Source organism: Trematomus bernacchii, unplaced genomic scaffold, assembly GCF_902827165.1.
Source record: "Trematomus bernacchii unplaced genomic scaffold, fTreBer1.1, whole genome shotgun sequence".
NCBI lineage: Eukaryota > Metazoa > Chordata > Actinopteri > Perciformes > Nototheniidae > Trematomus > Trematomus bernacchii.
The window spans coordinates 4,148,113-4,220,201 of NW_022987803.1; the positions used below are offsets into that span (position 1 = coordinate 4,148,113).

Genomic DNA, 72,089 nt, shown 5'->3' on the forward strand with positions numbered 1-72,089 from the left:
GGAATACATAAGCACACACTGCTTTCCAGTTTTTTTAAATAATATTTTTACTACTACTACTACTACTTTTTTTTACTTCACCAAATTGGACCATTTTGTGTGGGACCATGACATAACATCCACATAAATCAATTTAAATCACAGGTTCTCATTTAAAGGTCCCATGTCATGGCCATTTCTACTGATCATAATTCCATTGTTGAGGTCTACTAGAATAGATTTACATTGTTCAATGTTCCAAAATCACATTGGTTTCTCATACAGCATCTCTGTATAGTAGCCTATGTGTATTCACTCCTGTCCTACACGCCTTGTTGGAGCTCCTGACCCCCCTCCCTATGAGCCCACTCTGTTCAGATGAGTCCATCACCGTTACAGCGGAACATCAGTGTTTATGTATTACAATGGCGTTTGTTAGCAACCAGAAAATGACACCAGTAATGACAAACAGATGAGAATGCTGCGTGGGGTCTGGGTGCCGTGTTGGCCGGACGTTGCGGGGCTCGCTGCTCTGCCCTTTGAGGCTCGAGGAGCGGGCAGTGTGAGCTGGTTTACTGGTGTCGTTTCCTGGTTGCTGCGTGGGGTCTGCGAGACAGCGAGACACCGCGGAATTCAGCCTGAGTTGTGCGGAGATCCCCCGATCCGCGGCGATCCGCGGAGCCGCGGCTGAGAAAAGATAAGGCTGAGTGAGTGTGTGTGTGTGAGGAGCTCCGCGGATTGGTCCAACGTCACTATGACCGTTACGTCACTATACTCAGGAAGACAAAAATGGAAAAAGAAAAATCTCCAACGAGGCATTCTGGGGCAGCATAGACACGTCTTTTCTGTGTAAAGCTGGCTACACACCAACCTGATTTTGGGAGTCAGAAGCCGTCAGAGGCAGTCGGGCATTCGCGGCGCCCTACTCAGGTTGGTGTGTCCCGCACCGTCGTCTCTTTACGGCACCTTTTCACACCTCCCGCGGCCTCCCGCGGCTGATTCAACATGTTGAATCGGCCGCGGGAGGTCAGAGAAAGTCGGCCCAAGCAATCACTCTGATTGGCTGTTCACACTACCGCTGCCTGCTGGTAAGGACAGTTATTGCCACTCGTCGACTGAAGTATTTGCGGTGTGTTCGTAGGCGGGCGGCGCAGCGGGCGGCGTAGCGGGCGGCGTAGCCGACGCAGGCGACGTAGCTGACGTAAAAGTTGGGACGCCTTCGGTACGCGTTCTTTGGTCTCAGGTGGGTGTGTAGCGGCCTTTACGGCCCTTCCACACAGCAGCGTTAAAAAAATCTTCTAACGCTTCTGCCCATTCACTTTGAATGGGGTGACGTCACTTTGCCTCACTTTTCGCCGAACTGCATTGTGGGAAGCAGAGCGGAGATTTTCAGGATTTTCAGGATTCAAAAGTTGAGCAATGTTCAACTTTTGAAGCTGAGGTGGAAGCGTCAGCCAATCAAATCCCGTTTATGCAAATCTGACAGTTCAAGCGCTAGCCAATCAAATCGCGTGTATGCTGGGAGAGACATACCGCAGGTCATTTCCTCATATTCCAAAAAATGGAGGAGAAATTAGCGGTAGGGAATCACCCGGTGCTTTATGACCAGACCCTATTTACCTACCGGGATATAAACCAGAGGAGCCAGGCATGGAGGGAGGTGGCAGAGACAGTGGTAGGTTTTCGCCTGTTTGGGGAGTTTATATCCAGTTTACTTCGGGCTTTTTTGCTTTGTATGTCGGGGGCGGGATATTCATGTGATTGGTTGTTGGTCGCGTTGCTCGCAAAAAATCCCCAAGCTTCAGATACGCCCACCTCCAAGATTTTTTTAACGCTGCTGTGTGGACGCTCCGTTAGAGTTTTACTCGCTACAGGGTGTACTTTGAGGGTTTGTGACTTTGCAGACCGTTTACATGCATAAAAAGCTACATAACACACAAGGGGACGGGTAATAACCGGAAGAGCATGACATGGGACCTTTAATAAAATAAGAAGAAAGCCAAGGGTGGTGCATACTTTTGCAAGGCAATGTATTTAAATTGGAGCAGCACCCTCCAGTGGTTGGAATAGCCTACTACAACCACCCAACTGACACATTATAGATTTTTACTTTCTTAAATATACCGTTACAACTAGGATACCACACACGTACACAAAGAACATAATATATGAACAAGCATACAATCTTAGCTTACTTATAGGTTAAATGTGTTTATGTAACCTGACATATAATAGACCCAGGCATGATGAAGACACACGCACACACGCACACGCACACACACACACACACACACACACACACACACACACACACACACCCACACACACACACACACACACACACACACACACACACACACACACACACACACACACACACACACACACACACACACACACACACACACACACACACACACACACACACACACACACACACACACAATACGAGCTGACGGTCACCAAAGTTACACTCGTCAGTCCAGAGGCCTGTACTACGAAGCCGGATTTTCGCTTAGCCGGCTGACTTCAGGGAAAACTCGGGCTTTCCGGTCCTACGACGCTGGTTCTCTTTTTAGCGGGCTAGATCTCCATGGTAACTTAGCGGCTACCCTCCTCGGGAGGAGGTTAGGTTGCAGGCTAAGAGATCAACTCAGTGAAAGCACCGCCTGCTGACCAATCAGAGCTCCGTGTGCGGAGTTTAAAGCTATCAAGTCATATTACAGGATAGAGGAAATACAGAAAAACTGCCGTTGCAGGAAAGACGGCCGGCAAAAATCACCGACTGTGTGAACGTGAAAATGAATAGAATATCCCCTCCCATCTTCAGAGCAATCTGACTATTATAACATTAGCGTTAAGAAAGCTTACTTAAATATCTGCCATAACATAAGTAACCGGATCAGAGTAACATTAAGTACAGTCTGCGGCACTGTGAGTGCAGACGTCGATGTGTCCCATTATCATTCATATCATATCACATCATAATGTATCATAATATTTCCTTATCTGAGTCAGCTTCTTGAGCCGTATCTGGCCGTGCAACACTCACAGTGTCACATACTGTATGCAGAAGTATTATTTTAAGCAACACATTAAGTTGACGAAACACTCGAGTCAAATGTAATTAAAGTCAGATACACTCGTGTCTTAACGGGGCAGTGATATCATAAACCTGTTAATGTACGCATTCAAACGCTTTTTCTTTTACCAGCTGTATTCACCTTGCAGGTGCAGCTATGTGGCTTTTATCCTGGATAAAGTGTTTAAGTCATGGATGTTTAAAGTTTAACTTCTTCATATTTGACTAATATTAAAGTTCACTTTTCATTCAGGAAGTATGACGCTGCGCTGTCAGTACGCTTGTCCATGTTTGTGATTGGTCGAATGCTCCAAATACCACCCCTTTCATATGAACACGCACCTAACTAGATAGGACACGGCTGGCTTAAGCGATCCACTTGATAACCAGCGTCGTAGGACCGCTTAGCGAGAGCGCGTATGTTTTGGATTGGGCCAACCGGCTAACTCAAACATATCCAGGTTAGGAAAATCCGGCTTCGTAGTACAGGCCTCAGGTGAGAGAAACAGCAAACAAAACACAGTGTCTGTGTGTGTGTTTGTGTCCAATTTAAAACTACCAAGTGTTCTGTTCTTGACCTGATGTTCTTTACATCTCGTTTTTGTATAAAGGAAATAGATTTCTAACTGCCTGAGAGTAAAAAGAAAGCATACACTCATCCTCACTGTACAGACGTTTTGCAGCTTGTTTTGATCCTTTCTGCAGAAAGGGCTTGCTCACTAAAAAACACAAAGACAAATATATTATCTTTTGATCATCTTTATTTACAGAGAACTCCACAACAATGGTCAACTTTGAAGCACTGTCCTTGGGATCATCAGGAACCCCTCATGTCCTTTGATACAACGACAGACATCATTCCCTTTGTTTAGACTTGTTGAATGAGTATTTGGTCAATAACTAATAAAGACAACATTACTCTCGCATATGAATCAGTATAAGCAGGTGAGACAGTGCGCATTCTGTATAGATGTATTAGATGGAACTAAATATTGGATGGGTTAATGGAGTGTTCTCCTCCCCCACTCTGGAGCCTGAACGAGACATTATTTGCATTAGACAGCACCATGGTGATGCTGTCAATCTGTGTACACACACACTTCATGTTCAACAGGTGATCTGCTGGAGGCTGCCGCTCACATGACTGCTTGGATCGCTGTTGGGTTTGGATAACACACACACACACACACACACACACACACACACACACACACACACACACACACACACACACACACACACACACACACACACACACACACACACACACACACACACACACACACACACACACACACACACACACACACACACACACACACACACACACACACACACACACACACACACACACACACTACAATCTGCTCTGTCAAAGAGAGTGAAATAACCCGGCTTGAGGAGTAACGGATAACATGTAATGGGATTACGTATTCAGGATGCAAAAAAAAAGGTAACAAGGTTGGAAGCAACTAAATTTGAGTAAGGAAATATAAATTCACGTTTTCTCCTTCCAATCTCAAACCTTTGTGTTCCCTTACACTACAGTAACATGAAAAGATCAGATTTCTGGTACATTTTTCAAAATGGGGATTACCAGCAGGATTATAATGTTATAATGCGTTTTATAATAAAGAATGATAGATTATAGGTAGACGTACTATCTGAATTTTATTTTACCCTTTCATTTAGGCACCTTTCATTTTATTTTAATTTTTGTAAATGCAATGTGTTAAACTGAAGCAGCATTTGTAAACTATATTATTCTTTAGGCTTAGCCTATCATTTATTAGGATACATATTTTATTCTAAGGTCACATTGTTCTGTTGTTTTACATAATATACTAAAGTAAAAAACATCTTAGTGATATTTATTTTCTATTGTTTTTATTTGCATTGTAATTGATATTGAGGACATCCAAAAGTAAAAGTAATCAGAACACATTACTTTTATATTCAGATTACGTTACTGAGTAATTATTTCTCTTTTGCTGCTAACTAGTAATTGTAACAGAATAGGTTTATAAAAGAACCCTCCCAACCCTGGAAACAGATATAATGGTACAGTTTGGCCTTAAAGGAGAACAGATATGGTGAGCTGCATCGTTTATTATTGTTGACAGATTTAAATAGAGATAAAATTGAGCTATATTTAGTTTTACATTAATCACACAAACCTCCCTTTAAACTATAACTCGTTGTCATTTCAATTCAACACTTCACTTTGGTTAAGGGGCATTTTACCAATTTTAAACCAATTGAATTCAAACAGAGTAGAGATAAGAGTGTGAAAACATTTAGATGTCTTCTGCGGTTTACGTCAAGTGTTAGAGAATATTTATGATCACAATTCTATTTATGATCACAATTCTATTTTGAGCGCTTACCAGGCAGGAAGGATCTAATCAAAGTTGCACTATGGGAAATGCAGGATCCAGTGTTGTGAGTTTCAGCCATACTGAGGACATGATGCATAGTTTTGGATATCTTGAATTGTTCTGACCAGACAAACAAAAACTGAAATGACTTGTATAAAAAACCTATGTTCTTAAATGTGTCCCCTTGTTCAATTATGTTGAGTATATTTTTGCAATGGTCATACTGTTTAAATTACAATGGTAATACTGTTTATTAGGGTCTGAGACCTAGGTCGGCGAAGACCCTATTGAAATCGGTCGCGCAGCGACCGATAACCTTTGACCCCCGCAACACATGTGAAAACTCACCAAATTGTGCACGCGCGTCAGAAGTGGTGCAACTTGCGATATGTAATTGGTTCCGGAACTTTGCGTAAAAAATTGCGTAGGCCACGCCCACTTCCGTTTTTAACGTAAACTCCCCCCACTTTAACTTTCACGTAAACGAACGAATCTCGCTACACATATCTAGGGTGCGGAGACGAACAAAAAAGCCTCTTGGAGGGGTAAAAAATAACGTACAGGAAGTCGGCCATTTTGAATTTGGCGTCGAAAAAACGCAATTTATCGCGTTTCTCGTCCTCCGCGCAAAATCTATCTTCTCCCAGGGACTTTATCCGTACGACTCGAAATTCGTCGGGTAGCATCTCCAGACATGGGCAATTCAAAGTTATCACAGAAGTTTTTTTCTTTCGCACGGTGCAGCCGTGATTTGGCGCCAAAGTTCGCGTTCGCTCGATGCTAGGCGATCCCTCGCCATGGAACACGATGATGTCATAACACCAACTGACATACTCAGAACGCCACCAAACTTCACATGATGGTTAACACTGCGGCCTTGAACAGCTCTACGTCAAATTTGATGTTACTTAATATGGCGTTACCATGGCAACGCATCCCTCGCCATAAAACACGGTGTCGCTGTAACTCCAATGGACACGGTCCCATCGTCCCCCAATCTTCACTTTTATATCACCGGTCCATGCCTCAACAGCTCTAAGTTTCCATGGCAACGCATCCCTCGCCAAAAAACACAATGTTGTCTTAAATCAATGGAAAAGGTTCCAAACGGCACCACACTTCAGATGATGGCTAATGGTCCGGCCCTCAACAGCTCTACGCCAATTATGGGATGTCATCATATGCCGTTGCCATGGCGACAGATCCCTCGCCATGAAACACGGTGTTGTCTTAACTCAATGGAAAATGGTCCAAACTGCACCAGACATCAGATGACAGTTAATGGTCCGGCCCTCAACACCTCAATATGACAATATTGAGTTTTCCTCAAAAGCTGTTGCCGTGGCAACGCATCTCTTGCCGTTAAGCACCATATTGCTTTAACTCCCGTGTAAATAGTTAAAAAGTGTTCAAATTTCACATGTGTGCTAACCGTCAAGCCCTCGAGACATATATGTCAGTTTTGAGATTTCGTCAAATGTCGTTGCTATGGTAACAAAATGGTCGCCGTGAAACACGGTTTTCTCATAACTCCAGTTAACATGCTCCAAACGGCCCAAAACTTCACAGGTTTGATAACGATGCAGCCCTCAACACATCTAGGCGTATTATGGGGTGTCATCAAATTCCGTTGCCATGGCGACAGATCACTCGCCATCAAACACAATGTTTATGATACTGCTGTAACTCCTAAATACATTGTCCGATCGGCCTGAAACTTCCCACGTTTGCCAACGGCCGAGTCCTCGAGACATCTGCCTGACGTCGACGTGCGGACAACAGCCTGCGGAGCGTCGAAGACCCGCTCAACGCTGCTTGCAGCTTTAATTACCATTATATTTAAAAAATATTATTTGATGGATTTATTAAATAAATTATATTTTTTCAAATTAAATTATTGTATATTTATTTCTAATATACTATTTAAAGAATTAAAAAAATTGTTTTTCTATTTTTTTTATTTATATATTTTTAATTATCTTTAAAGATGGAGGTGGACAATGTTCAATAAGAAAACTAGAAAAAAGTATGAAAAATAGTTCTGTTTTAGGTGGCAAGTGTGTTATTACAGCAGAATGTCAACAGAGACAAACCGGACAGATGTGATTGGCTGCTGCTTCGCCAGAATGAGCAGACAGCAAATCACAAAAATACGCTTCCTCAGTTCCTTGACTCAAAAGGAAAATAAAACAGTACCATATATTGTGCTTGTATTAATTCATGGGATTAAAAAAAGTTGAATATTGAACAATACACTGACTTTGTTAAAGATATTTAAACAGATAATGGTGCAGGACATCAGTGCTTCACAGACTGCTGTTAGAACTCACCTACAAAGGCCTGCGTGAGTCCTGATTAGTTTCAATCCAAATTATAAGAGTTGGACAAATTCTGAAGAGATCTGCTGAAAAAAGCACATTTATCTCTGTATACAAAATAAAATGACAGTATATCACTCCCAAACTGTTAACAGGCAGTGTGATCATTAAAGATCTGTTAGCATTTCTTAGCACTAGCTTAATAATCCAGCCAATTAATAAACCTCTCACAAGAAGGTGCAAATATTTCATTGTTCTTTTATTGTTCCAGTTTGTTATGTGTGCACTTTCTGAATTGTGTTACATTTTTGATCATACTTTTCAAATGCTATACTTTTGTTTTTGAACATGTGCAATATTAAATAATTAATATATACTCCTTTATCTTAATATGCTCTTTTCTTTTTTTCCAAGTGAATTCACAAATCAATAGCTTCTCTGCTTCAAGACTACGGGGAAAAGCCTGACACGACACCAAGATGACCGTTAAGGCACCACATTAACAAGTTCTACATGGCATTTCTTAGTTTAAAAAGGATAATTCCACATTTTGGGAAACACATGATTCTTTAGAGTAGATCGATTAAAAAAAAAAAACAAGAAAACTATTTTAGATTTTTTAGTGTAGTATTTTAGACAATGTTGATACATGGAATTTCAACGTAGGGAGGCGTGTCGTTTTGTTCACAATCCCTTTGCCAAGCTAAGCAAAACAAATATCCAAACGACTTCTAACACAAATAACTTTAAAAATACTGATGAGTATCTAAAACATTTTTTGTAGAGATACCATATAACCATTTGTTATTTATTATCCAAAATGAATCCCTAAAGCTGCAGTGTATCAAACAAAATGGCAAATGATTAAAAAACAAACAAATCAAACTGGTTGTATAAAACTGTTCATTTAATAACAAGACTGCTGGTGGCAGTGGGTGATCTCAGACTATATAACCAACGCACAATCAACATCTCCAAATCACAAACTACACAACAATACAATCCAGTCCAGAGTCTGTTTTTCTGAAGTCCCACAGGGATCAATAAGACAGCAAAAAGTCGATCTCATTTGAATTTCAGGTAACTTTTTCACATACTAGTCCATAAATAAAAACATGCTATATACTTTTCCATTAAAAAAAAAAAAAGAGACATTTTACAGATAATACATTATCATTAAAAAACAACTTATTTTTATTGGATTTGTAAAAAAGATCTAGTATGTCGGGCAGCAGATTTGACTCATTCTAGTCCTGAGATTCTGCTTTACAAAACCCACAACAAAACAAGTAAGCTATTTTTTCACAATACCACTGTGGGCCGCATGTCCTGCAGCTGTTTCAACATAAGGTCAGAGACCCCTAAAAAGGCCCCATCTAGTACTATTTTGACCTTACTAAGTGATTTCAAAAACTGCCGATTTCTAAACCTGACAGAGGTGCTGGAGGTATTTCTGCATGTCTCTGAACTTTTTTTGGACTGTTCCAGGAATTTTAGGAAAGACATTTCAAAGCCCATCGGTTTGAAAGAGGCCAGCGGAGCGTTCTCGTCCTGCATTACTGCGGGGCAAGAGGAGTCTGATTCATCGTCCCTGCTGTAAAGTACCTCCGTCTTGGTTGTGCGGGGAATTTTCTTGCGTTTCACTGCTTTGCCTTCTAGTTTACGCGGGCGACCTCGTTTGCGTTTGAGCATCACAGAGCCATCAGAACTTTCCTCAGTTGATAATTTGGTGTTGAACAATGTAACAGGGGAGTCTGCAATGGTCCTTTTGCGTAGGACAGGCTTTGAACTTCCATATTCCCCTCCGCCCAGGCCGGTGTCTGAGGTCCCCTCTATGTCCGACAGGTCAGAGGTGTTGTCTGATTTGGAATCATCACTCCTGATCGAGTGGCACTTCTGCCTGGGAAACTTTTTGCAGAATATGAAGTGACTCCTTTGCTGTTCCAGATACTTTTCTGACAGTCCGTGTCCCATGTAATGTTTTAATATGCTACGTTCTGATCTCGTGACTGAATCACAACCTTTAATCATACAGGGGTATTGTAGGGGAAATCTATTAGTGCACATTGAAGATGCTTCCACTTTAGATTTCAAGGAGGGGTTTCCATATTTAGTCCAGTGATTTCTTTTGGCCTTGTCCCGCTTTGTCTCACTTCCCCTCTGGAGGATCTTTTTATTGCTCTCAATGTTTTCCTTCCCATTACTGGTCTTGGTCATTTCGTAATGCAGTCTTGGAGTCTTAGAGTTCTGTTTCATCTGGTCTTCTTTTATCTGTTGATCCTTGAGTTGATCCAGGTACAGGTCATTATGCTTTTTCATGACATGTCTGAGCAGGTTTGACTTTGTGGCATATGAACGGTCACAGCCTTCAACTTCACATTTGAAAGAGGCATTAAGATCAGGTTTGGCCAACTTCATATCTTTATGCTGTTCTTTGACGTGTCCGATATACTTCCAGAAAGCAGTGAATGTTGCTGTGCATTCTTGGTGGCTACAAGTAAACTTGCCGAGCTTGATGCTTGACAAGATATTGCCAACCTTGTCGAGACTGAACTCATGCAGCTGAAGATAATGCTGCAAAAGGTGGGGAACTTCTTGGAAAACTCTGGAGCAGTCTTTAACTTGACATCTGAATTCAGAAATGTGTGGGATCTCGGCCTCTGGCTGCTCCTGCTCCTCCTCCTCCTCCTCCTCCTCCTCCTCCTCCTTCTCATCATCAAAATCCATGAAATCCTCCAGTTGGTCACTCTGGTCCTGCTCTTTATTCACCTCCAATAATGACAAAGCAGACTGGTGAACAGCCCTGTAGTGGAGGATCAGATTGTGCTGGATGGTGAAGGCTGCCACACAACCTTGATGAACGCAGCAATATGGTCTGTACGGACTCATGGCATCAGCGGATTTGGGCTTTTTCTTTTTTGTCTTCTTGGTTCTGTATATAGTTGTCTTGACTGTTGGCGGCCTGTTGACTGCAGATAGTTTGTCGACAGATGGAGGCCCATTAGCTTGTGGCGTGGCAGATAAAGCCTGAGTGAGAAGAGTTGATACTTTGGGCAAACGGGCTTTACCTTGTTGACCACGTGAGCGTTGAGTGGGCATCTTGGGCAAGTTTCTTTGCGGATCATTTGACAACTGTGGTGCTGCCATCCCTGCTGGTACTGACTGAAATGCTGACGTAGATGTATGAGCCTGCGCTGGTACTGACTGAAATGCTGACGTAGATGTATGAGCCTGCGCTGGTACCGACTGAAATGCTGACGTAGATGTATGAGCCTGCGCTGGTACCGACTGAAATGCTGACGTAGATGTATGAGCCTGCGCTGGTACTGACTGAAATGCTGACGTAGATGTATGAGCCTGCTCTGGTACTGACTGAAATGCTGACGTAGATGTATGAGCCTGCGCTGGTAGAGTCGTTGCTTGATTGTGCATGGGAGCAGTTAGCAAGGGTTGAATGACTGTGGACCGGTTGTCATCTGCAAATGTAAGATTAGTTACGTTAATGTTAGTTAGTGATACAAATGCCTTTAATGGGGTATTGAGTTTCACAGAATCTTTAAGTGAATAGAGCGGTGGTTTTTTCTTCCTTGATGAATGAGTAGGCATTGTGGTTGGAGTTGCTGGATGAGTAGGCATTGTGGTTTGAGCTGCTGGAGAAACACGTTGCTGAACAGTGGCCTCTCTGCGCAACATATCTAGATCTGTGATTTCTTTAAGAGATAATTTGTGAACCGATTGGTAGTGAGCACGGAGGTTTGAGTTACGAGTAAATCTCTTAGGACAAGTATGGCACTGGAAAGGAGCATATTGGCCATACCTTTTTTTAACCACATTCACCATATCCATTGTGTAGTTGTGACATTTGGAGAGGTGTCTCCAAAGAGCATCACCTGACATTGAGCCAAATGAGCATGTCTCATCCTCACAAGCAAAAGGCTTGACAAAGACCGTTGGGGATCCTGTGTTGACTGTACTATTGCTATATTGTTTCATTTGGGCCAACACCTGATTAGATCTTTCTCTGACCAAGTCGAGCTTTTCTAATGCACCCTGAATTTCTGTCATCTGCTGGTACTGGCTAGCAGATAACGGTGTTGGGTCAAGATCTGCATAAGTTGCAAGGACGCTTGTGGGGTTCAGTACCTCCTGCAGCTGTGTGGAGGACTCTCTGAAACCAGTAAAGCTCTGCGTGTTCAGTAGTTGTTTGATTTCATCAGCGGTTCCTGGGATGATTGTACAGTTCTCTAGCATGATCTCTCCTAGACTAGCTTGGTCACTCTTTGCATCGCAAAACATTTGACCAAGTCCATAATTATCAGAAGGATTGCACATTGGGACAAAAGTCATGGGACTCTTTGAGTTGGCATTCGTGTCAGTGTTGCTTGAATGGCCTAAGGTGTTTCTACGTTGAAAGTCACCAGCTAAAATCTGCTCCCGCAGTCTCTTTTTAATATATTGATCAGTTGTCTTCCTTTGCGTCCCAGCCTGCTTGCTGCTTGTGGATGGACTGAGCTGACTATCAGGTAACAACGTTTTCATCGGCGAGTTAAAATCTGGTGTCTGAACGGTTATGTCAGCATTTTCTGTGAGAATTTGAGAGAAAAGTTGGTCGGGGAATTCACTTCCAGCAAATGCATCAGCACTTGGCTGAGGATAATGGGCTGTATTAAACAAGTTGTCCTCTTGCTTCAGCGCAACATTTTCTGTGTGCTGTATGACTGAGCTCCCTGGCAAGCGCTCACCAGCTGAAAAGGACACACAAGAGTTTTGAAACAATGACTGGGAAGCAGGTGTGTTCACAAAAAGATCCGTCATATTGGGTTCAGTCTTGATCTGCTTAAGAATGTCATCATTTGACGCACCATTCTTAGATTCTGTCAATTTACTTTTTGAATATTTACGGGCGGGGTAGACTTTTGCAGCTGTTGAAACATGTGCTGCTGACAGAGCATGCTTCTCCTGATAAACAGCAGCAGGACTGGAAGATGACTGTGGCTGAGCAGCCCTAATCGCTTGCTCTGAATTGAGAAAGTCAAGAAATGATGATGGCAGGTCTGTGTTCAGTTCTGATTCGTCATATGGTTTGCAGATTGTACGCTTGGACAAATGGCCTCCGAGAGATTTTGGACTATTGAATTCTCTAAAACACCTGCAACAAACAAATTTTCCATCTCTGATAATAGCTGGCCATTTGGTCCTGCTGCTTCTTTTGGGTCTCTTTTGATTTGCAGGATTGTTTTCAGAGATGACGGTAGCTTGAGGTTGGTTGTTACTGTGGTTTTGGCTTGCATTGTCTAAAGAGGAAAATTGAGACTGCAGATGGTTTTGCATTGATTTAGTTTGTTCTGGTGCCCTGGAACCGGAGATGCTTTGCATTTGTGAAGCATGTGGCAAAATAAGGTCTTCCGCTTGTTCAGAGAAATGTTTCGCATTTTCCATTAGTTGTGACTGCATTGACTGCGCTGGTCTGTTTATGGTGGAGCCAGTTATAGAGCAGGATGGGAGATTACGTGGCAGAGCAGCACTGGTAGAATTGACTTGTGAGATCACATGTTTGTTAGATGGATAGACTTGGGAGGGGCCACAGTTTTGAATTTGTTTAGTTCCAGGGACTAAGTTCCAATTTTGATTAACTGGAACCTGGGACTGTGCAGTTATTGGATTTGTATCACTTCTTAGCTGAGAGACAACAATAGGATTTAAAACGTTTTCCATCAAGAGTGAAGCATTCTGATATTGGGCAGTTGAGGGATGGGAGTGTAAAGTAGTGCAGTTTAAGCGTGCACCCATATTAATATAAGGAGGTGATCGGATAACGTTCTGCCTGTGAACCCCACCATCTGGTACTCCGTCGCCCTGCTGGTTCTGAACTGGCACAAATGAACTGAGATGTCCAACAGATGATTTGCTCGGTGCCGCAGCATAAGTTGTCTTGATTTTAGTTCGATTTTTTTTCCAATTCTCATAGAACTCCGAGTGAACCGCTTTCATGTGCTTGGCAACACTTTTGGGGGAGCTGTAGTTCCTTGTACATGTTTCAAATGCACAGTGAAAGCGCTCTCTCTGTCCTGGAGGGGGCCCTGTGCTAGTTGAGGAAGTCACAGAGTTCTCCGATCTGTTCCCATGTAGTGGCTGAGGGGCTAGTGTTGGAGGAAGTGGTTGTGACATTGCTGGCTGTATGGATTTTTTGGCCAGCCCTAACAGGTTGCTACTACACATTGTCTCTTGCTGCACCTGCAGTGTTAAGTTGCCGCCAGTTTTGAAGGCTGTTAGACCAGTATTTACAGCACTGTGAAACACATGGGGCTGTAGCTGGGCTTGCAAGATTACATTAGCTTTAAATGGAGGTACCGGCTGATTTTGTTGGGGCGGTCGCATACTATCAAAAGAATGGCCACTTGAACCATGGCTATGTCCATTAGGATCAGACAATTGGGAATTCAAAGGCTGAATCACAGAATTATTCATACTCTGTGTGTAACTGGTGGTTGAAACTGGCACATTTTGGGGCTCTTGTTTTACAGTGTTTAGTCCTAAGGTTTGCGCAGGAACTTCGGAAGATTTCATCAAACTCTCAATTGCAACTGGCAGCCTTTCATTATTTGAATCAACCGTGCTCTCCGAGTTACCGTTTTCTTGGGAATTCTCTTGTTTAATGGGAGTGCTGTTGGAAAGCATTTGCTCAATGAGCGAAGGGCCTCGCTGCGTATTCAGTGAGATGTGATCAGGAGACGTACTTTCCTCTTTGTGAGGGGCATGGGCCCCGTGGTGCAAATCCAGCTGTTGTTGGGAATGGAATACCTTTCCACAGTCTGCAAATTTACACGTGAACATTTTATAATGCTGTGCCTCGTGGTCATAGAGTTTGAAGGCCTCATTGAAAATCTTTCCACACTCTGGAAACATGCATCGCGCCTTAAAAACAGAATGTGTTTTCCTGTGTACAAAGAGTTCAGTGTTGGACAGAAAACTTGCCCTGCAGTTCAACTGAATACAGATGTAAGGCTTCACACCACAGTGGACTTGTAAATGGTCATTAAGATGGGTGACATTAACAAAGTGGCGGCGGCAGTACTGGCAAACAACCTTTTTGCTCTGCATTTCGAGGAAAATCATAGCTTCCTCATTGTCCCCATGACCTCTAACATGTGCAATGAGGTTTTTGAAAAATTTGAAGCTCCGTTTACATTTTCCAACAGGGCACACATTTTCATCACCCTCTATGGAAGGCCTAGACACTCTGACATTAGCATTCAACCTCAAATGTTTCCCCGAGGAGTCACCATTTTTACGAGGTTTGTATTCTGACTTGGCCTGTAATGCTGCAATAACAGGGGCAGCTGTTTTAGGATCAGACAGTTGCTTGGTTGTTTTCATGGCCGTCAGCCTTTCCTTGCTTGACTGTTTGACATGGGATGTTACGTGGGGAAGCAATGTGTCTTTTGAGGTAAAGGTTTGAGCACATATTGGGCAGCTGTATACTCCACCGCTAAGATGAGTTTGTGCATGGCGTACGATCCTGTGGCCGAGAAACTCTTTGTCACACAGCACACAGTACTGCATATACGCCTGCCAGTTTCTGAACCTGGCAGAGATTAACCCTTTTTCTCTCAGTTTCTTCATCTCTTTGTTTTTTAGTTTTTTGTCTTTTACATCTTTCAGTTCATAGGTGCCACTGCCTAAGTGGTCCGGGATATTCGTAAACCCCTCACTGAAATCGTCCTCTTCTTCGGGGTCCTCGGGTTCATTTAGCAGGTCTATGGATGAAACAATTGAAGCTTCTTCACCCATGAGTGCTAGACAATGGCGCTTAAGTGTTTTCCAGTCCCAGAACTCCGGGTCGAAAGGCCACTGGGTTTTGAAAACTAGCAGGAGCTCGCAGCGTAGAGAGTTGGGAACAGGCCTTTTCTCTTCATCTACCTTTTGATCTGGTTCATTGTAAAGAGTCTCCACGGCGTAGTATGAATCCACTGTTGGCTCCAGGAGGAACTCCGTCAGCTGGCAGGCTCGCTTCACTTCCAGGTCAGTGGGAAGCAAGCAGGAAATAGTTTTACACACAGTGGCCTTGGTGTTCCCATCATCAGATTCCATTCGCAGAGCCCTTATACACATCTCGATGCACACTGGAAGTCCAACGCTGTCAATCTACGAAAAAAGAGGAAGAATAGTCATTTCATGCTGCCAAACATGTGGAGCACTATTAATTAAGACTATTAATAAAAGATAAAAACACTTTAAACTAAATCATTCAGTGTTGAGCTGTATGGCAAAGTTACCAACTTTTGTTTGCTAGTTCATTTCTACATTCATAATAAAATGAATATTCTGAATCAGAGTAAATATACATTTTTGATACAGTGTTCATAGCAAATCCACACATTTGACCTTTGAGTACATGTAAGGAGTACTCAATGCAGAATATTGTAAGAATGGCCCACTGTGGACCTGAAAGGTAGCTTTTACAGCTTTCTCCTCGAGGCAGGGGCAGTGTCTGTAGTCTGCGCTATCCAACCCTCATCCATAGGCTCATTATCAAATACCTGTATCAAAAACTAAATCAACTTTGTATTTTCCGTCTTTTTGTTGTAGTAGTGCCTAGGCCTGATGTAAGCAAACATGGCTGCATGTCAAAACGCAGGATGATAACCACATCATTCTGGAAAGGTTTCAAACTTAAGGATTATACAAATGGGACGGTGAAATAGTTCATTATCATGACTTTCTATTTGTGCGGTTGGAATTTATTTACCACGAAACTGGGTCTTCTTATGAATTCATGTTATTCACATGATTAAAAGTTGAACCTTGTTGCAAATGCTAAAATAACCACCCTCAAACACACATGCAGTGAGAATTTGATTCTAAAAATATTGCTTTAAATGTAAAAAATGCACAAGATAGAATCAATGTATTGGAAAGTTGTGTGGGGGACAACAATAAAACATGATTGTTGAGTGTAACATGTCATTAAGGGTGGCCACACTTTGATAATACCAAAACAGCAGATTGATTACTGACCTCTGATTGTATGACCTTGATAAGGAACAGGATATGGAAAACATTTTTGGAAAGCAAGGACATCTGGCGACATCGGTCGAGGAAGGCCTGCTCCGACGGCTCCAATCTCTTCAACAGCTTGCTCCAAAACAGAGTGAGCTCCCTGGTTTGAAGTAAGGGGATTCATTGCAAATTCAAAATGAATGATTATGACGACATTTCTTAACTATACAAACCACAATGACCCAAACAGGTTCATAAACCAAGGACACGCAGTGTGGATTAACAACATACTGATTATTCAGACATGTTCTGCATGTAACTCCAACACAACTTTATGTTTCTTCACACTGAAATATTTCAGACAAACACTGTCAACATTGTATTACTAAGATATATATATACATATATAAATACAATTAATTAAAAAAGTGCATACTAGTTAGTGAGATAAAAAACAGCCTTGTTAGACTGCAGATTGAAAAGGTCTAGCATGCGTCTCCTTACCAAGCACAGTCTGTGTCTCCTTGGAGAAGCTGGCGGGTCAGGAAGGCCGAGCACAGGCTGAGAGCCGCCCTCTCGTCTCCATCGGACTCCAGGTTGCAGATCATCTCTAATGCATCTCGGCAATCCTCCTTTGATAGCTGCACAGATAAACACAATGTATACAGTAAGAAGGGTTCACTGAAGAACAATGTGCATTATGTCGACTTAAGGAAACACCCGCAAGCTTCAGCATCAGATATATTTAAAACCAATAGTCATCAAAAATGCCTCCAATGTGGACAGCTTAGCAAATACTTCAAAATCAGAAAAAATATACATTCAATAGCATTGCATACTACCCCTCCATCCCACCATTATAGAAAGTTAAATAATGATATATATATAATTATTTTAAAAGTAGCAGTCTATTAAATCATTTTTAAATTAGAGGTAGCTTGTAGCGTTTAAATGACATTCCCAGAACAAATGACTATATCTTCACTTCTAAAAGGGTTAAATTAATAATCTTTGTTCTCAAAGCAATGATAAACCTGTGAGTTGGATGTAGACAAGTCAGAATCAATATAGATGTTTTTTTATTTTAAAGTAAATTCAGATTGAACATAGTAAAAAAATGTAAATGATAGTTTCCGTCCAAAAATAAACCATTACTTATAGTGAAAACCACCTTTGAATGATGGGATAGTAGACTAAAAGCTTTAGGAATCCAAACTATAACATATAATAAGTACCCTGTATCAAGATTGATGCAAAACAAGTGACATTTGACCTTTTTAGAGAGATTTAGAAAAAAACAAAAACCTCTTGGGTCATTTGGGTGGATTTGCCATATCTCTGGAACCCATTGGTCGATTTTGATGATTGACACCTCTTTTGAACTGTTGGAGCCAATAGAATCGAGAGAGAAGTTCCTAAATCCATCTAAACATTACCCATTGGTGAATGAGAGTGATGCGCAGCCAGCATGCCCAAAACCGGAAGATCTGATACACTCTATATGAAAACTCAGTTTATTGTCATAAATGTTATGATGGATTATCAGTAATCAAGTGACAGAGACTTTGGATTAACCTTCAGCAGCGTTTATATGCGTTTTAATGCCCTTGAACACAACTTTTGATCAGAAAACAGCAAAGGTAAGACGTATTTGCCGTTTTGGCACCGTAAAGTGAAATGTGTGTTGTCTTTCCTGGCTTCGCTGCTTTCTTTTGGTCGTACAGTGATGATACTTATACCAATGGAATCTGTGGAGTCTCAGCTTTCATATGATATCTAGTTTGTGCAGATTGCATGAAGTATAAAAGATCGCTACCGTGAGTTCTGTGCTAAGTGTGTTAGCATTTTTTTGCTTAGAGCTAATTCAGAGGCTTGGTATTACCCTTGTGTTTCGTTTAGCTAAAAATTGTTAATATTGTCTGATAGCTGAGTTTCTTCCCGTTAAGTGGGTATGACACATTAATAGGTTGTTAAATGTTAAGAAGCCCTGAGACACAGTTTCGTGAATATTGTTGTGTTGTGCTTAACAGGTTAAACTTCATTTCAGCTGCCCTCACCTCTTCCATCAGCTTCTCCTGTTCTGAGGTAGCACAGAGGCAGACGAGGTGCATCTGCTTGAAAGTTCCCCTCCCTTGGAAGGCTAGACACTCGGAGCAGGCCTGTGCCAGCAGGGCACCCTTCTCCAGCTCAGCATCCTTAATCAGCTGCTTCACCCTCATCTCCAACAGCACCGGCCCCTCCTGCACCAAGAACTCCTCAACTGAAAAACAATAGGAAAACGTATAAGTGATCTGTTTATTAAGATTTTATAAGTTGTGTTTTCAGAGTACCCTGCCAGAAAAGCTGTCTGTCCCAGGTAAACTCAGAGGAGCGGCATGTGGCGTGAGAATAGCTCGATTGATCGGTTTTGTGGAGTTGAAGCATTTATTCACAGACAAATACAGTGTAAACACTACACCCCTGCTGACTTCTTACTCATTTTGCACACTTGTTATGAGACGTACAATACCCAAATCATCCAGTTTCACGTGTAGACAACTTTGCCCTTCACATCATATTTATCCTCCAAGAATGTTGTGAGACTAAGGTGGGTGCCGGTCAAAATGTCCAGTAATAATTAGGGATGCTCCGATCGATTGGCCGCCGGTCATTATCGGCCCATATTCACTCTTAATAGTTTGATCGGTGCTCTCTATAAAGGCCGATCAGGAGAGCTGGATCTGGTCGATATGGACATAAACGCGAGTGAAGTATAACCGGACGCGAGAGAGAGATCAGAGATCAGCTTCTGAGTCTGACGGAGACACGCAGCTCTGATCACCTGAAGCCCCGCCCACTGAGAAACTGATGGGCTGTCAGGAGAGAGGGAGGGAGAGAGGAAAAGAGAGGATCCGTTTCTCCCGTGTTATTATTCAAATTAATGTAAACTTTTGAATAATGTACTTCATCTACTACAAGTAGTTTGTTTGAATGTAATAATTATGTTGTTTGTGGAATCATTTATTGAAAAATTAATCTGAATTTTTCGAAGCAATATAAAAATTACTCCCATTAACTGAGTTTTAAACATCAGCATATCCGGTCATAGTAATTACCTGCTAACGGAAACTCTGCTACACAATTCTTATTATTATTATTATTATTGAAACATGACCGGTAAGTTTCAAATTTGTCCGGTAAAATAAATTCTGTCCGGACATTTGACCGGCGAGAAAAAATCCTAGCGGAAACCCTGCTATGAACGCCTTTTTACTTAAAGTGGACCTATCATGCTATATTTGAATAATATAGTATAGGACCATACCTATATAAGGCATATTTATACTTTTTTTTTTTCAAAATACCAAACAGATCATGCATTTTAGCCATGCCTCATTTCGCTCAATTTGACATTTTTTTGCAAGGGTTGATTCTGTGAGCAACAGCACCATCTAGAGGCCTGGTATATGTACTACAGCGTCTCCAGCGCTTTCGAACGGCAATGGCCGTGGCTGTCTCCTCCTGATTGGTGGAGTTGGCCCAATAGCCGTAGCGCCACCGTCCTGACGTCAGGTTATCAAATATATATCAAATATGTAACTGAATATAAACTATTTATATATGAAAGGAAAAGTAAAAAAGTAAATGTTCCCCGTACATCTCCCAACTCCTCATCACTGCGTGAATTATTTTGTCATGTTGCTTTGGATATCTCTGTGTGTGTGTGTGTTACACACTCTGGTGCTCATGTTTGTGGACATTTCCAACAACTGCCAAGTAGTTTGTTTTATTAACTCCAAAAATCTAAATGTATTCATATGAGTAATGTAATACTCCACAAGGATTTATTTTACAATTATTCCCTTCATTTTTTGTTCTATTTACGTGATCCAATAACGGCCATGACCTGTGTATGGTGTCTGAAAAGCAGAACAATTACTGACCTTGTTCAGTCTGGAGGATTTCTTTGGACAGAAGGCCTTGCAGGGTCCAGTTGGTCCAAACTCCGTCATACTGGCCCAGAGCAGAGAGCAGGGGCAGCTGGGGGAGTCCATTCTCCTGCAGCTTACTGGAAGCAAACTGCACACAACAGGAACACTCCATGACTTCCAGACACAATGCAGAAGGTGAGTGAGTGTCTGAAGTTCAAGTCTACATAGTCATGGTTTTGGTAGAGTTGGAATTGCAATTAAAAAGCAAGTTTATGGAAATCTAATTAGGTCAACTAAAGGCTGTGAACCCAGAATATGATGGAGTGAATAAAGTTTGAAGTCCTATTTCCTTACTTAAATCTAAATACCCTTTAACAGTGTTTAATGCAGTTTGTGGACATTTTAAAAGCTGAGGGGTAGACAGTGTTATTTTCATGGAAAAATCCAAATGAGAATACTCTGCTTTACCTGTACAGAAGACTTGTATTCTTTCCATAAGACATCAGGAACATCTGTCTTCAGTGAGAGCAAAAGCTCTAATAGACTCCTGAAGGACACATGAGCAATCAACATAGACATGACATCGATTTTTAACCATGGGCAACTTAACTTTGACAGAATTAACTAAGAAAGCTCAAATGTAGCTTATGAAACAGGGTTGCATCCAGCATATTGATGATTGACTTTACGTTAAACCATACATCTATCTGCAGTTAATTACATCTTTATGGGGTACTTACAGTGAGAGCTTCTCAACCACAAGAGGAACATTTCCACACTCCAATGAGAGGTAAGGAGAAGCTTGTGCGTAACTGTGCAGAGCGACTATGTACACTTCCACCAAGGCCAAAGGCTCCTCCTGTATCCTCCAGCGGCCTGCACACTCCAGCAGCGTCTACAGAGAGGGAACAGTCCGTCACTTACTAAATAACACTTTAACAGATCCTGTTTGCACTGAAAACGTTTACCATCCGTTTCAATCTTGAAACAGATGGATTAAAAAGGCCCGGGACCTCCACTGACACCGACTTGTATCCACCCCAGAAAAACATTATGCATTACATTAATGCACATCATGTGAACAGTATCTTGTTCTTTTTAAAATTATAAATCCTGAACATGTAGCACATTTCTTCCCCACACTACCTCTTTTAAATCAGCACAGCGCTCCACTTTAAATACAGTATCTGTCATGTTTTATTATTGTTTACGGTACTCACAGTTTCTCACGTAATAATATTTTGTGTAAATATTGTCTTTATTTTCAATTTGTTACAATAGTCTTTAAATAGTCGTTATGATAGCATTATATTTTTTGCTAAGTATTCTTCCTTCTGTTTCTTTTTAAAGCACCACTTATACCAGAGCAAATTCCTTGTATGTGTAAACCTGGTCATAAAACCCATTCTGAAGTTTTATAGAAAATATTTATTTCCAATTGAAACTTTTTCCCCATCAGGAGTCAACACAAAACTATGCACTTTGTAACAAAAAGAAAACACAATTTGTTTTAAATAAAGGGACATCTTTTTATAGAATTATTGTATCCATCATTACAATCCCTGAAGTGTGAGCCTCACGAGCCGACACCGGGTTCAACTTTGACCTCCCATCTTTACTGCTGACTTGTTTAAACACGTCCCATTGTCTGACCACATCGATAACTACAATGACCAAAGTTGTGTTCTGTCCAAAGGTGTACGATAAAGGTTACCGATAAGTAGGGTTGCACTATTATGGGCAATATGATTGTCTGAACATTTCAGTCAATATTAAGATTATTCATTGATTTTAAAAAAGGAGAACACTAGTTTCTCTACAGCGATATTCTATATTCCTGCCAATAGGCGCAGTACTTTTCCCACTTTAATTCCGATATAGTTCCGAAATGTTGCGTTCACACCAAGGTTTTGTGAAGCCACCATTTTATTATCCTCGCATTAGCATTAGCCCAGCGCACAAACGCAGAGAGACTAACTTATGGCAACACAAAATAAAACATGGGAGCGGTGGAGATGAGGAGGTGTCGGGGTTCTGGCGATTTACTCGGAAGGCTTCAGTAGAAGCTGCTGGGAGTCCCAGCAGCTTCTAATGAAGCCAGTCCCCAACTCCGGGGACTTCCGGCCGGGGACTTCGGGTGGCAGTATACGCCGTGAAGTTGTTTGTGGCCTGCCAGTAAACCCAAAGCAGAAGAAGAAGAAGTGACGTCAGCGGCTTCATTTGCCTAATCCTCCCCCAGGGAACTTATTCCGGTGTGAACGCGATCTGAGAACTGTTCATGAGAACTAAAGAGTTCTCATGAACTAAGTTCTGATGAACCTTTGTGGGAAAAGTACTGCGGTATGAAAGCGCCTAATGTACAAATGAGAGATGCATGATATTAGAAAGAAAACTGGCATCGACGTGAAAAATGCATTCTAGGTTCTGTAGGCTACATTTTAAAGGTTTAGGAGCACAAATCAAAAGGCCAAATAACTGTGTGCTTTGGTAAACTATTTATTTATTTACAAACATTGGTTGTTTAGATATCGCTGGTGATGAGACGCAAAGATGAATCTACCGCCTGCTCTCCAAGTCCTTTTCTATATACAAGTCATCTACCCTGGACAGCAGTCGCAACAATGACGGCTCAAAGGTTAGTTTAGGAAGAGCTTCATTTGATAGGCAGTGTAGTTTTCTTTCGAGCAGACACACATATTTAAAGCTAACATTGCAGGCAATCATTAATTCTATTGTAGGAAGCCTAATTCACAATTAATATTCAATTTATTCTGTAACATGTTTATGTTTCTAAATAATGGAGTAGTTAGATATGCATTTCTGAATGACTTAGTCATAAGAAAATAAAGAATCAGCGTTACTAAATACTCCTGCTTATTACCATCTTGGAAATAATACAAATTCATGCTGACCTTGGTCAGAAAAGCTAATGCAGTCAGACTGAGTATCTGCAGGGGAGAGCTGTCTGGAGGGAAGGGAAACGGCTCCGTTTACAGAGAAGGCTCCCGGCTTCAGATGTCTTAACTTCAGCCTACACACTTGGGATTTTCCACCCACAGAATCTACTTCTGGGCTTTACACTACACTGTGAATAACTCCTAAACATACAGACAAACTCATTCCAATTACACAGCAAAGAAAAGTATCATTAATAACTTTTCCTTTTTAAGTATTATTCATCAAATGTTGTTGTGCAATTAAATGTATTATTTATTCTCAAATGTACAAAAGAAAATGTTTTAGATACAACAAACAATATGTGATTATGTCAAAGCTAAAATCTAAACAGAACTTAACATGTCCTTCTCTGCAAGTTTTGGAATTTATTTAGAGATTCTGTTTTCAAACCCCGCTCCTGTCTATGTCAGTGTCACTCCCTATGACCCTGAATGCTGCTTCAGATACTTCTGGCCTATATCACTGAGGATACTGGGACTTTTCTGTCAGGGCCCCTAAACTGTGGAACTTGCATGACAATTCCAGGCAAACTCAGCATCCTCTTCTAAATCTCTTCCCTCGTATCAGGTCCGCGTGCATATTTTTAGACGAATTAAACGGCATAAGTCTGTACATAATAGCCGTATCCAGCTTGTGTTGCACGTTTACTTATTGGCGTTATATGTTAGACTCTCCAGAAAAACGCGGGCTAAAATCCTTGATTATGCCGGCTAAAATCCTTGATTATGCAATTAAACATGCGGGGTTTTTATGTGATTTTATGCGGTGAAGTTGCGAAATATGCGGGAGGTGGAAAAAAGGTGATTCTTCTCCCACACCCTGTTACTAGGCTACTACTGAATGAAAGTGAGCCCTTTTAAAGAGTTCCTATGATAAACAAGCATACTAGAAGCAAGCTACATCACAAAGACACACACACACACACACACACACACACACACACACACACAACACACACACAACACACAACACACCACACACACACACACACACACACACACACACACACACACACACACACACACCACAACACACACACACACACACCACACAACACACCACACACACACACAACACACACACAACACACACACACACACACACACACACACACACACACACACACACACACACACACACACACACACACACACACACACACACACACACACACACACACACACACAATTCTGTTTATTTACTCGTTCGTTATCTGACCAGCTTCAATCTTGTAGGCTACAAACCTCGTTTCTTGTAGCCCTCGAAAGGGTTTTGGAGGTTGATGCCACGGTGAACGCGAGTTGTTTGGCTTTCTTGTCCGCAGCAGCAGAAAGCATTTTCGAATGTTTGAATGAATCAAAGTGGGTCGTCACCGTCGATTTTCTCTTATGCTCCAACACACAGTTGCACGGGGTGCAGAATAGTTTCCCCCCACTTTCGTGCAAGACATCGGCGTACTGCTTTGCCCGGTCTTTAGCAGAAATGTTCGTAGGCAAATGAGATGGATTCGATTTGTTCATCTTGGTCAGAGCCGTATAATAGTATATAATAATAATAATAGTATAATAGTATATAATAATCTATATGGCGCTGATCTTGTTGTTTTCTCTCTCGTGTGAGTTCCACACATTCACTCTACGGTGTTGTTTACCTGCGCGAGCTGATGACATCACTACTTCACGTTAACTTTTTTTCCCCTCAATTTTGTGTGGAAAAATGCGGGGATTATGCGACCTTTTAATAAATATGCGCCCTTTTAAAAATCTGCGCCATTTTGCTGATTATGCGGTAAATTATGCGATCGCATAATCGCGTTTTTCTGGAGGGTCTAATATGTTCAAGCGTTTTAAGGGCTCTAAAAGACTGGAACATATTTACCACATACATTGCATCATAGCACTTTACTGGTGGAGCTTGTCGTAGTCCTGGGTATGGTTGATAGAAAACATCTCCTGATTAAAAGGCATGTTATTGTGAAGTAACCCCCCTTGTTAAGAAGAAATGAACTCTGGACCACTGATGGAGGAGGTGTGACTCCAATGCTCTGGGATGTTCGTCTATTCTTTCGCTGTGCTTACTCATTCATCAGTCTGTCTTTGGGTAAATGTTTCTCAAGTAAACGTTCTAGAACTGGCCGGAGATCAGACAACTGCCCCTACTCCGAAAATTAGCTAAATTATTTCATGCACTTAAAGGTGGGGTATGTAATTGATTTCAGAAACACTTTTTGTTATATTCCATGGAATGCTCTTAACATCCCGATAGCAATGAATATATTAAATGCTTTGACAATAAATACATAAAAAAATGTAATCTGTGGAAGCCAGGGATGTTAAGATTTGCATCGGTGCACCGGCATAAACGTTCAAGATGCGAGTGCACCGGTTGAAAGAGTGCACATCTACAGTTTGGGTTGAACTCGCGATGCATCGATTGTAGCGCCTTTGCATCGGTAAAAAAACGATTCATTCATATAATATCCTCTCATCCTGTCAGCACTCAGCAGAGACGATCTTTGATCTTTGCTTCGCACTACGGAGGCCGAGAGTCTCAGTTATCAACACACATGGAAGTCGAGGAGAAAGAGAAACACAGCGCACCGAAAAATACCTACAAATCAAATGTTTGGCAACACTTCGGATTTTTCAAGAAAGACGGACAACTTGAAAAATCGCTCGCAAATTGTAAACGATGCCGTGCCGCTTTAAAGTACACAAGTAGTACGAGGAACTTAGCGACGCACATAAAGAGGCGACATGGGGTCTGCGGCTGAAAAGAAAAACCTGAAAGTTAGACATATGAGTTAAATCACTCAGTGAGGTGTTCTGTCAGAGAGAGTGGTGTTTAGTTTACAACAGCCTGTGACTGCCAATAATAGTTTAAATGTCTTCCTTACAATTGTAAGCAGTTATGAAATACCTGTTTGTGAAAGGTTATTTTCTTTATTGTTCCTATAGAAACCACTGCTTTCTGCTCACTGGTGAGTTAGCCTATGAATGAGTGTTAAGCACATCAGGCTGGCAGTTGTATGGGCATTGCACTATGGTAGTTATTTGCACATTGTTAATCATGGGCAATGCATCCTTACATTGTTTAACTGTGAGGTGTTATACAATTGTACTGTACTCTGGAGAGTGTTTTAAGGTAAAAAAAGGTAAAAAAGAAACAGCATGATGGGATGCGCAGTACTAGTAGAGAGAACCAAATATGTAAAGCACTTTTTTGTTAATTTATGATTTGCTGCATATAAGGAATAAAACAAAAATCCTCTGTCGTACCATATTGAAGTAGGGCTGCTCAATTATGGCAAAAATCATAATCTCGATTATTTGGGTCAATAATTGATATCACGATTATTAAAAACGATTATCCATTTACTTTGAAAACATTCATTTATTGAAAAATGTGAACAGTATGTTTTTAACAGTTGATTACCATGAACTTTAAGTATAATTCAACTGAAAAACCAAAAAAAAAAAAATTGAAAATTGAAAAAATAATCGTCTTCTTTCGATTATGTTGTTTTCATAATCGTTGCAAGCCAAAATCGTAATTGCATTAATTAATTAAAATACAATTAATTGAGCAGCCCTATATTGAAGTATCATTATTTTGCATCGTGTTGAATCGCATCGTATCGCATAATGTTGAATCAAATCATATCGAACTGTATCGCAACAGGGGTGAATCGTATCGTATGGTGTTTCAAATGTATCGTTAATGCATCGTATCATTGGCAACGTATCGAGATGAGCATCGCATCGGCCTCAGTGATGGAGATGCACATCCCTAGTGGAAGCCGTAGCGCTGTAAAATGCACGACCAATCATCTGAGCCGGCCCGGCTAAAATAACTGGATGGCCTATCTATCTCGTGCCCTCATTGGTCATGTGCGCATTCGTGTGTATTGGAGGATGGGCTCTGTAAGGAAATGGTATTTTCAAATTCTAGCGCACTCAAGCTGGTTTCTCCAAAATGACATACCCCACCTTTAATTATAAAAGTAATAACTATCTGGGGCCTCATTTATAAAGGGATATACGCTCAAAAAAATGGCGTAGGCCAGTTTCTACGCAATGTTTGCGATTTATAAAATACTAACTTGACAAGAAAATGTGCGGTCCTCCACGCAAACTCTAACCCATGCATACGCACTAAGCACAACAACGGGAGAGACGAGAAACTGCGACACCGTTGGCAGAAGGAAGAATGGAGAGAAATATGTGGAAATAATACCATAAATAAAATGTTACCTCATTTATCATATATGAAGAATTCATTTTCAAACATTGATTAAAGCCAATCTTTAAATGATTAAACAAACGCCTGTTTGAGACTCCTCAGTGCACACAAAAACATAACTTGGAGAAATAAATAAATACGGATATGTTATTTAAAACCACCTCGAATATGTTGTGTTAATGTTATGAAATGTTTTCTCATAAATGATGCGGTAAGCAGGAGGACAGAATTAGGTCTAAACTGACGCCGTTTTGCATTTCTATAGGTTGTATATACGAGCATGGTTTTATATAGGCTACTATCACGTTTAATCGTGTTTTATGCCGTTTGCCAAGACTTGATAAGTCGCTCGTAAAACACAGGAGGTATGGAAACTATATGTGGTAAATTGTACAGCTAATATAACATAACACATTAGTTGTATTTCCTTTAACTGGTGGATTATGGATATATAGTTGCTGATCGAAAGCTGGAACACAAACCACCAAATACAAAAAAATAATTCAGATCCAGTCGTCATGACTCCACTCTGGAGGTATTCATTACATTACATGTTACTTGTTAGACGCTTTTATCCAAAGCGACTTGCATACTCAATACTGTGGGCAATCCCCACAGGAGCAATTTGGGGTGAAGTGTCTCGGGGACACAACGACATGCTGACTGCAGTGGGGTTTGAACCTGTGACCCCCAGATCCGAACACCTACGGACAACCCACTACGCCACACGCCTCCCTCGATCATTTCTTAGCGTTTCTCATCAAGGGGGTGTCTCCTGTCCCCGGTACAAACACACTGCCCGAGGAAGGTTATGTCTATTTTTTTTGTCATTAACCTTTTTCGGACCACTTATTTATTTATTTATTTTGGTGACGATCCGACCTCCATGCTGCTACTCTGGTTCAAACTGCATCCACCAAACAATATTATTTATCTCGGCCTCCCCAAAATAACCAAAATCTGACACGGTGTGAGATGTCTTTTTTAGCTGTTCTATCGTAATTTCCTGCGATCTTCTTCATGCAGTCAATCAAAATGAATGAATGAATGGGCGTTTCTTAGGCAAATATGGGCGTTACGTGAACGTAACGTGTAACTATATTTTTGCTTTGTACTACGCAAGCAACTTTCCCACGTGAATCCTACGCAAGGCGTTATAAATGAGGCCCCTGGGCAGTTAGACCCCATTGTTTCAGTAAACAGTAATGTCAGCATGTTTCTGGGTCCCATCTCTGTCAAACACAGACATAAATCAAATGGATTAGACCAGGCATCCTCAAAGTCCGGACTCCGGTCCGGACCGAACCACAACTGTCTCTGGACTCTGAGCAAATTATACTTTTCATATGTATTAATCTGTGTTATCTGCGAGACATCGCCACAACGCTATGTCCACTGCAAACAGCGCTCTGCATGTCAGACTGTTCCACTGTCTGTGTGTGTCTGTCAACGCTTTGGTCCAATCACATTCAGCATCCCGTCAGCGTTTTTTCCCCCCACCAACAGTCTGCGAATCAGAGGCACAGTAGGGCGGGTCTTCGCGGAATACGGGTGGGAAAAATGCGTGTGTCGTGTCGTCTCTCTCAACCTGTCTGAGTCAGAGCGAGAGTTTAACAAAAAAAAAGTCAGAGCGAGAGTTAACAGCTCATCTAGTTGCATCTGTACTGTAGCTAGTAGCCTAGTTTCACCTACCGGGGTGGCAACTGCTAAAAATAGGCCTTGCCACCCAAGTTGGCAGCTTTGTTTTGAAAGAAAGGTTGTGGCTCATCTGACATTTATGAGAGAAAGTGTCAAATGTCCGAGTGCAAGTGAATGCAGCACAAGATGCACGTCTTGTAACCCCTCCCCCGTCCCTAGCGCGAAAATATGATTCTCGGAGATTTCATTTGAATGGGACGGCGCAAAACGAGAAGCATTCGGACCCAAGTACTGAAGGAATGAGGTATTTGCGGTCTACAATGACAGAGAAGAGACTGTTAAGTTTGGCTGTACTCAGCATTGAATCAAAACGCACTAAAGCTGTTGATCTTAATACGTTTGTGAGGCGTTTTGCTGAACAAAATGGTAATCGCCGCATTCAGCTGTAATAGACATGTCAACTTGATGCTCTGCTCACGGATGACCATACGCGTGTACATATATTTTTTTCTTTGTGGGGGTCTGCCCCAAAAAAAGAGTTTTAAGTCCTGAGAAAGTCAAATAAGGCGGTGTGTAAAACTACACTGCCCAGCCAAAAAAAAGTAACCACTTTGATTTAACTAGGCCAGTAGGTAAGGACATTCCACTGGATAATAACTGAAGTATAAAATAATGCATGACTGAAGTGATGAGACCATGTTTGAAGGCAAACAAAAAGAGGAAATAACAGGTCAAATCAAGCAAATCCCCCTCTCAGATTCCACAGCAACCAGAAGAACATAAATACTGGCTGGTGATTTGATTAATCAGCTTTGTGATGGAATACAAAATGCACAGTGCATTTCCTTAGCTGTGGATGGGTCCACTGACACCACTGACAATGCTCAGTTGCTGGTGTTTGTGAGTTTTTATGATGAGGCAAAGGGGGAGTTTGTTGAAGATGTGTTGGGCCTGACGAACCTCAGTGGACACACAAGGGGGCAAGACATTTATAAAGCAATAATGGGAATGCTGAATGAAAGAGGGTGCAGCTGCCTTTATTCATAACTGTGCAGCTCTTACACTGCGACTCTGAGGGATCAAGCACAGACACAATAACAATGAAAACTGCTGCATACAGATTATTTTTGTTGTTGCAACCTCGTGTTAAGAATCTTGTTGCAATTGTTTAAAAGTTTGAATGACCGTAATAAACGGACCTTTGTCATATTGAAACTTTTTTTTTTTACCTTTAAGATTTGTATTTGAGTACCCCTGGATTAGACTAAAAGCAAGTGGTTTACCTGAAGAGATTTCCTGAGTCTGTCCCAGATGCCCATGTAGGGGTGGGAGGTATTTACATATTTGAGCATAGAGGAACAGTTTTTGTTAATGTAATATTTAGGTTACATTCAATAACAGGATTCAATTTTACATTGGTACCCTGTCAATAAAAAACAAACTATTTTATTATTTTATATTCATTGTATTTAATACAAGCTTACACTGTACAAGGTAGCATGCAGCTGTTGAAACCGTCACCTGGTTTGCATCCTCCAGTCAAATGTGTGTTATTGTTTAATAAATATTTGGAAAAATAAATGTATAGTAGATACATAAAAAAGGTAATTATACTAACGCCCAAGAATAATTATTTATGTGTATTGATAAAACTGTATCAAAGATATATTTGTTTAAATAGTAATTCATTCAGGAAACCTCTGGTCCATGTTCGCTCTCCGGTCCTGTAAATAGAAACATTTGAATAGAATAATTTGAAAAGTTGTCCTGTGCAACCCTCAAAAAAGGCAATTTTTTTTCAAACATGTCTTCTGTTGATTAAATAATAGTTTTGTAGGCTACATATTTGGATGTCACCTCAACAATCTCACATTGTAGTCTGTTTCTCTCAATGGACATATTCCAACCCAGGATTGTCAGTGGAGATGTTTGGTGCAGATCCGCCCTCTGTGCTCTCATAGGATCACACAACAAGCTACACACATCTCTGACAGTGAATTGTGCAAATGACAACTTGCAGGAATCAAAGCAGACTGGATTTTATTTAGGTGCAATTGTTTTGGTATACAACTACGGTGGTATACGGCGTGCAATTTCTGCAAAAGCGTACGTTCTGTTAGGCACGTACACACCAAAACAATACTCTATTTTCCTGTGAAGTTATTATCAAATTCGCTACATTTAGTGTAAGGTAGTACAAGTTGTTCTTACAGCAAATGATGGGGCGCTGGCTTCAACAGTGGCAATAACAAAGCAAGACCAATTAAATCTGCTCACCCGAGAGCTAGAGGACCAGCAACATTATGCTCTCGTGCCCGCGCATGTTGCTAAACATACAAGCTAACGTTTGCTATCTGCAGGCAGAACTGTTTTGGCTGATAACTGGGAATAGTTAACGCTATCACCCTGAACCAAGCGTGCCAACGGGGTAGTATTGGTTTGATGGAATCAATATATGATAGACTTATATAGTTTTATAGACATGTTACTAGATTTAGAGGCGATAACATTACAGCTACCAATGCTTTAGTTACCTCCTGCAGATACAGCTCTGAGCTAGCGTGTGCTAGTAGCTTATTTAGCGTAGCTTGCCATATCAGCAGGCAGAATGCGTTTTATCTGTTTAACCTTTTGAATTGTTCAAAGTTTTATAATTTCTTCTACAACGATTAACCAAAGTGTACCCACTGCACAATGTTTTATTCTGTGACCGTAGAAAACATCTCCCTGGAATTATCCAGACGTAACGTTACCTTTATTCTAAAATGCTAACTGCTATGTTGTTGGCTAACGTTGAGTATGTGAGGGGAAATATCTTACCGTACAAAACTCTTGGCAAAACTCAGAAGAGGTTTGGGTTGAGGAATCTCCACTGTCTCTAACCACGACTTCTTGCAGTTCTTGCAACCGTTGTCTGAGTTCCCCAATCGTTTCACTGACACAATTCTCAGGACTATGGTCCTGCTCGGCCTCCTCGTCCGCCATCTTCACACCCAGCTCCAGCGCGTAGCACTAGAGCGTAGCTACGTTTACGTGGTGACGCAATGTTGACTAGAGAGGTCACATCCGGATTAGTTAAGAACATGAACGAAAAAAAAGGCTTGTTTGAGACGAGCTGCGGCTCGCCTCGAAAGTAGACGAGAATAGCCGATCGCAGCCGGGGGAGGTCTCAAAAAGCTCGCCTGAAGTCGGACAGCTCGGAGTCGGCTTCTTCCTCTTCTTCTTCTTCTCTCGGTTTTTTGGCGGATTGCAAACAACTTTAAGGTGCATACCGCCACCTCCGGAGTCGGCTTGACTCGGTTTGCATTTATAAAGAATGCACAAATGTGTTTAATCGTTAATGTCAGATATGTACTAAGTAAATACATTTGTTCCTGCTCAAGATTAGATTCAACTTTATTGTTATTGCACAGATTACAGGTACTGAGACAACGAAATGCAGTTTAGCTTCTAACCAGGAGTGCATAAAGCAGTAAAGTGAAAAGTAATGTACACAATCTACAGAATAAAATATAGAATGAATTGAATGATGAAAAAACAGTGAGGGGTATGAATACACCAGGGGCCGTTCTCATTTCATCAAATCCCCCTCCTCGACTCCTCGACTCCTCGGTCCTCCGGTAGTGACCCGGAAATGAATTTTAGCGCGCCATGTTGAAGGACATCTCATTTCTCTAAATGCACATCGAGGACCGAGCGTCGAGGAGGCTCTCTGGAGGAGCTATAACCGAGGATACACTGATGGGTCCTCCACGGCTCCTTCGTGGATGCATTTCCGGGAACAGAGATGTTTCACAAGCCTCGGTTGCATTCGAATAGTCCATTTAGCTTAGGAACCTTCCTAACGGAGTGAAATGACCCGGAAGTCCCTCAGTGGCAGCCATGATAAGTGCCGTTCGAATTCTCTAAATTAAAAGGAAAGGAGGTTTCAAACTTCCTTTATAACCTCCTTTAGCCTAGGAACCACTGGACCTCCCTAACCGAAAGGAGAGGAGAAAATGCTGCCCCACAATGCCTTGCAGCCGCAGCATTTGCCGTCACACAACAGTCGGCCGTTCACGGAAACAACCGATTATGAACGAGAAATGATATCATGAAAGTTACGGTGCTTATTAAGCATTTTAAAACGTATGTGGTAAGTTGCCAAAGTGCTTTGTTTTGAACGTTCATCAGTATTATAATCAAAAAGAGAAATATGAACGTTAGTTTTTACTGAAATGATCAAATAAAGTCAACATTTCACAGTCTTTACTGAGCTGTGTGGGGTTTGTTCAACTTTTAAAAGATGTTTGAATGGTGATATACACAGTGATAGATGTTAAGGACTAACGTTTATAATAAATACATTTGTATTGATTTTAAGATCTTTTCATACAATCATATGTATTGGGATCATTTGTATTAATGTGGACCGGAGGGAGAGGGTGACGAGCATAAGTTTCACTTTCCTTTTTTATTTCAATTTCAACTTTGGTCATGAAGAATATGTTTCTCTGTTGTCCCCGTTCATAAAGCATAAAACAACAGCATCAGAGCACGGTGCAGAGTCTCTAGATGAGTTTACAGTAGTCCCTCGTTCTTATTAAACATCCATGTTGTAGTCCGCTGTATAGAAAACTGTAGTTTCCATAGTTTCCCCACAGCAGCAGGCGCACATTTATGACCTCTGCTGGCGCATCATAAACACGTCGGATAGTGAAAGTGCAGTCGGATTCTCTAAAGTGCCGCAGTCTCTTCTCCTAAATCCTTTTGAATTCTCCTATCCACTATCCCTTAACCCCATGACGTTTCACTCCGAGGTCAAGGAATAGACGATAGGGTTAGAACTTAGGAGCTGTTTTTTTGGAGTATTCGAACGCAACCCAGGTCTCAATACCCCTCCTCGACTCCTCCTTTCCCTCACTCGCGTCCCTTCCTTGCGTCTTAGCTCCGCCTCCGTAAGATGCGAGCGAGAGACACGAGGAGGTGACGCGAGGACAGAGGAGTCCTCAGGTATTAATTGGGATGTCCTCGTTCACTCAAACGTCACTCTTAAACGACGTCTGTTAATGATGACATGTGCACAGCTGTATCCCCTCTCATTGGGTTTAACTGAATAACCCCTTAGAACCGGCCCATTTATTGTTAAATATGTATTTAAATGATGAATCTTTCTCTTTTTAGTCAAGGAATTCAATGTATGATGGTTGGTCCTGCTTTTGTGTTCCGTTTTGGTGTAAAATGTACATTTCAATAAAATTATAATTATAATAATGTGAAAGCCTTTACTCTGAAAATGTGTGTCCTGTAGATCCCCACATTTACCACAAACCCACATTCAGGACTGTGAATTTTAAATAATTTAACTCCTGAATATCTTAACACAAAACAAAACAAATAATTTTTATTTATCAAGATCTAGCCATTTATGAAATAGCTTTCTTAATAGCTATGTTTTAGTGACGTTCAAGATCATTAAACATGACTTAAATTGTTAGTATAACCTTAAGAAATGAATTGCACATAATAATTCCCACGGAGCTGTGAGCACTTATACATTTATGTGACGCTTTTCCACTCATTCTTCCAGTTCTCCGTTTTCCTGTGTTGAAATCGACCAGCTGTGAAGGTGGGGGCGGGGCTTTTATACGCGAGTAGTGAAAACACTTCCGCGTAGTCTGCTCTCGTGTATCCTCCCTTTCGTCTCCTCCCGCACCCCTCCTCCCTCACCCCTCCTCGACTCCTCCGTGTGCATTTCAGCTATTGGGACGTCCTTCAAAATGGCGTGTCTTGATCGATTTCCGGGTCAAGTCCCGGAGGAGGGGAAGAGAGGAGTCGAGGAGGGGTATTGGGATGAGGCTACAGGCCCTTTCTCATGTCTTCAAATGTTCCTCCTCGACTCCCCTCCTCGACTCCTATCCTCGAGACTTACGGGCCGTCTCCACGGCAGCGTTAAAAAAATCTTGGAGGTGGGCGTATCTGAAGCTTGAGGATTTTTTGCGAGCAACCAATCACATGAATCTCCCGCCCGCGACATACGAAGCAAAAAAGCCCGAAGTAAACTGGATATAAACTCCCCAAAACAGGCGAAAACCTACCACTGTCTCTGCCACCTCCCTCCATGCCTGGCTCCTCCGGTTTATATCCCGGTAGGTCTGGTCATAAAGCACCGGGTGATTGATTCGGTACCGCTAATTTCTCCTCCATTTTTTGGAATATGAGGAAATGACCTGCGGTATTTCTCTCCCAGCATACACGCCGTTTGATTGGCTAGAGCTTGAACTGTCAGATTTGCGTACACGGGATTTGATTGGCTGACGCTTCCACCTCAGCCTCAAAAGTTGAACATTGTTCAACTTTGGATCTTGAAAATCCTGAGAATCTCCGCTCGCCTGCCCACAATGCATTTCGGCGAAAGCGAAAAAAAGTGACGTCACCCCATTCAAAGTGAATGGGCAGAAGCGTTTCAAGATTTTTTTAACGCTGCCGTGGAGACGGCCCGTTAGTCCCGCCCACAGGAGATGCGAGCGGAGGAGCCGAGGAGGGGAACCGAGGAGAGAGGAGGGGAAGCAGCAGGCGGTTAGAGAAATGAGAACTCCTCTCCTCTGAGCGGTCATTTTAAAGAGACGTCCATTAATGATGACAGGAGGCACAGCAGCCCTCTGTCTGATGGACAGATGTGTTCATGACGACTTACATATTTACTTTTAATTCATTCACAGTGCGGTATAATGAGACAATAACAGGCTACAGATGCGGACATACACACAGACACAGACACACACACACACACATGTATATATTTATATAAATATATACAATTTCAGAATCAAACAGAGCACTCTCATAATAACGTAACACTATCAGAGACTGGATATATCCCCCCCCCCCCCCTCTCTGGTCGCTACAATGAGGGAAATAAATGACGGGCCAAAAGTTTTATTTACAAGTATTACAAGTAAGCAGAGGACACCAAACCAACTGAGACCTATCTGTCCGCTGCATCTACGCACACACTGTACCACACACACCTACACCACACACACGCACCAACAGCTCCTAAAGCATATAATCAGGCTACAGCCGTTGTGTATTTTATTATGTGAAGCACTAAATGGTTTTAGAAAAATATCGACTCTTTGTTTGTAGATATCTACTACTAAACTAAAGCAAATAAAGAGAGTAGGCCTGTTATACTGAGTGATATATATTATACACACTGCTCTGCTTTCTGCACGGACCTCACAGCTGTTCTCACTGTAAACATCGCGTCGCGATCGGTCGCGATGAGAGCAGTTAATAAAATAATATCCAGGGGATGCATGCAGAGCTGTCATTGGCTGAGATAAGTCCGGCCGTGCGTCTCGACTCTTTGAAACATCACTGTTGCCGGAAATGCATCCACGAAGGAGCCGTGGAGGACTGTGGAGGACCCATCAGTGTATCCTCGGTTATAGCTCCTCCAGAGAGCCTCCTCGACGCTCGTTGCTCGGTCCTCGATGTGCATTTAGAGAAATGAGATGTCCTTCAACATGGCGCGCTAAAATTCATTTCCGGGTCACTACCGGAGGACCGAGGAGTCTGGGGTTGCATTCGAATAGTCCATTTAGCTTAGGAACCTTCCTAACGGAGTGAAATGACCCGGAAGTCCCTCAGTGGCAGCCATGATAAGTGCCGTTCGAATTCTCTAAATTAAAAGGAAAGGAGGTTTCAAACTTCCTTTATAACCTCCTTTAGCCTAGGAACCACTGGACCTCCCTAACCGAAAGGAGAGGAGAAAATGCTGCCCCACAATGCCTTGCGGCCGCAGCATTTGCCGTCACACAACAGTCGGCCGTTCACGGAAACAACCGATTATGAACGAGAAATGATATCGGTATAAAGTTACGGTGCTTATTAAGCAATTTAAAACGTATGTGGTAAGTTGCCAAAGTGCTTTGTTTTGAACGTTCATCAGTATTATAATCAAAAAGAGAAATATGAACGTTAGTTTTTACTGAAATGATCAAATAAAGTCAACATTTCACAGTCTTTACTGAGCTGTGTGGGGTTTGTTCAACTTTTAAAAGATGTTTGAATGGTGATATACACAGTGATAGATGTTAAGGACTAACGTTTATAATAAATACATTTGTATTGATTTTAAGATCTTTTCATACAATCATACGTATTGGGATCATTTGTATTAATGTGGACCGGAGGGAGAGGGTGACGAGCATAAGTTTCACTTTCCTTTTTTATTTCAATTCCAACTTTGGTCATGAAGAATATGTTTCTCTGTTGTCCCTGTTCATAAAGCATAAAACAACAGCATCAGAGCACGGTGCAGAGTCTCTAGATGAGTTTACAGTAGTCCCTCGTTCTTATTAAACATCCATGTTGTAGTCCGCTGTATAGAAAACTGTAGTTTCCATAGTTTCCCCACAGCAGCAGGCGCACATTTATGACCTCCGCTGGCGCATCATAAACACGTTGGATAGTGAAAGTGCAGTCGGATTCTCTAAAGTGCCGCAGTCTCTTCTCCTAAATCCTTTTGAATTCTCCTATCCACTATCCCTTAACCCCATGACGTTTCACTCCGAGGTCAAGGAATAGACGATAGGGTTAGAACTTAGGAGCTGTTTTTTTGGAGTATTCGAACGCAACCGAGGATGGGACATTTGATGACATGAGAAAGGGCCAAAAAGAATTTCATCAATGACAAAACTGAGGAAAACAAAAATAAACCCTGGGAACTTTGGAAATTACTCAATAACCAGCTTGGCTGCAGCAAAAAACTCAAAACGAGATTTTCAAACTTAAACATAAAGACAGATAACAGGCTCATCACAGACAAACTGGATGTGGCCAAGTACAACATTTTTTTCACAAACATAGCCACAACTCTTGTAAATAAATTACCCACCCACTCAGGGCTTTTTGGAGTAGATCACATCATGACCTACTACAAAAACCTAGGGGTACGCAAAGATGATTTCAGTCTAGCAAGGGTAACAACAGCAGAGGTACTCATTAAACTGAGCGCCCTCAAACCTAACAAGGCCACTGGCCACGACAATATCCCCTCCAAATTCCTCAGAGACACAGCAACCGCTATGGCGGCAAATCTCTGTCATAAATCGCGAGGGCATATGAGATCCACGCGAGCACAAGTCAAGCAGCCGCGGACGTATATTATTTTCGCGAGCACTAAAACGGCACTCGCGCGAGAGCAATATTGAAGCCTGCAGGGGAGAAACATGCCTTGAGCATGTACAGCATCTACATGAGCTCTCCTGCGCTCTCGCGAGCAATTCCTGCTCTTCTGCTCGTGAAACTCTGGCCTGCTCTCACTCGCGGAGAAATTTTAGGAAGTGGGCGTACCGTGTCCCAGTAACGCCAAATCTAATTGGTTACACCCCTCCTCTTTTATGATTGGCCGTTGTCTGGATTTAAACCAGGAAGTACTGTTTGTCCCTCTCCAAACCATGGATGTATAATAAGAGCTCCAAACCTGCTCCAAACGTGATGAAATATGGCTGTGGAAACGTCTCACGTAAGTTACTTTACTTTACTAATGATTGTTTTAATTAAAGGCATGCTTTTGTATTCTGTGGTTATTCCACAAGAGCCGTCCTTACTTATAAATGGATTGAGTTTTTTTAGATAATACATTTTTATACATATTTTTAAAGATAAGAACCAATTACCTTTTCGGTCTTGACATATGATAATATAAAATGTAGCTTTCAAAAACTGAATTTGGAATTAATAATTTTGATTACTTTAGCAAAATATTTTCACAAATGTCGCTTTTTCAAAATGTCCCCAGTTTTTATTGCCTTTCTCAAAGAAATAATACTACACAAAAAAAGTATAAAATGATGCAAATGTAAAAAAGCCCAAGAATTTTGCAAGTTTCTTGGCACTTTAATTTCTGAATGACCACTTTTTTTTCTGTTCAAATGCCCTCAGCTTATTTTTTGGAATGTTTATGATGAACATTGATGTTTATGTGCCTTATTCTGTATTTAACATAATTGTTTCAATAAAGATTGACCACATTTCTTAAAAATATAATTAAATACAAATAAAATAGTGAATAGATAATTGTGGTATAGCGTCATAACTGAATTAACAAACTCTGACCAGAAGGAAATATTAGCTCCACCTGAAAAAAGGACTGTTACACCTTTAGTTAGGGTTTACAAACACATATATTCAAGGAATCTTCCTCAAGTATTAATTTAGTTAATTAAAGTGTACTTTATTTTTCTTCACAGCATATTCTGAAACGGCAGATCCTGGAGAGACTCCTGTCGAAGTTTGAGCTTGCACTCATTCGAGCACCACTTGACCTGGATTTCCTGGAGTTTGCATGTCGCCAGGAGCTGTACCTCCTGCAAGCACTTTCGAGACATGTTGACATACCGCAAGGAATAATCCAAGCTCTTCAAGAGCTGTTTGGACTACTTAGGCAATATTTCGATTCAGATGCCCCAAATACAGCAGTGGGATCAGTTATTGGTCTAAGAGGACGTCCTAAATTTGAAATTGAGAGGCAGCAGTTGGTTGAGATGTTGGGGACAAACCTATCGGTGCCTTTCATTGCAAAACTGCTAGGTGTTTCTTCCAGTACAATCTTTAGAAGGATGAGAGAGTTTGGCTTATCTGTTTCAGAACTTTATAGCTCCATCAGCGATGAGGAGTTGGATAACGTGGTCATATCTATCAAGAATGACATGCCCACTGCTGGATACCGAATGGTCAAAGGACGGTTGTTATCTATTGGTCTACGTGTACAATGGACAAGAATGGCTGCCTCAATGCATCGAGTGGATTCCATAGGCATCCTCTCCAGACTGGCTAGTCTGGGCTGTGTTGTGAGGAGAACATATTCAGTGCGAGGGCCTCTCTCGCTTGTGCACGTGGATACCAACCACAAATTGATACGGTAGTGGTATTTATATTTCGCTAAGTGATTAAGAAATAATCTCTTTGTAATGTCCCAGATTTGGAGAATCGGTGTTTCAATTCCAGAGTGCTATAATAGTTTGTTCTTTGGTTTTTCAGTTATAACATTGTCTTATTTGGTGGAGTGGACGGGTATTCGAGAAAGGTAAGACTGCATTTCACTTCAGTAGACACACATTAAACAAACATGTATTTTTTGTACGAGTTTACTGCTAGCTACTTAAAACCACAAAAGAGGTCCCAACGCTGTGTCCTGGCTTTGGTCCAAATGGAGAAAGTGTATGGACTAAAAAGGAAGCAGCAAAGTCAAAGTAGATATAAAGGAGATTTTGTGCATTGCCTATTTTTGCTGCACAAGTATTATGAGTCAGTATACTGTATGTCAGTATTGTTTGCTTATTTCTATTGCAACAGGAATTCTTTAATCTCTGCATTTTTTCCCCTATAATACACAGTTTAACAGAATGTTGTCTAGTTATTGTGTGTAATTGCCCTATTCTTAAATATTCTCTGCAGGTAATGTAATTGGGTGCTTCGACCAACAACCGTGCGTCAACAGCCTATGGCTTCTTCCTAGAGGCAACACAAAGACATGGAGTGCCTTTAAGGTGAATTCACAGAAAAAAGCACACTCTTTGGAGAGCTAGCTCAATACTGTGACACTTTTGGATGAATATTTTCTTTGACAGTCCTTTGGTCAACTGTGTACATTTCAGGGTCAGAGGAGACCAAGGAGTAGAAAACGTACAGATAGCGAGATTCATGTTTTCGGTTCGCGGCACCGACCGTGGAAGCTTCATCTCTGGTAAATGTGTTCATAACCAGAGGTAAATTGCAGCATCTCTAGTAACTCAATTAGTGAGGTGGAATTATCTGATGTGTAGACCAAGCACCTTGCACTTAACCCATGCTAGGCCAGCATGAAAATAGATCACTTGAACTGGTTTTCCCTAAACCATGTATTTTCATCCATAGGATTGAGCGTCTTTGGCGTGATGTACGAGTCATTGTCACCAACAAGTACTCTGCGATACTGCTCTCCCTCGAAGAGGATGGTCTGCTCGACATCTCATCAACAGACGACCTCTTCTGTGTGCACTACATTATTCTTCCCCGACTTCAGATGGACTTGGGGATTTTTACAGAAGGCTGGAACCATCATCCACTCAGCACTGAACGGAACCAATGTCCAGAGCAGTTATGGCAACTTGGACTGATGCAGACAAACATTGATCAGCCGGAGAGCCCTGAGGTATTGATCTCGTTTCAGCATTAACCTCTCATTGTTAGAAGCCTAGTTACGTTTATTGGATTGTCATTGAAGATATTAATTACTTACCATTTACTTTGTGTAATATATATTGTCAAAATATTACTTTCTTTCCCTACTCTTGGCATGACCATTTTCTGGGCATTTTATTCAGTTTGTGTTATTTTAACTTTGTAAAAAATAACACGAACTATTACTTGATGTCATTGTTCCACTTTGTTTATAAGACATACATTTATTTCACCCAAGTGTTCAAAACCTCTGTTATGGTTATTAGGAGCCAGATGTTGACTGGGAAATTGCTGCTGACCACGATGGAGAAGAGGATGCAGGGATTGTCGTCCCCGAATTCGACTGCCCTTTGAGTCCAGAAGACATAACTGAACTTCAATCAGTATTTCAGCAAATTGACCCAAACACTCCGGTCAAGGAACTGTACTTACTCTGCCGTGAGTATGTAGCTGAAAGATGTGGCTCTTAAGAAATACAGCTCCCTTGAATGACACAGATGAGGGTAAACCTAGCCTTAAGCCTCATAGTAGGAATATAATGGGGAAACAGTTTAAGTTAGTAAGGTGTATTATATGTGTATTACAGTGACTATAAGAGGTGGAAGAAGTACTTAACTAAAAGTAGAAATACCTAAATGTAACAATACTCTGTTCCAAGTAAAAGTCCTGTGTTCAAAGTGTTACTTAAGTAAAAGTACCAAGAGTAAAGTTACTTGGCACAACTGGTGACAATTGAAACAACAATCGACACAAAATACAGCTCAAAAGTATAATGGTTCCCCAACTTCACCATTTGTTTCAAAAACATTTTGACTGGAACAGTATGTGATGTCACTTGAAAGTTTGACTGTATAGTAACATTCTCATCTTGAACAAATGAAAACCTTGTCAAATAAAGTGCAATAAAGACTGTTTTAACAGAAAACATCGATTCTATGAATCTTATGAACGACTAAACTCCCTGCTACTTATAACAGCCTGTGTTATAATGCTCAGGAACTCCGGATATGAGCCGAGGTGCCTTGTCGGAAAGGTAATAGAGTTGGAGCATGCATTAACTACTGGAAAGCATACAGTGTGTGTACCATAGTGCACGCTGCAATCGTGGTCGAATTCAATTAGGATTTTAAATCTCTCTCTCTCTGTTGAGGTGATGGGGACATGTGCCTGCCCCGTAAGCCATTGAAGGAAGCAGCCAACAGTGATCTTGTGTTTTTCCTTCATCTCCTCTTCATCTCTCGCCAGTTCAACTGTAGACTCTGTCTCTCTTGAGTCTCCATCATCAAGATCACTCTCTGTTGTTATCTTCACAGGGGTCCCCCTCTCTTCAACCACGAAGCTCTTTTCTTCCTCTTAAAACAAGTTGAAAGTTAATACAAAGAAATGCATATCTTCACCTAAGCAATGTCAATAAATATGGCTATTGTTTTTAAATTGTTTTTTATGTGGATATTTTGAAGAAGAAAACCTCATTAGCCAGTCCTGCTTTAGTTATCATTGTTTCATCGCAACTATCATGATGCAAAGTTGTGTTTAAACTGAGACATGTAAACATGAATAAAACAGGTATACAAAGCTGTCATTGAGTTGCCTGTCGTAATCGGGGGTACAATTCAAGAACAAATACGTTTATAAAATGTCAGGGCAGTAGTATCACCTTCATCTTCAATGTTTTGGATGAAGTCTTGCAAAAAGTTTACAATCCTCGATTCCCTCTGCCCAGGGCAGAGGGAATCGAGGATGCCCAGCTCACTGAAGACTGGAGATATGGCTCCCATCAGGAATTCAGCATCCGGCTTGGAGAGAGGAAAAAATAAAATGGTGTATGCTCAAAGTTGGATGAGCTTAACCCTTTAATTGCCAGACCAAGAAAAAAAGCTATGGAAAAATTATTAGTTTGCATTTTTTTATCAAATGGGCCACACATAACCAAACACATTTTTTTAAAAAGGTATCAATATTGATATTGATATAAAAAGTAATGTAAAGTGTTTTTCACAATAAAAAAAAGACGTGCTCATCTTACTGTAGATGCTGAATTGGCCTAAGAAGAAACCACTGGCCTAACAGCAAATGTCTATATCCTGTGTTGGCCTAACTTGCTCATCTGTGTGCAACTTTGGGCTGAATGCCATGCATGAAAGCTGCTATATAAATTATTATCACTCTTTCACTCTGAGACTCATAAGGCAGTACTAGATTTAGTAATATTACCATGAATCTAGCCATTTATTTACCATATTTTATTGGAAAACATCTATGAAACTCTGAAAAAGTCATATTGCTAGTTTACCATAAAAGGCCAAATCGACCGATTGGTTGAGCATATTTTCCAAAAAATAATTACACCCTTGTTAAAACTTGTTTTGTGCATCAAGTTATCTAAATATGTTCAGTCAGTGCTCTGACACTGAAATATGTCAAAAATGATATGGTTACCTTACAAAAGTTGACCAAAAAGAGTGATTTCTTCAGCAGTGATTTTTTAGCATGCCAACTTTCTCAGTGGAAGCTAGCTGAAGGGCTTTCTGTTCAAACCACAGTGACATCTAGAGGTTGTTTTGTGCATAACATGTCAACCAAAGGGTAGAGCTGGCTGAATCAGATGGAGTTACACTTTAAAAAAAAAAATGTCAACAAAATATCAAGACACAAAATGTGCTCTACCAAATGGTGGCGCTGGCTGTTAAAAGGTTAAGGTTTGAAATGCAGTGGTAAAATCAGCTAGAGACATAATACTGACCTTTTCATGAAGGCCAGGGACGAACAGATCCCTGAAGTTGTGTGGTTGTTGTACAATCATCCCGCACAAGCCATACAGCTTCATGCCTGAGCATATCTGCTGCAGCATTGGTAGGATGCGGACCGATGAGTGCAAGATAATTGCCCTATAATTCAGTAACAGATAACAGCAATAATATAAAATCATACATAAAAAAGGGAAAGAGTGACTGCACACTCAATATGAGTGTAAAAGAATAATTGATTGGTTTTAAACATGGGTTGTTATGGGTTAAATCACTTAGCATATGCACATACTTTATTATTTCTTCCTTCCTCTCCCACGTTGCAGGACCACTGTACCCGCATGCTGTTATCCGATCCAGAAGGTCGTACATAGCTTCAGGTTCAGCCATCTCAACCTTTGCAATTGGAAAAACAGCATCACACAGTAAGTCATGGGAGCCTTAGCTTATTTTAAGAATTAGAGAATATTCACACTACAAAGAGGTGTGTGTGTGTGTCAACCATACTAAAACAAACTTCATGTTATATGAAGGAGTATCTGAGGAGAAGAAAAATATTACCTCTTCCATAAGCTGGCTGAGCTCTGGATCAGTCACATCTTCCTTGGAAATGGAATCTCTATCCATCTCCCCAGTGGATATGTATCCATAGCACCACTCTCTGAAAAAGTTAGGTGGAGGACCACCTTGTACTATACTGACTGCCATAATCTCTCCAGCTGTCCTGCATTAACAAAGTGTAATCATGCATAGACATTATTCATAAATAAAATAAACATGGAAAAGATATTGCAGAACACAATTCTACATACTTGAAATGCTCTTTGTGGTAGTCAGTAATTGAGTACTTGGGGGTTTTCCCTGTACTCCCTCCCTGAAAAAACTTCCTTTCAACACCTGCCATCATTTCTATAATTGAAAGGAAAAGTGGATCAATACATTGATAATCTCAATTAGACCACTGTATATGTTAAAGAACAGCACGCGTCATGCAAAGCCCTTAACCTGTGCAAGCTCAGAAATTGCATGCAACCAGAGAACCGCCACACACTGAGGAATATTTTCATTTATTATAAGGGAGGTAAACATATACCTGTTAAGAATTCTTTCCTGAGAGCCCCATGGTCAATTCCAGACTCTCCAATGAAAGACACTCGGAGTTTTTTTTGGGAGAAGACCTCTTCTGACGTCTCCACTGCCCTAAACCCCTTTCAAAGATTTCCTCCCTAGTGACACTAACATTAAAGAGTGTCGTTGTGTCCACTCGTCCACTAAGTGTTTCGATGGCTTCAGCAAGACTTGAAGGAAACAATTAGAAGTTGATTAGACAACTGGATCAAAAACGTTTTCCCTTAAGAGACCCCTTTTGTATCATTGAGTAAACTGACGACCCCTGACTGATGTAAAGTGGCCTCTTTTAAATGATATTCAAGGCATAACAATAACAATGCAGAGCAACTGATGAACGGTACAATTAACACAAATAGTGAACACAATAACTGCAGGACGTTTTTGTTTAAAATAAGCAATTGCAGGTACATTTTAAGCATATTACCTTTTCACTCGCCCTGTCAGTTCTTCACTGGCATGTTCTTCCAAATCGATAATTTGTGTCGACTGCAATGTACTGATGAGGGAAAAAAGATTTCAATGGGGCATGCCTTAATCATGGTTTACAATATCTAACACTGCAAGAAAAAAGTATATAAAGAATGTGCATAATAGGAGAAAAAAAAACCTTTCTCTACAAGTGCTGGCATGTATTTCAACAAAATACTCAGGAAATAACTCTGAGCACAATGGACAGGCCACCTTTAAAAATACAGAAAAGCAGAGCAAATATTCAAGTGAATTACTGAGACGCAGAAACCTTCATCATCTGCAATAATGTAATTGATAAATAATGCCCTGATTTTACCTTAATATCGATTTTAGAACAGGAGGTCCTACACGGGAGCACACTTGGAGAAGCCTATAATAAAATGTAGAAAGACTTCCAATTAATGACACATACAATGAAGATTGTTTAGAAACAAACACCTACAATATTAGTGAGCTTACATTCCCAGGATTGCTTGTAGCTGGAGACTCATCTAAATCTGGGTCCAGATCCTGAAAATCGTAACCAGTTAAAAAAAGCTGTCGATTCAGTATGACAATGATCCTGCATAGTTATTTGTGGAATAACATTACCGGTTCCAGATCCATGCGGTCAGAACAGCTGCTTGGTTCACACTCTTGTGCGTGTAAAGCCAACAGCTGGACAGGCATGCTTAGATGACATGTGGCACATCTGGCTTTTGGCATATTTTCGAACTCCTCTGATGAGTAGGGCAAGGGGGAGGTGTCTAAAGTGTCCTGGATGGGCATTATATAGAGACAGCCTTTTCCACCTAAAGCTTTAGCAAGGTAGGCCCCCGTGTAACCCTCTGCCTCAGGTGCCAAAACACTTAATTTCCGCTGGCCTGATCCTCCTATGTGGGAATGTGTACAAACAAGTGGATGTTATTTAATGCACAGAATGTTCTAGGGGAGGCAGTTGATTTTAACAAGATGCACACTTGCAGTGTTAGGCTTTCTCATGGATTGCTAAAAACAAGAGGGTAGGTAAATATGCTAACCATCAAGGGCATTGATGAGTTATTATAAGAGCAGCTATTGTAGGAGAAGATAGAGGGTATACATAGGATTTAACTGCAGAGATACTAGACCACAGTTGAATTTAATAAGGGAGATTTTATCTTACCAGCAGCTTTATGTAGCATCCAGGCCCCTTCCAATGGTACCATTTTGGAATATGATTGCATAAGTATATATGATATCTATGTGGGAAGAGCAAAACAAGTGTGCAGTTAGAACTATAACCCTCCACACATGTCACCTCTGTTGAAGCTGATTTGTGACCAGTAGTACTTCAGTGGATTGGGAAACTACAGTAATACATAAAAAATGTCCCCAAATTGGGATCAATAAAGTGCTTCTTATATTATCTTGACTCCTTTCCTTATTATTTTTTCTATCTTACCTGGGAGTGGTCAGCATTTTCGGGGATATTGAGAGTCCTCCTGCCAAGTCCAGCCTGGAGAAGGACCATTTCATCCGATGACTTTGGTGTTCTTTCTGTGCACTGATTGAGCAGAAAGAACTGGATTGGGGTTGACCTAAGAGCCCCAATCCAGGGGCTGGGGCCCCTGGATTGGGGGGGGGGATGGCTATACCCCATCTTTTGGGAGATGGGGTATAGCTTTTACCGGATTTGAATAGGCCGGGGAAAGCCCTGAGGAGTTGAAAACAATGTGTAAGAGAGGCATTTAAGAAGCTGTTATACAATATATTCATTCTAAACAATCTGAAGAGCGTTAATTTCTATTAAAAAATACCCTGAATTATAGTAAATTGCCGAGTTATTACAATGACAATTCAGTTCAGAACTATCTTTATTTCCTAACGGATCCAAACCTGGCCATATTTTGATCCACTGTATTTCCTGCTGTAGAAGGAAAGCCAGGGGTCCTTTGTTGCTGCTGCCCCTGGACTGCCTGACGCTGCCTTTTCCCAGCCTGCTGCCTGTTGCCAAGAGCAGACTGCTGCTGTCCCTGTATAGTAGGCTGTCTGTTGCCCACCTCCACCTGCTCTCCCTGAACCTGTACTTCATCTGTGAACACAATTTAAAGATGTCTATGATTCCCTAGAATCTAAATAAACTGAGTACTAAATACGTAAAGTAGTTAGAATATATAAAGGCTTCATTAATTAAACATTACCCAGATAGTCACAAGCCCTGAAAATAAATAGAAGAAGAACAAGAAGAAGATGAACCTTTAATTATCCCCCATGGGGAAATTCAGTTTTTCACTCTGGTTTTAATATAGGTTGGTAAAACTGTCACTGAAACACCTCGGCGTGCTTCCGCCGGCCAAGACTGCAGCTGTAATTTTTTGTAAACGGCTGACCATTAGATGAATCTGTGAAGACAAGTGATCTCCCCCTAGTTTCACTTACGATTTTGAGAAGTTGGTTCAGCCAAGGCACTTCTCAGCAAGTCAACAACACGCCTGGTAGCATTTTGTAACTCTATCTGTTAAAACAGACACAAACAAGAAATAGTCAAATTGATTGTCACAATCACAGTGCAAAGACATGTCGTCTTGTTTATCCAGATCTGCTGACAGTTCACTTTAGCTAACTTTTATTATTGCGGGCAGACAGCTGTGTCACTTTCTTCTTATACCGTGGCTTGTAAATAATGCAATGTCAATATCTTAAATGCCCGTCAAGCAGATACAATTATAGTTATGTTAAACCATAGTTTTCTATATGCATAGCTAAAAGTACCGGTAGTTTTTTTTGTACGTACCTCCTTGTCGTCAGCCATTCTTCTTCTGCGGGGCTTTCCCGCTCCGATATCTCTCGTCATTTGAAAACGGCCAATCATAAAAGAGGACCAATTAGATTTGGCGTTACTGGGACACGGTACGCCCACTTCCTAAAATTTCTCCGCGAGTGAGAGCAGGCCAGAGTTTCACGAGCAGAAGAGCAGGAATTGCTCGCGAGAGCGCAGGAGACCAAGGAGAGCTCATGTAGATGCTGCACATGCTCAAGGCATGTTTCTCCCCTGCAGGCTTCAATATTGCTCTCGCGCGAGTGCCGTTTTAGTGCTCGCGAAAATAATATACGTCCGCGGCTGCTTGACTTGTGCTCGCGTGGATCTCATATGCCCTCGCGATTTATGACAGAGATTTGCCGCCATAAACCGCCATCTCACCAGTCATAGCTCACATAATTAACCTCTCCATAAAACAGGGAAAAGTACCCAAAGACTTCAAAATTGCAAGAGTAACCCCCCTGCACAAAAAGGGCAGCAAATTGGACCCAGGCAACTACCGCCCTCAGTCATGGAAAAAATAGTATATGAACAGGTCGAAAAGTACCTCGCGGAAAAGAAACTAATCTATGAATTTCAATCTGGCTTTAGAACATCCCACTCCACTGACACATGCCTTCTTTATTTGAACGACCACATCAAACAAGAGGTGGACGAGGGTAAATACTGCGGCATGGTGATGCTGGACCTACAAAAGGCTTTCGACAGAGTCTATTCTCTTCGGTTCGAAACATAATCTCAGCAAATCCGACGACTTCTCAGTTGCAGTGGGTGACATTATTGTCACTAGTAAGAAGGAAATTACATACCTAGGATCTATTCTTGAGGCAAACCTCTCCTGTGACAAAATGGCATCCAATGTAATAAAAAAAGTCAATCAAAGAACTAGATTCCTATACCGGATCTCCTCTCTGGTAAACAAAAGCACCCTGAAAACTCTGGCAGGAGCACTCATTCAAGGGTACTATGACTATGCTTGCACGTCATGGTACCATAGCACCTCCAAGGCGCTAAAAATAAAACTTCAAACAACGCAAAATAAACTGGTCAGACTACTGCTTGACCTTTCATCTAGAACCCACCTCACCTCTGCCCACTTTGACAACTTAGGATGGCTTAGAGTAGACGACAGAGTACAGCTACTTGCAATGGGCCTGGTCTACAAGATCCACTACACCTCTATGGTACCCATGTACATGTCAAAATTCTTCCCAAAGGTCAAGGAATACCATGATCATAACACCAGAGGGAGCTCCACAAATCATGTAAAACCCAGATTTGGCACAAAAAAGGGGGAATACACGTTTCGCAATTATGCCACATCAAGGTGGAACGCTCTTCCCACAACTGTAAAGGAAATTAAAACTATACTTACCTTCAAAACCTCTCTTAAAGAGCACCTTCGGGGGAGAGCATTGCAAAACTGGCCCCGGTAATGGTACAAATCTCAACCTGTCGTACGATGGACAGCTTCCCCCCCCCATCTATGTATATACTCGCATTTTATACTCTGTTACTAACTGTATATCTGTAGACTTGGTATGTCTTAAATGTCCGGTTAGGATGTATTAGAACGAAATCTAAAATGAAAATTGTAAATAAGCCATCTGTATGTAAAAAACCACCTGTATGTAAATTGTAAATAAGTCATCTGTATGTCTAATATGTCTTATATGTCTTAAATGATATGATGAATTGGAAATGGGGGACCCTGATGTAAACAAGACGAAAGTCTTTCTCTGGTCTGCATCCCCTTAACAATTGTATGTTTTGAGCTGTACTGTACTGTACCCAATATACAAGCTGTTAATAAACTTTTCATTCATTCATTCATTCGGGAACAGCTGATTGCTGCACGGCGATCAGCTGTCCCTCCCTCCCTCAAGGTGTGTGGGTGTGTCTGTGTCTCATTCACTGTCCCTCAGGTTGTAGCATGTTTCGATTGCCAGTTTGTGGCTTGTATGTCTTGTGAACGCAACGCTGGCATGATGTGGCCTGCTGACATGGCCTCTAATAAACACACAGGACTACAATAATACGTCTTTAATTCAGCCCAGATGCGGTGACTGCAGGCCAAATCCATTAATGCGGCATATATTGAAGGTGTTCAAAGTTGCACCGGTATGAAGCGCAGTGAGAACCACGCACCTGTCAGACCAGACCTTTATATATACAGTCTGTGTCAGACTAGCGAATGGGCACATTTACATTTCAGGAGAATAATGAAGATGTGATTGGTTGGTCCACTCTCCATTTCTCACGAGACCAGCGCGCTGCTGTTTACATTAGTGTGGACTGGACCAACTGAAACTGGCGGCAAGATTAATTATTGTTGCAGGATGGACCCCCATCCTGCAAAAAAAGGCAGCGAAATGTGCTAAAATCACTGATTTATTCAGAACCCCCTGTATGGTATAGAATGACGAAGCAGAAAGTAAGTGAGCGAACATTATGAGCCACATTTCTTTCTATATTGTAGCCTGATGTGCACATCGACTGTCAACAAAACAGTTTCTTAGTCCAATGCTAAGTTAGTGGCAGGCCCTGTGTGACTGGAGACTATAAGGCTACACAAAACCCAAACATGTCCTTAATGTTACTCAAGGCAAATATATGTAATATAACCGTTAGAATGCAGCTAACTGTGGGGCTACAAACCCCTCATACTGTGAGTGAATCACTTGAGATGGTTATGTTGTCTAAAGGGGAGACAATCATTATGGTATTAGGCCATGCAAATACAGGGTCAACTAAGTGATAAAATAAGTGTTGCATAATGTATGTTCTTGAATAATGTTATTTCATAAATAGTTGTTAATGTAATGATTACATGTTCTCCTTATTCAGTTCCACTATCAGATGATGCTGATGGTGATGACCCTGAGGGAGAGATGCAGGCAGAGCTCAGTGGACAGAACTGGCAGGTACAGAGGAAACTGTTTCAAAAGGCTATGTCTATGAAAACACTGAACAAAACAAAGGAAATGTAATGACAACAGTATAAGCAAGCTATGTTCATGTTCTCTCAATAAGTTACTATAGTTATTGATCAGAGTTTAATCCATTTGAGGTCCACCCCCAAATAAAACATGTTCACATGGAAAGGTTCCCAAATACATATGCACACCTTTTTTTTAACAATATCCTATGTCCATATGTTTCTATTTAAGATTCAAACTGTAGGGCTATCACTAAGGGCAGCAACGTTGTAAATATTGACGATACATCCAGCAAAACGCCCCCAAACAAAACTGGTAGTGGCCTGGCTGGGTGTATAATTCCCGGCCTGCTATGGTCCCAGTCCGGCCCTGCTGACACATCACACACCCGTACGCTACACACATTACTGATTAACTGATATCACAATTGAGTTACTCTCTTTAAATAAATATACTGTAATTGGAAAATAATCATGTGTGGTGTCCTTGTTTTGTCCGTCCTTGAGCCAGGGCTCCTTATTGTTGTATGTAGGTTATTCTTGGTTTTAGAATGAATTCAGTAATGGTGTGTGTGTAACACAAACATAATAAATCATTGGATAGTGTTTCTATATAATAGAAATAAAGTAATGTATTAAGACTCAGTGCGAGTTATTACTTTCTTCCTTTACTTGGCATTCTTCAAAAATACACAGACATTGCAGCACATCGTTTCACGTCTTTGTACAGCCTTTCTCAGCATTAAAGTGCAATGTGTTGGCGAACCTTTGTTTCCTCCTGACAGCTCACTTAAAGGTATACTCAATTCAATTCAATAGCTTCAATAGCTAGCATGACCTCAGTTACATATAGTATTGCCAAAGCTCTGTATAGTTGCAACATCTATACAAAATATATATATATACAATATATATATACTCCCCCTTGTGGCCAAAGGGGGACACAACTCTTGTCTTCAGATGTATGCTTGAGTGCAGCAAAATGTAGCACAGTGACTATTTTGTCAACTAAACATCATAAAACAATACATATTTTAGTAAACGGGACATTATAATCTCCGCACATTAACTCAATATTTGCCTCTGCCATGATGCCAAAATGAAATGAAATAAAATAAACAATATATAGGGTTTGCCTCTTCTCTGAACTTCTATGTATACTGCATCCCTCCATACCAAATAAACCATAAACAAATACATAAAGTCGTGTTCACTGCAGCCATCTGTTTCACACATAAAACTATATGAAAACTTGGTGATATACAGTTTTCTCCTGGAGACCAAGGGAAGACAGGCTTCTCCTGTTTTTTCAGCCTTTGTTATAATTTTGATAATTAAAAATATATATTCTTGTCTGTGGTTGTTTTTGCATTCAGGGCATACAAGAGGTGTAACATTATTTTAATACCAAAACTATATTGAAATAGAGTCTAGCTTGAACAGCACCTAAGTAGCTGTAACATTACTGGGTTATTTGGTGATAACTACCAAAGTAAAGTAACTTCAGACGCAGACGTCACGTAGCTTCTCAGACGAGAGGGGTGGCGACGAGAGTGTCACGTTACTTCTCTCGTGGCATAGTTCACGGCATGGTAGGCGACGATCGACACGATTGTGAGTTTGTTAATTGGCACAAATCACACCTCATACGAACAAGCCGAAAGACTTGGATGAGGCGAAGTCCCTCCCCTTCCGGTGGGACTCATGGGACCTTATTTCGGAAAAAGTTTGTATTGAAGTCAATGGAGAGAGAAAGATTATCTTTCGATCCCGTTTGAATTGTGCCACGAATTACACATATGATGTTTGTCAATCTTAAATAATAATTTCCATGTAAAAAAAGTCACAGTTTGTCGTAAAACTGTTGAAATATAAGACTATGAAAAATACGCAACTTGAAAGACTACAAATCCCAGAATCCCGGTCCCGCATGCTGGCTCTTACGGAACTGACTAACTCCCCTTGTGTGTATGTACAGCTCTCAACATGCCCAGACTTGTAGTGATTTTCACCTCTTTTAATACTTTTCGCCTCATTCTGAAAGAAAGAAGTGAAATGTGCCAACATGACGGCCGTCTTGGTGGTGGTGCGAGACGGGAGATGTAGTTCATTGACAAAGTAACGCGTTACTGTAATAATATTACTTTTGTCGGTAACGGAGTAGTGTAACGCGTTACTTTTATAATTCAGTAATCACACTACAGTTACTAACATTGTCCCGACACGCGTTTCTTCGTTACTTTTATAAAATCAGTCATAATCACACTGACAGACAAGAGGGGTTTCCGCCGCAGGTTTATATGTACGTAATCTGCGCGACTTGCGCGTCCACATCTCTACGTGCAGTGCTGCATAAACATGGCTGAGTCAGCGATACATTTCGAGGGGTGGAGGTATGCCCATTATTTTGAGTTCGTCCGAAGAATAGACAGGAATGTGACGGTGAGGTGCAAACTGTGTCCAGGCCAGAAGCTGTTTTCCACTGCTGTAAACACCACGTCAAACCTCAACAAACACCTGCAAATAACACATGCTAAGGTGAAGCTAATAGCTAAGGACCCCCGAACCCAGAGTGAGGATGTTGTGAGTGCGCCGCCGCCGACTCCGAAGCAGCAAAAATGACCGGTAACCAAAGCAGAGATGGACAGCCTTGTAGCATCCTTCATAGTAGAGAAAATGTTGCCCATTTGCACAGTGGAATCACCATCGCATCGTTCAGAGATATACTGCGCAAAATACAGATAGCAGGAGACAGAGGACAGCCATGGTCAGAGCTATCTGGATCAGTCTTATGCGACAATGGAAACTGAACTAAAGAGAACATTTGAAACTTTAGCAGTCTGCGTGATCTGCCTGTAGGGAGGGGCGGGCCGGCCCTGCGAGTAAAGTAACGAGTAAAGTAACGAGTTACTTTATGTAGAGAGTAACGAAGTAGTGTAATATATTACTTTTTTTTAAAGTAATATGTAATATGTAATATATTACTTTTTTTTAGTAACGACCCCATCTCTGTTCATTGAGCGGTTTCACACAAAAAAAGTGTTACTTCACAGTTTTACGACACATTTGTATTTTTTTGACTTGTAAAATTATCTTTTAAATTGACAAACATCATATGTGTAATTCGTGGCACAATTCAAACGGGATCGAAAGATAATCTTTCTCTCCCCATTGACTTCAATGCATAACTTTTCCGAAATAAGGTCCCATGGAGCTCCCCCGGAAAGGGAGGGACTTCGCCTCTCTATACTTCTACTACACACTGTGGATTATGTATGTGTAAATTAATATGTGTTATTTACCCTGACATCCTACTTACTCCACTAGTTAATTGTTGTTGCCTTCACAACCGTTACAGAGAAGCAGTCATTAGCAATGCACATCTTAGATCTCAGGCACCCTTTAACACTGCTTGTGAATTATGTATGAAGAAAGATAAGGGAGCAAAATAAATAAGAAAGACAATCTAAGATGTAAAATATTGCAACGGTTAAAAAGGGTGTATACATATATATATTTTTTTTAACTACAATCAATACATCTCTATGTGTCTGTCTGTGTGTGTCTGTACTGTATGTATGTATAGTATGTATATATATGATGTATGTATGTATGTATGTATGTATGTATGTATGTATGTATGTATGTATGTACAGGGCCGTCCCTGGCCAACTTGGAGCCCCAAGCGACATTGTGAGATGAGGCCCCCCCCCCCCCCCCACCGACAGGAGTGAAACCATTTTTTTTGGAATCAAAGTACTTAGCAAATATAATTCCTGTTTATTATTATCAACACAGTTACTTTTTTATACAGTGAGGTAAATGGTAAATGTGCATGTATGTCGTTCAGTATGCGTTTACAGGTGAATACGTCTGCATTTCCTGCCAAATACTAGCCTCAAAAAGATTAAAATATAATTAATGCAAATAAACTACTTCTACTAATAATACACACTCTCGCGTGTCAGCGGGGGGGCGGGAGCTGCGCACAAGCCGAGCTCATAAGCTGAGGCCCCCTGCGCAATGTGCAGTGGCGACTGGTCATTAGGGGCAGGTGGGGCACAGCCCCACCTAGTGTCAGCAGAAAGTATTACACATAATGATTACAAAAAATGCAAAGAGATGCAAAAAAAGAAATAAAAAAATATATAAAATATATTTTAAGGTCATGTTTAATCATCTGATTCGTCTGTACATTGCTGTTTTAGTCTGTGTTCTTCTAATTAGTGTCTACAGTGCCGTTTTGAGCCATGTGGGACAAAACCTGACCGTGCCCCTCCCTCTCACTGTCAAAGTGAATGGTGACTGTAAAAACTACACTGCGCAGGCTCAGAGTATTTTTCAATGTAATGTGTGTGGCAAAAAAAAAAAGACCATAGGTCACCATACGTCATCTCACATAATTCAGAGCTGATTGGCTGTAAGTACGTGTGCCGCGAAAAGTGTGGTGCTTGAAGAGGAGACGAGAGAGCTGCAGTGACGCGTCCTAAAACCAGGAAGTAAGCTGCAAAAAAGCAATGAGGTTTCTCCATAGGATTTTAGAAAATAGCTGGAAATAAGATCTGTGGGAAACGTACCTGTTAGATAAATGCACGTTTTGTTCAGCCGGATAATATCCACATGTCTACCCTACTTTTATAATTTTTTTATCATAAATCTATCGATTAGATTTATGATAGACTTTTGAAACTACAAGTAGATAAGGAGGACTTTTACAAAAAAGTAATAGAGATTTTTGTCCAGAAGGATAGGCAAATGGACTTCATCTTCAAGTCAAGGTAAAACCGCAATTTTTTGAAAATGGGATCTTACTAAGAGAGAACAATTCAATATTTAAATGATAAAATTACATTTTTTGGGTATCCTTTTGTTGAACTGTCTGTTTAAAATTAATCAAAGCATCAGACAAAAAAAGCTTTCGAAAATAATATTATATTTTGGTTTAGGTCAAAATATAATATTTGTAAACCTGAAGAGTCAGTGCCAGTGCCTCAGCAGCCATGAACCTCACTGCACGTCACTGCAGAAGCTTTGTGTGTGTGTATGTGTGTGTGTGTGTCATACTTGCCAACCCTCCCGATTTTCGTGGGAGACTCCCGATTTCATTGCCCTCTCCCGGTTTCCTCCCGGGGTCATATTTCTCCCGATTTCTGACAAAATCAGATTTACTCACGACTGTTTCCACTCGGACTTTAATACAGCTACACCATTGTTTGGTTTCCATGGTAGCGCGTCTCTTTAGCAGTGTGCGCAACTCAAAGTCTGAGAGGGTGAGGAAGATAGTCACAGAAAACTGAACAAGAATCGACAACTCAACCCTCTGCTCACTCCTTTCCTGTAAAATACAGGTCCAGCCCACACATATGCTCCATGGTGCTACAGGCATTGCCCTTACACCTACAATAAGCATGTAAATGTTAATCTACAGCTCCGGCGATCCACTAGCACCCGGAGTCTCCACCTGCAGACGCAGCCATCCTCATCAAGTACTGTACACCTTGGATACGAGTCCAAACAACTCACAGATACACAGGGCGCTGAAATTGGCGCCCTATGACCATCAGATCTGACGACGCTGATTGGCTGAAATTATGTTTCGGCGGCATAGTTTACAGATAGCAACAGTCAGCAATGTGTTGGCTGCTGCTGCACTGGCTGAGGGCTCCTTTCTTAGCGCCCAGACGAGAGAGGGTAATGATACACGCTGCGGCCAGGCAGGAAACATGTGACTTATCAGTAACTTTAGACATCGTAACACAATTTTAAACGAGATTTCATTGTAGATTATACATTTGACTGATACCAACTATATAATATTTACCTTGTTCATTCAAAATATATATATTATTTTAAATATATATATATTTTTTTAAATATATTTTTAAATTAATTTTTAATTTTTAATGACAATCAAACATGTGGGAAGAGGGGGGGCGGCGCCCCTAGCGCCCCTATGGACCAGCCGCCACTGCTCACTATCCATAATCATGAAGGTGGAATCTAACTATAATAATAAACCAGAATAATTTGTATTTCATCCAGGGGTAGAAACATAAAGTTGGGCATTTTAACATGGGGGTCTATGGAAATTGCTCCTTTCTGCAGTCATCCCCTATCGGCCAATAGATGAACTGCAGTTTGTGGCACTTCCTTATTGGCCTCCCGGCTCTGCCCCCAGATTGACAATAAAGTTGACTTTATGTATGTATGTATGTATGTATGTATGTATGTATGTATGTATGTATGTATGTATGTATGTATGTATGTATGTATGTATGTATATATGTATTTTAGTACGTCAAGTATGACTCTGCATTTGGCTTTTACAGGCGGTGGCTATTAACAGCAGCTCACTATTATTGATGGATCAAATGCAATGCAGATAAACAAGTGAAAATAAATATTTATATTTAAATATTTTACTTAAGTGTATTATGTAAGACAACAGAACAAGGTAACCTTAGAACAAAATAAACCATTACTTTAAGTTTAAAACATTTTCCTCTGTTCAGTGTTGTCTTTCAAGTAAAACCTGCCATTCATTAAACATATTCAGGCAGTATTATCCAGACAAGTAAAGAAACACATGACCATATACAGCAGTTCAAAAGCAAAAATGTTGTGTTTTTAAGTTTTGATAAGCACTTTATAATTTATCGTGCTTTATTTTAATATGTATTGTAACATAAACCTGCTGGTAATCCCCATTTAAAAAAAATCCAATAAATTGTATACTTTACTGACAAATGACGTTTAGGCTATTTAAATGTATCAAGTTGCAACCATCTAACAGTTGGTTTATGTTTTATAATAAGGGATATTTTTGTGATATAGATACACGTTTAAAGGGCATGGGAAGCAGTGGGATTTATAAAAAACTGAATTAATGTCTTATAAGAGCAGACTACAGACCATTTCACATTTGTCAACATGAACATTCAAGATGTGTTCAATTGTATTTCCTGTTGCAGTGTATGTGAATGACATCAGCTGATAGGCAGTAACCATCTAAATTCCCTTAAGAATGGCGATTGCACTTCGATTTATATTTCCCAACCATAATGATATTTCAAATCCTTTCTTACTATTGATGCACCTTCAACCCTGCTCTTGTTCATTGGGCGTGGTCAATCAAACTTTGGCTAACATCGCTCTACAAAAAGCAATGGGATTTTCCCATTGGATTTTGGAATCTTGCAGAAATAAGATCTCTGGCATACACATGTTTATGATACGGTCATGTTTTGTTCAGCAGGATAATTTCCACATATTAACACAGTTTTTTTTATTGTTTAAGTATAAATGCAAATGCCAGATGTATAAAGCTAATGTTATAACGTTCTAAAGCTAACGGCTAAAGGAACTACATCACAGTCGCATGGCTGAACACGGCTAAGCTAAAGGCGGCTAATGTTTGGCGTGATGGCGTTTAGCAAGCCTATCATTAAGCGCGTTCACACCGCAGTACTTTTCCCACTTTAGTTCCGATATAGTTCCGAAATGTCGCGTTCACACCAAAAAGAGCCGGAACAAAAATTAGTTAATGAGAACCTTTTTTACCCTATTTTCCGTCAGTTTTCCGTCCCTGCTAGAGAGCAGGTACCTTTTTGGGAGAAAAAGGTTCCTATGTCTGATTGGCTGGGCGGAATGCAAACCACGCCCCGTAAAACTCCCAAAAAGTTTTGTGAAGCCGCCATTTTATTATCCTCGCATTAGCATTATTAGCATTAGCATTAGCCCAGCGCAGAAACGCAGAGAGACTAACTTATGGCAACACAAAAGAAAACATGGGAGCGGTGGAGATGAGGAGGTGTCGGTGTTCTGGCGATTTACTCGGAAGGCTTCAGTAGAAGCTGCTGGGAGTCCCAGCAGACTTCCGGCCGGGGACTTTGGGTGGCAGTATACGCCGTGAAGTTGTTTGCGGCCTGCCAGTAAACCCAAAGCAGAAGAAGAAGAAGTGACGTCAGCGGCTTCATTTGGCTAATCCTCCCCCAGGGACTTATTCCGGTGTGAACGCGATCTGTACTTAGTTCATGAGAAAGAGTTCTCATGAACTAAGTTCTGATGAACTAAAGTGGGAAAAGTGGGAACGCGCCTATTAAGTCACTTGTTAGAAACAGCTGTTTTTATGACACAAAGAAGCTTCACACATTACCAGTGGGGTATTTACTGATATATCTTTATTTCATACAAACAAAACGCTTGAGTCTCTTAGGCTTGTGTTAACAACAGATATTTTTTCAGGCATCTAACCAAAAAAACGTTTCCATAAACCATTGACTTCCAGATAAGGGAACCGAAAGTGGTAAAATGCTGACTCATTTAGGTTTGAGGACTCATTCCTGTAACACTCTATTGCCTTTGGGTGGTAGGTGACCTGCCTCCTCATCCTTACTTTTCATATCATTTTACCACAATGTTTATTTTGTTTCAGAGAACAAATGCTTTAACTAGGATTTCATCCCTGGTTTCAAGGTAAGTAAATAGTAAAATAATGAAGGAAATAAAAAACAGGTCGGCTTTTTGATTCATTGCAGAAAGACAATGGTAATGTAAAACTGTTTACCCTCAGACTTATGCATGCTCTTTTCTCTTGAGAAGCTTTTTAAAAGCCAGCTTGAAATCATCATTGAAGCTGGTGTACAGCAGGGGGTTGATAAGAGAGTTGATATACCCCAGCCATGTCAGGAAGTCACAGATAAGTGGAGAAGGTTCTATCATTTGCAGACCCACCAGGAGCTCCTTTATAAAGAAAGGGAGCCAGCAGATAATGAAGGCCCCGAGGATGAGGCCAAGGATCCGAGCTGCTTTCCTCTCCCGTGAGGTACATATCTGGTTCTTCTCATCCTGCCCATCTATGTCCTTCTCAAAGGATGGGATGCGTATGGTTGCGTTTAGTTTGTCAGTAGCCAGAGTAAGATCTGAGTTGGACAAGTCTGACACACAGCATGTGTGGGAGACTCGGTAATGGTCTACATAATTCTGACTGCCCATGCTTCGGCTGCTGAGGTGCCGAGAAGAGCCACGCTTCTGGTAGAGAGTTTTTGCGGCATTGTAAATCCTGTAGTATAAGATGAGAATGATGATCATGGGAATGTAAAATGCCCCAAAAGTGGAGTATATAGTGTATCCCAAGTGGTCATGCTCTATGATGCACTGCTGGAAAATGCCACTGCTAGGCCTCTGCCTCCAGAATAAGGGTGGCATGGATATGAAAACTGATATGACCCAGACCATCCCCACCATGAAGGCGGCGTGGCGGGCCGACCTCTTGCGAGCATACTCGATGGCTTTGGTGATGGCCCAGTACCGGTCCAGGGCGATGGCGCACAGGTGCAGGATGGAGCAGGTGCAGCAGGTCATGTCCACGCTCAACCACAACTCACACACCACCTGACCCAGGGGCCACATCTCCATGGTCATGTAGAGGATGCTGATGGGCATCACCAGGAGCGCCACCAGGAAGTCTGTGACGGCCAGAGAGCAGATGAGGTAGTTGGCTGGTAGGTGGAGCTTCTTGGTGGTGCAGATGGCGATGATGACAGCGGCGTTGATGAGTGCAGTGAGGAATGTGAGGAGGCTGAGAACAACCACCACCACCGCCATTTCATCTGTGAGCTGCACCGCCTGCAGACTGCTGGCAGGCGGGGCGGTGCAGTTTGTGAGGTTGGGTCCCGAGGCGCTCTCCCGTGGGTAGTTTTCCATGTCCATCCCAGGACCCCGGCTGGCCCCTCCCTGGAACCACTGCCAGGGAGACAATGCTCCCTCAGAGATCAAAGGTCAGTCTGAAACAAAAAAACAGGCAAATAGTACATAAGAGAACAATAGGACATTGCCTTTTTCTGTGTATCATCAAAAGATTAAATCACAGTAATAATGTATGTATCAGAGTATTGTTGTGTATGTATGGTTTTTCAGTTTTTACGTTTTTATACCGTCATTTCCTGAATTCTTTATTTCTAGAGACGTTAGCATAAACCTCTCGCGCAACACCATTAGGCTAATGATTTGATAATAAATGAAAATAAGCATATATATTTGTTGGAGCTATCCATTGCCTTATATTATATAATAGTTCAATGTTTATTTTCTTGCTGTTTTTGTTTATAGTAAATTCATTATTATTTAGTGATGAGGTTAAATTGTTAACATAGGTTCAGGAGCATGGCCACGCCTAAAACTCCGCCTCGAACCACGGCCACCCCTATTTATATCCAGCAAAACTTCCGGCCACTGCCTGTCTCCATCCTTTCACGGAACCCCCACTCTGAGTCTCCCACTGCACAGCTCGTCCTCCCAGAACATCCCTTCACCCCCCTTATATCATTCACATGTTACTTCAATAAACTTACAAACATCACACTGTTTTGGCGTGGTTCCTGCTAGTGAATTATTATTTAACAATTGAAAGTAGTTTTTTTTTACCTCCTGGTGAAATTGCATATATTGGAAACAGAGGGTGTGGGAGTAGAGCACCAGTAGGAATATGGCTTTTTAACACAGGGAAAGCACAAGGAGGCCTTAGGAGAAAAATCCATGTTAGAGGATCAACAACTATTTACAAGCAGGACTTTGCTCCTGCTGTCAAAACATCAGTGATGAGCACTCCTTACAGCCATTCCTGCATTGTGTATTCACCATAGACCTTTTTGTGTAAGTGAAAGACACAACCTTGGCCGGATTATTTAGTGGGAATGCTGATACAGCATTCCAACTATATGTTATACTACGGACAACATTTTTATTATTACGCCGACTTATTTTGGCCCTCTTCTCCTCCCACATTCAACATTGCAGAAACTCCATTCAAACATCAAAACGTTCAGCTCGGTCGGGAATCGCAGGCTATTACTTTTATCATTCATAACTTTCATAATTCCAGAGATACATCCCATAATTCATCCCATTTTTAACCATTGAAGTCAATGGAGAACATCTTCAGACTTGAACAATCTTCATGCGACTTCAACTGCTAACTGTTCATTCATACTTTCACTCAGAAACCTCATTCTAACTTTAAAATGTTACACATCTTTCTGAAATTATTCGTGTAACACAACTTTTAAATCTGATTCTTACTTTTAGAGATATTAAACATTGTTCAGACCTTGGTAAAGAGGTTTTCTTCAGATTTTAACATTAACTAGAGTGCGTGATGTCACAGCTAGAGTGGAGCAAATCTTGAAATTTGCCTTCATATATTTATTTAAAACTGCCATAATTCCCAAACCTTACATTCCTGAGACATAGTTTTTCATGACAAACGTAGGAAAACATCTCGTAGCTTGAAAAATGACAAATAATTAAGCAAAAATAATTAAACAAAATGCCTCTTGAGGGCATGAAGTGACAAAAACGTTCAACATGTCTCCATTAAAACCCATTGTAATTTCAGGCTGATATTTCCTCACAGCAGCAGCCGCACACCTTTAGTTAAACTGCCAAAAAGGCCACATTATTAACCCGAAAGTACACAAAAATTACACTTCAGATACTCAACTTCCTTGACATGCTTCACGTTTTGAAATTTCACAGATATCTGTTATCGTTCTTCCACAAAACGTTCACATGTAAGAGGTTTATCTCTCATTCAGAACAATGCAAACCTTTGATCTCTTCAGAGCTCGTTAGCTCAACTATAAACACCTGTGTAATGGAACACGATGATGTCATCACTCCAACTGACATGCTCAGAGCAGCAGACTTCAGATAATGGTCGTGCCCTCAACAGCTCTACGTCAATTATGGGGTAGACATACTCTTGCCGTTCAAGAGAAGAAAGAGGGCGATCAAGAGTCAGGTCTCTCTCTCTCTCTCTCTCTCTCTCTCTCTCTCTCTCTCTCTCTCTCTCTCTCTCTCTCTCACTCTCTCTCTCTCTCTCTCTCTCTCTCTATGTTCCAAACGGCCCAAAACTTCACAGGTTTGTTAACGATGCAGCTATCAACGCATCTAAGCGTATTATGGGGTGTCATCAAATGCCGTTGCCATGGCGACAGACCACTCGCCATGAAGCACGATGTTGCTGTAAGTCCAATGGAAACGGTCCGATCGTCCCCCAAACTTTGCTTGTATATCACCGGTCCAGCCCTCAACAGCTCTACGTCAATTATGGGGTTTCTTCAAATGCCGTTGCCATGGCAACACAATGCTCGCCATGAAACACGGTTTTCTCATAACTTCAGTGAAAATGTTCCAAACGGCCCAAAACTTCACAGGTTTGGTAACGATGCAGCCATCAACGCATCTAAGCGTATTATGGGGTGTCATCAAATGCCGTTGCCATGGCGACAGATCATTCACCATCAAGTTAGTTCAAAAGTTTGCAGTTCAAATATTCTGCTGCTTTTCCAAGCCTTTTTACTTTCTTTTCTTCACTCATGCAAGCCCCCAGTGTTCATGTATCATTTCAATCTAAATTCTTCACTTTCTTCTTACACATTACATTTCAGCATAGCAGTTTAGCGTCAGCTTTTCAGCATAAAGCATTCCCACTAGCAATTTCTTCAGGAATTGCATTCTCTAGTTCCTATTGGTGTTCAAGGGGGAAAGGAACATAAACATGTTTGCAACTATCTGCAAGGGCCTTGATTTTCTGGTGAACCCACTCTCCTTTTTTTTAGTCACCATTACCTTATTTATCATGCTAACTTTTTACAAGAATATTAGGATTTAGCTGTTTACTCTGCAAGATAGTCAGCTAAAAACATTTGTTGAGTAGTTATCTTGAATGTGAAGTTCATATCCCACCTTCCCAAAGCAAACAGCATGCTGATTATTTGTGGATTTGAGTTGTTTAAGTTGAGAATGACCAAACTAACCTAAATTAAGTACAATTATACTAAATTCAAATAAACTACACTGAACTCAACTAAACCAAATTGAACTCAACTGAACCGAACTGAACTGAACCAAACCAAACCAAACCAAACCCAAGCTAAACTAAACTAAACTGAACCGATCTGAAATTAACCAAACCATACCTAACCCAACCCAATATCAAACCCCCAAACCCAACCCAAACCAAGCTAAACCAAACGAAACTGAACTAAACTAAACTAAAAGAAACTAAGGTCGCATTCACACCTAATAGTCCGCTTCTCTTGTGCGCACCAGACCACAGTTTGTTACATTGTTTCATTTTTTAGAAGGTTCGGTTTGCGTTCACACAGGCAAAATACAAACGGACTATAAACTTTAAACTCAAATCATGTGCTCGGAAATGCTGTTCAACAATTGGTCAGACATTAAGGGGGTAAAAACGCGAATCCCGGCAATTTCTACCAGAGCCTCCGCCATGGAGCATCGGCAGGTTATTTTCATGCTGTTGTTAATCTGGAGAGCATATAACAGCAACGGCGCATATGATTATATAATCAGACAACGTGCGATATAAAACATTATAACACATATAATGAGATGTTCTGCAGTAAGGAGGGGGTTTCACCGACGGCAGGTGGCTCTGACTTTTATGTATAGTTTTTAGTTTGATAGTTGTTTTTACACGACACTGTTCAACACTTCATTCTGCTTCACTCTTTCGCTAACGATTTTGAAGACACCCGCGTTCTTGTGACACGTAAATACTACGCTTCCTATGTTTTGGTGCGGACTGCGTTCACCCCAGCGATGAACCCCTCCAGAGTTCACTAGCAAGCGGTCCGAGACCACCTATTTTAGCGGACCAGAGTCCGGTTGTTTAGTTCACTTAAGAGGTCTCGGACTGTGTTCACACCAACCCAAACGAACCGCACCAAGCGGCTAAAAGCACCAGGGTTCGATTCAACCGGACTATAAAATGCTGGTGTGAAAGTGACCTAAAAGAAACTAAAAGACACTAAAATCAAATTAAACAATACTCAACCAAATTTAACTCAACTACATTAAACTAAACTGAACTGAACCAAACAGAACAGAACCGTACCAAACCTAACACAACCCAATCTAAACTGAACCAAACCAAACCAAACCTAACCTAACCCAACCTAAGCTAAACTAAAGTAAACCCAACCCAACAAAACCAAACAAAACCAATTAAACTAAACTGAGCTACTAAACCAACCTGATGTTGTATCTGAACCACAGTGAAGGAGAAGCTCAATAATGTGTGTTGAGCAGCTAAGTGGTGACTGTCAGACAACAGCAGCTCAGCAGCAGCTGTCACTGAGGACAGGGCCGACTGCCGGAGCAGCGGCATGCTAGGAATACAGCCAGGACCCAGTGGAAAAATACATTGAAAGCTGACTAATTTCAGTACAGAGACCGAGAATCAAACTCTAATCCTTTTTTAAATGTAAAATGTAAGGGCACTGTCTTTACCCATATAAAGGTTGTTATAGCTAATGACTCTAAAAATGGTCAGCTAATACTTTGCTAATGTTTTTTAAGATGATATAAGCCAATAAAATGCTCATATTTCACTTTACACACAGTCCAGCATGCTTTCTGCGTTGCACACAATGCATGCTGGGATACTCTATAACTATGACCCAGAACAGGAACCTGATGGCAAAGACAAACACATGGTACCATGATTTTATGTCTCAATTTGATTGTAATGTGATGTCGGTCTGTTAGTTAGCCCAAAGTGTAAATAGTAAGCACTTTATGGCACAACAAACCCACTAAATACTTAGAATGTCACAGGATTACAAGCTTGTGTCATATGTGACATGATAATAACATCCTTACAATGGTAAAACTATAAAAATGATTAGTAAATTAGCCTTTCAATATATTTCCCTGCTTAATGAGAAGTTTTATTCTAATCGTTTTAAATCTGAAAAGGTTAAGGGTACCGCTGTCTAATGAGTCACCCTTTATAGATGTTGTTGTCACTAATGACTTAAGAAATGGTTAGTTATTTCATTGCTAATGTTTTCAAGGTGAAATAAACCATTATGACGGGGAGGATATCGTGTTCTAAAAAATATATTTGGCTGGTGACTCATTAGTAATCAAGGGTGATTCTGTATGTGTCATACATTTTTATAAGCTTTCAGCAAAAACATTTTTCTCATAAATCTCTAAGACTTTAATGACTAAGCTAATGAATTGTTTTTCAGTAGGATTTTGGTCCAGATGTAGTCAATCAGGGATGAACTAAAGAACTGAAACAACAAAACAAATGAGAGGGAAAATCACCAGTCACAGAGATTTTTCAAAACCTGGCAACCCAAAAGTTGTTTTGTGCTAATTAATGCATACTGACATGCTAACGCTAAAGATTATACTGTTGACATCAGCATGTCTTTGTGAACAGATATTCTTCCAACTCGCCTCACAGAACAGATAGGCTCTCTGTAAATGTTCTCACTCCACATTCTATATTTTCTTGTTCATCCTGGATTCATCCCAGAACTACTGTTCCATTTCAGAGTCTACTTTATCCAATTACTTTGCGAGATGACCTGAGTGGCAAGTATCCCAGAATATTGACCCAACGTCCAACTTCCAAGTTCATGCTGAAGATCAGAGTTTGATGCTGGCCCTGAGAATCAGAGTTTGGGCAAATGTGATGTCATTCTTTTTGGAAGATACATTTTGTTCTCAGAGATGGAAAATAATAATTGTGTGTTTGTTGTTAATCTCTCAAGAATGCAAGCCCTGCCAAGGTACAGTCTGTAGAGGCTGGATTGAAGATGCTTGTATCACAATATTCTGATTCTTAATCATTGATTATTTTTTAAAACACAAAGAATGTGAAGTACTGCTACTCAGGAACTCTTTTAATAAATGAAATAAAAGAAACCCTGAAGCTCCACTCCAAACAAAATGAAAATCATTAAACAAATAGTAACTGCAGAAACCATTTCATTTTTACTCTGTCATGGTAAGGTTCAATTTCTTGGCAGCCGTTGAGAGGAACACTTGAACAAAAGCCACTTCTCTGCTGAATGCAAGATGAGTCATCAGTGACAAAGTACAATTCAGCAGGAGTTTGTGCTTCCTGCTGTCTCACCGCTAATGACTCTCATTGTTACAGTGTGTGAAGCCCTGTGTGTCCCTCCTCCTTCTCCTCCTCCTCCTACTCCTCCAGGTACACTTTGTTCCTCAGGGGACAGGATTCTATGGATTTAGCGTGGGGGAGGGCTGATATGGAGCCTTTTGTACAGTGGCTGAGAGGTGCAATCTACAATTACAAAGTGTGAAACACTTTTACAAAGTTAGAGACAAATTTACAAGTGTCGAAACACTTTAACATTTCCCGAAACATTTGAACATTTGCCGAAACACTTTAACATTTCCCGAAACACTTTAACAAACTAGAGAATCAAACCGGAAAGGGAATGCCCATCATACCAGAAGTGACGTGCAAGTGATTGACACAAACTAAAAACTTTGTTTTGGCGGATAGACCGCGCCGGTACCTATGGACGGTACAAGTGTGTTTATGGTCGTTAAACATGTTTTGTCCGTTCTGTGGAAATCACCTGGGCCAAGTGACATGGTTTTGCTCATCACGATATACTTTCTCGTGCGCAAGAGATACGTTCTCGTGCACACAAGAAAGTTACAGGTTCGCCAAGTTGGAAGTGGAGCTGTGCCTTTTACACACAGCCTACGCTGTGTTTACCTTCATTAGACAGCTAAAGGGCGACTGCAGGCTGCTTCGTTGTAGCCACACACACCTCTACACACACACACACACCTCTACACACATCGAACTGCCCGATTATTCCCCCGATTACTCGTTTTATGAAGGAGATGTCCGGTCCACAAGGCGCATGACGTGTGTGTTTGTGCTGTGCTCAGTTCCGCTCTGTGTGTGTGTTCGGTGTGTTTGTGTGTGTCCGACACCGGCATTTGTTTTCAAATTACCATGAACAGTAATTTACACACATCTGGCCAACTCCATAGGTATATGTGTATGTTCCCAAATGAAATAAATGTGTTTAATCTTAATCTCGATGTAGAGCTCAGTGCTGTCGGAGTGCTGTCGGAGTGCAGTGGAACACTGCGGTCAACTCAGCCGTCTCTTGCGTTTGCTTGGTCAAATCAGCAGCTCTTCATTTTTGAGTGCGCGATTAATAGCGCCTTTACGGTAATCGACGGAGAAGCGGCACTGACGCTAGTACAAGAGTAAAATAATGCATGTTTTTGTGCTATATTTGCGATAAAAATATGTTTTACCATAAGTTCTTAATAAAACTGACACTGTTGGACTCAGTACTAGTTATCTGCTACCAACAATAAAATGAAGTACTTTTACTGTGTACCAGTGGCGTAGCCACCATAGGGCCAGGACTGGGTGGGCCCAAAAAAAAGCGAGGACCACTGCAAGTCCCTGAGCAGGTTTGAATGCAACAACCTATTGTTGCTGTTACCTAGTGCAATAAAAGAGTTACATAACGATTGTAAATAACCCAATTTGTGTTCTGTGAAACTGAAAAGGATATTACATTGTTTTTATTACTTTCATTGCAGTTGTAAATATGTCTTAAATGTAATTTAGGTTAACTTCCTGTGTTATTTAGATGCTTTTATTTTGAAGGCGAGTTTACGCTGTTGACAGGAAGTTGTTGTTGCTATGGAAACAACTTGACGGAGAAAAGGAGCGGAGATTAATCTACATATAAAGACGGAGAAAGTAAAGGATAAAGTTTATGTTTAAGTTTAGCACCCCCCGAAGAGGCACAAAGTTGGTATTAAACTATAATATAAAAATGTGAGTTGTGTCCTAATTCATTTATAAGCTGTTTTGTAGCTTTGCTGTCTGTTTACAGTTCACTTTTGGTAGTATGCTAAAGTGATTCTAATACGGATGGAGCCTAAATGTATTTTTGTGTCTTTATAGCTCTTACGTTGGTATTGGAGATTCCAATGAATTAACATCATCAGTCAGGTCTTCGACCATTATTCGGAGGGAAATGATACAACGATGCTTGGCAATGGGCATTAGTATATATTATTATGATAGGCCAGGCCTACTTTAAAGTCATTTTTCCCCCTGGAAAAAGCTGGCCAACCCTATTTTATACAGGCCCGCCCTAAAGTACATTTCTGCCTACGCTACTGCTGTGTACTTTTTGAGTAATACTCTGTCAAACTCCCCTCCTGAGTACAATCATTCATGTATTCTGCTATATTTGTTGAGGGACAGTGTCAGTTTTATTAAGAACTTATGGTACACATTATTTGTATCGCAAATAAAGCAGAAAAGCATGCATTATTTTACTCTTGTACTAGCGTCAGTGCCGCTTCTCGACGTTTACCGTAAAGGTGCTATTAATTGCGCACTCAAAAATGAAGAGCTGCTTCATTTTGACCAAGCAAACGCGAGAGACGGCAGATTTGACTGCAGTACCGACTTAATATCTTCTGAAAATAAATGCCAGTGTCACACACACACACACACACACACACACACACACACACACACACACACACACACACACACACACACACACACACACAATTCATAAATAGAATAATAAGGCGTAATAATCAGTCAGTTCGATGTGTGTGTAGAGGTGTGTGTGTGTGCAGGGCCGTCCCTCCCTACAGGCCGATCATGCAGACTGCGTGGGGGCCTCACCTTGCGGAGGGGGGCCTCATCTTGCGGAGGGGTGACTCAACTGAGCAAAACCATGTCACTTGGCCCAGGTGGTTTCCACAGAACGGACCAAACATGTTTAACGACCATAAAGGTCCATAGGTACCGGCGGTCTATCCGCCAAAACAAACTTAAGTTTGTGTCAATCACTTGCACGTCACTTCTGGTATGATGGGCATTCCCTTTCCGGTTTGATTCTCTAGTTTGTTAAAGTGTTTCGGCAAATGTTAAAGTGTTTCGGCAAATGTTAAAATGTTTCGGCAAATGTTAAAGTGTTTCGGCAAATGTTAATTTTTCTCTAGCTTTGTAAAAGTGTTTCGCATCTTGTTAATTTGTTTTTGTTAATGTTAAATTGTTTTTTCTCTGGTAAAAGCGTTTTGCTAATGTAATTTTGTTTTAGAAAATGTAATTTTGTTTTAGAATATGTACATTTGTTTTATAAAATGTAAATTTGTTTTATAAAATGTAAATTTGTCTCAAGCTTTGTTAAAGTGTTTCACACTTTGTAATTGTCGATTGCACCTCTCAGCCACCGTACTTTTGGGAAAATGTAGTAATCCTTAATCAGAAGTGATCCTTAATCTGTTCCTGTCATAATGGTAACTGAAACAGCTCACAATATGACTCATCAAAACCTAATCAAGTTGCAGCTATCAATTTGTTATATAATGACTTAAGATATACTTCAAAAGTTGCAATATGGTACTCACAAACACCAGAAAAAAGTTTTTTTCTCTTGGTAGAGACAGAATGAGGTAGGGAGGATACAACAGAAGAGGTAAGAGAGAAAGACTTGTAACAAGAGGAAAGGAGGTTGCAGAGGAGGGAGGAGATAACAGAGAAAAGGGGGTCATAGTGGTACAAAGGATGAACGAGTGGAGGAAATAAGACAGCAAAGAAATTCAATTAATATCTCGAAGCACTCATGTTCATAGCTTTATAGCAGGGGTGCCCGTCTTTTTATTGGCCCGCAGCAAATTCTAAAAGTATAATGGAATATGGCTCACACCTTAAAATTGTGCTTGTCTTATATTGTACTTCTTAAATATATAAGTAAACATATATTACACAGTATTCATGTGTTAATAAACCAAATTATCAAATAAACTCAGTCATTAAAGTTGAGAATATTTTCTAACAAATCTTAGTCCAATAACTTATTTCCATAATCAGCTTGAAATATACCCTTCCTATTTCCCCTCATCATAAGCAATCTGAGGCTTCTGTGTTAGGAAGGAATTAGCTGCCAACACTGTTTGTAACAAAATAAATGAAACCTTATGGAGAGCTGTGAAGGAGGCTGTTTTTCTCTTTAAGCATATACAATTATCAAGAATAATTTACCTACATTTGATTGATTTTGCTAACTTATAACTTACCTTATGAGGCAATATACCTCCCCTCTATTGAGGGGCCAGCCCTTTGTATGTTTTTCTGATTGTGGCCCTCAGTAAAATAAATGTGGACACCCCTGCTTTATAGCATGTTGACACGGTGCCCTGACCAATAAGCATGTTGAGTGAATTTGATTTATTAAAATACCAAGGGACACTTTGCTTCATTAATATGTTTTATTGCATCTAACGTCCTTTCAAACGATTCCATCTAAATTCCTGTTATATAACTGCTCTGCAATGACAGGGTGATAACAGCTGTGGTAATTCCCTGTGGTAAACATGATGTTATCACTCTATTTCACTGTCCGTATGGTGGTCCCAACAACTAATTGAATATAAATGAATACAGAC

At 40.9% G+C, this 72,089-nt stretch overlaps 4 protein-coding genes across 4 annotated transcripts; 1 reads left to right on the forward strand and 3 right to left on the reverse strand.

Moving 5' to 3' along the window:
- Nucleotides 1–8,362: 8,362 nt before the first annotated feature.
- Nucleotides 8,363–32,639, reverse strand: znf292b (zinc finger protein 292b). The gene is made up of 8 exons (XM_034150570.1): nucleotides 32,327–32,639; nucleotides 21,409–21,563; nucleotides 21,137–21,215; nucleotides 20,681–20,816; nucleotides 18,815–19,017; nucleotides 17,262–17,398; nucleotides 16,776–16,917; nucleotides 8,363–15,902 (listed from the first exon to the last, which is right to left on the reverse strand). The coding sequence occupies exons 1-8, from the start codon at nucleotides 32,489–32,491 to the stop codon at nucleotides 9,060–9,062; spliced, it is 7,860 nt and encodes a 2,619-aa protein (XP_034006461.1). The 5' UTR covers nucleotides 32,492–32,639; the 3' UTR covers nucleotides 8,363–9,059.
- Nucleotides 32,640–40,278: 7,639 nt separating this feature from the next.
- LOC117498595 lies at nucleotides 40,279–42,954 on the forward strand. The gene is made up of 6 exons (XM_034150790.1): nucleotides 40,279–40,418; nucleotides 40,564–40,583; nucleotides 40,955–41,046; nucleotides 41,155–41,243; nucleotides 41,414–41,690; nucleotides 41,986–42,954. Exons 1-6 carry the CDS (start codon nucleotides 40,279–40,281, stop codon nucleotides 42,187–42,189), a joined length of 822 nt encoding a protein of 273 aa, XP_034006681.1. The 3' UTR covers nucleotides 42,190–42,954.
- Nucleotides 42,955–45,562: 2,608 nt separating this feature from the next.
- Nucleotides 45,563–48,893, reverse strand: LOC117498596. The gene is made up of 11 exons (XM_034150791.1): nucleotides 48,824–48,893; nucleotides 48,469–48,544; nucleotides 47,926–48,121; nucleotides 47,492–47,657; nucleotides 47,213–47,288; nucleotides 46,660–46,940; nucleotides 46,528–46,578; nucleotides 46,385–46,438; nucleotides 46,205–46,278; nucleotides 46,022–46,093; nucleotides 45,563–45,764 (listed from the first exon to the last, which is right to left on the reverse strand). The coding sequence occupies exons 1-11, from the start codon at nucleotides 48,881–48,883 to the stop codon at nucleotides 45,563–45,565; spliced, it is 1,308 nt and encodes a 435-aa protein (XP_034006682.1). The 5' UTR covers nucleotides 48,884–48,893.
- Nucleotides 48,894–60,334: 11,441 nt separating this feature from the next.
- LOC117498460 (5-hydroxytryptamine receptor 1E) lies at nucleotides 60,335–61,499 on the reverse strand. Its single transcript, XM_034150583.1, has one exon. The coding sequence runs from the start codon at nucleotides 61,497–61,499 to the stop codon at nucleotides 60,363–60,365; it is 1,137 nt and encodes a 378-aa protein (XP_034006474.1). The 3' UTR covers nucleotides 60,335–60,362.
- Between the last annotated feature and the right edge of the window lie 10,590 nt (nucleotides 61,500–72,089).

Coding starts and splice junctions, on each gene's coding strand:
- LOC117498596 (XM_034150791.1), bottom strand. CDS start 48,883: ATGACGAGAGATATCGGAGCGGGAAAGCCCCGCAGAAGAAGAATGGCT. Junction 47,658..47,925: donor GTGGATCAAAATATGGCCAG/GTTTGGATCCGT, acceptor CCCCCAATCCAG/GGGCCCCAGCCCCTGGATTG. Junction 47,289..47,491: donor AAAATGCTGACCACTCCCAG/GTAAGATAGAAA, acceptor CTTCCCACATAG/ATATCATATATACTTATGCA.
- LOC117498460 (XM_034150583.1), bottom strand. CDS start 61,499: ATGGACATGGAAAACTACCCACGGGAGAGCGCCTCGGGACCCAACCTC.
- LOC117498595 (XM_034150790.1), top strand. CDS start 40,279: ATGGCTGCCTCAATGCATCGAGTGGATTCCATAGGCATCCTCTCCAGA. Junction 40,419..40,563: donor ACCAACCACAAATTGATACG/GTAGTGGTATTT, acceptor TATTTGGTGGAG/TGGACGGGTATTCGAGAAAG. Junction 41,244..41,413: donor CCGTGGAAGCTTCATCTCTG/GTAAATGTGTTC, acceptor TTTCATCCATAG/GATTGAGCGTCTTTGGCGTG.
- znf292b (XM_034150570.1), bottom strand. CDS start 32,491: ATGGCGGACGAGGAGGCCGAGCAGGACCATAGTCCTGAGAATTGTGTC. Junction 20,817..21,136: donor AATACAAGTCTTCTGTACAG/GTAAAGCAGAGT, acceptor TGTTGTGTGCAG/TTTGCTTCCAGTAAGCTGCA. Junction 16,918..17,261: donor GGAGACACAGACTGTGCTTG/GTAAGGAGACGC, acceptor ACTTCAAACCAG/GGAGCTCACTCTGTTTTGGA.